Raw genomic sequence first — 72,089 nt, 5'->3', positions numbered from 1 at the left:
TATGTATAGATAAACAAAAACAATGTTTATCGAGGCCAAGTCTTTATTTTTATTTAAATTTAATACTTATGTTTAAAAAAAATAAAGAGTACCAGTTTTCACTGTAACCTGTCTTGTCCAAACGCATCGCTGTTCTAGTTTTAGTTCTTTAGATTTTATAAGCACCAATTAATGTCACAAAAATATCATGCTATATAACAACCAGAATAATACCCTTAGGTTTTTTTTATAAAAATGGTCTTTTTTATATTTTTTATACAACAATATTTGCGCACGAAGTTTGTCCAGCGATATTTTCACTGTAACCTGTACATCCGTGGTTATGCATCTGACTTACACATAGAAAAACATATTAAGATCATAATCCCTGCAAAACATGCCGCCAGTATCGAACTACCCGTCGTAGTAAACTTTCGTGCCTGAGGTGTCGTAGTTTTGTGGATAAAACCAATTGAAGGAAGGAAGGAATCCGGAGTTTGTAACAGGTATGTTGACTTTAACTTACCTTAATTATTTTATCATTTTGGTATGGAGCCTTTTTTGCTTATACCATTTTAATGTTGTAATAAGTAATACTGATTGATACTAAAAATGAGCAATGCGTATGATTAACGGTTTTAGAGATAAAATAAATAAACAACACTTTTCACTCTAACCTGTGTAACTTTAACCTGTAATCAATGTACAAGTTAAAGTGATCATAGACAGGTTAAAGAGCCCCATGTACAATGGATGGATGTTAATGGGACGCTTGCCAGGGGAAAAATATTTTTTCACCTCACTCGCTCTGAAAACCTCAGTTTATAGCGCGAAATCTGCGTGCAAAAGTCTATTTTGTCCGCTAGCGTGCAAAAGTCATTTGAATTTCGAACACGATGAATATGAGTGCTTTTCTTTGTTTATTTTGTTTGGATTTGAGTGTGTTATGTCTTAAGTTTGATATGTTAAATAGAGGGCAAAATAAATAAAATATATATAACTTCAAAACTACGCCGGCTCCAACCCTACACCTCGGACCCGAGAAGATTTAATTCCCTTCTAAATTGTAGGAGGGTATCCCAATATGGGACCGGCAACAAACTCGGCGGGACACATCTTTTCAAAACATATTATATTCATATTGGGATACCCTCCTACAATTTAGGAGGGAATTAAATATTCTCGGGTTCGAGGTGTAGGGTTGGAGCCGGCGTAGTTTTCCTAGACTTATATTGACCGGGATATAGACCGGGATCAATATAAGTCTAGTGAAACTAACCGTGAATCATTCAAAACTCGGCGTAGTTTGTATCGCGTATACCTATATATCTTTACTTGATAATAGCCTTATGAACCGATTTTGCATGTACAACTAGCCTTAAAGTTTATAGTCTATGATGGTTCATTGTTTTTAGTATGTGGGTATAGTTTTAGAGTTGATAATAAGTACTTTGCTATTAAGTTTTAAGCGAGTTTTGAACTTATTAATTAAACTTTTTATCATACCTCCCAAACCAATCAACTTAATATTACTTATTAAGTAAGGAAACTAATGTATGGAGTGAGGACTCTAAGCTTACTTATTTTTCTATGTCCATGGTGATTGTGAATGATTATACTGAGGTTGTGAAATATATAGTTAGTGCCATTTAGTTATGGTTCTTAGAAATAAGCATAATAAAAATTAACAAATTTCTTAAACATAATTGGTATTGTTACCATAACTCGACCGCACATATTTTTGGTATAAACTAATAAAAATCAGAGCACTTTCAGATTCGGCTTAGCTACGATCATAACGTTGGTTGTAAAAATATTTCAAAAATATATTGATTAATTGATAACACTTTTATTTTATTTTCCATACAACTCTCTTTAACCTGTCTAATGTCACTCTCACCTGTACCTTCAAATCTTTAACAGGCTATAACTTTTACATTTGTATGATTTTTTCGTGGCCTTTAGTAAAAATGCTAAAAGTGATACTTTAATAATATTTTTCCATCCTTAAAATGTGAAAAAAGTAAAAATAAAAAAAAAGGTTTCACTTTAACCTGTCGATGCCACAATTTTGAGAATCACTCATATATATAAACGTAAAAGTCCTGACTAACTGACTGACTGACTGACTGACTCCCAGCCCAAGCCGTTGGATCTAGAGAGCTGAATTTTTCACAGGTTGAAAGTTTGTATGGAGATCATAAATTTTTTTGAGTGCGGTACTTGAAACTTTGTATAAAGGCATATTATTAAAATACTAGAAAAGTAATTTCAGCGTTTTTGAAAATTCATCCCTTAAGGTGGTGAAAAAGGGGTAGAAAGTTTGTATGGAGGTCAAACATTTTTTTAAGTGCGTGACTTGAATCTTTGCATAAAGGCATGTTATTAGAATACAAGAAAAGTTATTTCACCGTGTTTAAAAATTCATCCCCTAAAGTGGTTAAAAAGGGGTTGAAATTTTGTCGTGGTCCTAATTTTATTTAAAGCTATGTAATTGAAACTTCATAGAAATATATAATATAATTAAAAGAGAAAAAAACTTATTTCAGCATTATTGAAAATTCATCCCACAAGGTGGTAAAAATGGGGTTGAAAGTTTGTATATGGAGATCAAATATTTTTTTGAGTGCGGGAATTGAATCTTTGTATAAAGGCATATATTATTAGAATGGGAGATGATGACAAGAAAAGTAATATTCATCCCCTAAAAGGGTTAAAAACGGTTTCAAAGTGAATGTATTACAAATGCTTTGAAACTTCTTAGAAAGGCATTGTATAAGATTCCAAAAAAGTTATTTCAACGTTCTTAAAAATTCAACCCCTAAAGGGGTTAAACAGGGGATGTCAGTTTATATGTGGTAAAATTTTTCTTTCAAGCTAGGAACTTCATTATTATTCAACAACGACGGGACTTTGAGTGTTGTGTGTCGACCCGGTGACATCCCTAGTGCGCAAAACGTTCAAGTTATATAAACAAGACCAAGTGCGGATAGTTCGAAAAACTCGCGCCTAGAAGATGTTGATGTCAACTTTAGCCAGTCTTCTCCGAGACCACGGGGACAACGCCGTCCTCGAAACGTCGGAGGTAAATTTAAAACTTATTTTACGCGATTAAGTCCCGTCGTTGTTGAATAATAATGAGTAAAAAGTTGTGAAAGACAAATTTCATGCGTTGTATAATTATTATTAACAAATGATTAACCGTCCCTACTGATATCTTTTGCTGCATAATGTTCTATATTATGCTCATGTAGAATATATAACCACCAACATACAAATCCACGCGTACGAAGTCGCGGGCAACAGCTAGTTGCCTATTGTATATGCAAATTGTATAATGATATACCGTATGATATAAGGGAATGTAAGTCATTTAGGATGTTTAAGCGTAAAATAAAAATGTTTCTGTTAGACAAAGTTAAATTGAAGTTACCGTAAACACTAAGATGTACCTAAGTAGGCTATGTTTAACTTAGTATGTAATTAGATAAGACTACCCACCTGTTTTAAGGGAGTCCCCTCTGCCAACAAACTGTCATGCAGTTTGGCAGAAGAAATTAATGTAAGATAGGGTTTATTTCGTCTGAATAAATGTTTTTTTTTTTTTTTTATAAGTATTAATTATTATTGTTTATTAAAGTACTTGTAATTCGTCGCTTGTTACGTCTGTAATATGTTGCTAGTTTGTTTTAGTTCCAAAAATGTGTATGTTTTATTCACACTATGTGACCATATTGTGTTGATTAAAACTCAATTTTGAACCTGAATTAAAATATAAAATTTCAGATAACCTTGAAAGATTGGCTTGCAATGACTCGTCATGTGACTACTTGTACCGAAGAAAGGGCGAACTCTATGGCGTTTGTGTAAACGACAAGTGCGAATGCAGTAAGTTCTCAAAAAAATCGATGATAAACGATAAAACAGAAATCGGCAATGGTGAAAATGAGAATCTTGTAGACTATCAAGTTATATGATTTTTCAAACAAAATTATTGTAAAATGCCTTTTCGCTACATGATGAATTACCTATTTGTGGATTGCATTGTTTTTCGCTTATCTATCTACATTATGCCCTTGATGTTTTTGTACAAATAAAATAATACTGGGTAACCTTATTGTGAAAGTCTTAAAATAGCTACAGTAATATACGCAATAAATATGGGATGTGAAATTAAGCCCAGTGAACAAAGTAATGTAAGCATCGTGTATCAGTAAAAGGAATACAAAAATACTTCTTAGATACTATTTCATAAAAAAAAAAATACTACTTATTATCTACTATATTATCTAAGAAACATGGTAAACTTAACTAATTCACAAACAATTAGACGCTTTTACTATGTTTTTTTATTCATAAACAATATTATATTCCTTATTTAATCCCCTCCAATCTGGATTTCACCCTGGATAGCACAGTTACCGCTTTGGTTAAAGTCACCGACGAGGACGACATTCGGTTTAATATAGAATCCAAGAAGCTTACTGTTCTTTTCCTCCTTGATTTCAGCAATACCTTCAACACGGTAGACTTTGAGATCTTTTTAGGCACACTCAACACACTGAACATTTCCCAAACTTCACTATCTTGATTCCGTAGTTACCTTTTTGGTAGACGCCAGCGTGTTAGAGTAGATGACAAACTGTCCGACTGGTGTGAGCTTACCGCTGGTGTCCCACAGGGAGGGGTGCTCTCTCCACTCCTGTTCTCTATTTTTATTAATGGTATCACCACATCCCTTACGACATCATACCATCTATACGCAGATGACCTGCGGATTTATGCAGCGGCTGGTATAGACAATCTTCCCCCATTAATTGCTCAGATTAATTATGATTTAGAGTCCATATGGGACAGGGCGTGCAAATTTGGTCTAAAAATTAATGCTCAGTAGTCACAGGCCATAGTCATTGGCAGTCCTTACTACGTAGACAGGCTCTCAGACATAGTGGTACCTGACATTTTGTTCGATAGGACTAATATCCCTTTCTCCTCTACTGTCCGAAATTTGGGTATCACCATGAATCAGACGCTTTCTTGGGCTCCCCATATTGCTGAGGTGAGTAAAATCGTTTTTAGATCCCTTCACTCTCCGCCGTCGAGGCTGCAGAATTTTCTTCCTTTTCATACTAAACTGACTCTCGCCTGTTCTCTCTTGATGCTCCCTCTTCTAAACTATGGTGACATTGCGTTTATGGATTGTAATGAGGAATTGCTAAATAAACTTGAACGTTTACAAAATGTTTGTATTAAGTATATTATTATATTTAGCCTCCGGAAATATGATCACGTCTCCAACTTCCGCTCCCAACTCGGGTGGTTACCGATCCGCCAACGCAGAGACGTGCATGTCGTGCCGTTGATGTTCAATATACTCTTCAACCCCCGTTCCCCATCCGACCTAACGGAAAGATTTAACTATCTGGCTGTAGGCAGTGATCACCGCTTACGATCTAGTTCTAATCTCATGCTTGCTATTCCCAGTTCGCGCTGTGAAGTTGTGGAACGAGTTGCCCCTGTCGCTCAAACAGTCCCAGTCTGTAGCGTCACTAAAGGCTAATCTGAAGAAGCTTTGGCTTTCCAATCAACGTGATCTGGTTAAGTACTAACCTTTATTTTTATTTTCTTACACTTGTAATATTTATATATATTATAATATATATTTAGTATTGTATGTATGTATGCTAGTATGTATTTGATGTATTTTAATCTATAATGTTAAATCATCCTGTAAGTTTGTCTATCTGACCTGGCTATAGTTTTCCACTCATATACTCGAAGGTTAGCTGGAAGAGATCCCTTATATATTATAAGTTGGCCTTTGTACTTCCATTACTGTAATTTATTTTTGTAAACCTGCGTTTTGTACAATAAAGTGATTACTACTACTACTACTACAATAATACAATAAAAAGTTACAATAAAAGGCCTTAAAATAAAAATTACAAACTAAACTTATATTGACCGGGATATAGACCGTGAATCATTCAAAACTCTAATTACAAACTAAATTAAAAACCGGCCAAGTTCGAGTCGGACTCGCCCACCGAGGGTTCCGTACTTTTTAGTATTTGTTGTTTGTTATAGCGGCAACAGAAATACACCATCTGTGAAAATTTCAACTGTCTAGCTATCACGATTCGTGAGATACAGCCTGGTAACAGACAGACAGACGGACAGACGGACAGACGGACAGACGGACAGACGGACAGACGGACAGAAGGACAGACGGACAGATGGACAGACGGACAGACGGACAGACGGACAGACGGACAGACGGACAGACGGACAGACGGACAGACGGACAGACGGACAGACGGACAGACGGACAGACGGACAGACGGACAGACGTACAGACGGACAGCGGAGTCTTAGTAATGAGGTCCCGTTTTTACCCTTTGGGTACGGAACCCTAAAAACTAAACTTTATATAAACTATAAGTAGAAAATTTGCCCCAAATCGCCGTCTACCGTCTATGTCTACGGAATGGACGGAATGTCATTTTCGGTTTTTATACACGGTAGAGTTAAGGTAAACAGAGTGCAGGTAATATCGATATCAAAACCGAAAGAAAATTCTGCGCTTGAATACCACGAATGGACTCGTTCAAAATAAGGCAATGCGTCACAATGACAACAAAGATAACTGTCAATATAGTAACGTGTCGAATGTAGTTGCGTTGCGTAGATGTATTTGTAGAATGTCATCGCTTAATTCACCGGTAACATTCGGATGTCAACTGAAGTTGCGACGTTAATGCTGCCGCTGTATCTGTCAATTTCCTTGATAAAATGAGCGAGAGCTTGAACGTTTAAATAGCGGCAGTGATGCGGCTACGATTGTCTTCTGTCCGCTGTCAAGGAAATTGACAGTGAGAGCGCCGCGTCAATGCCGCAGCAGAAATGTCGCCACAGTAATGCAGATCAGCCGCCATCCAAATTTCACCTAAAGTTACAGCAGCAGTAAAAAAACCCTTTCACCCCTTTAAGGGATGATTTCCTGGATAAAAACTATCCTACGTAGAGACATATTAGGATAGTTTTTATGGAGAGTGCTCCAAGACTCAAATCACCTTCATCCCAAATTATATAACTACCGGGTGGGGCATGTAACACGAGCAAATAATTAAAACATAAATTGTACTCCTCAAACTATGACACTTTTGATCAATAACTTGTAAAAATTATGATATCTTGTCAGTCTGGTCACGCTTTAAACATGACAACATTCACAATATATTGAGTCTTAAAATAAACTTTAGTGTACGTAAAATCAAAACACAAATTATTTTTAAAAGTCGGTGAACAGATGTTGGTCAGTTTGAGATGTACTGCTTACAGTTTAATTTTTTGCTTAGTTATGTTATAGGCCCCAACAGTATATGTATACATATATCGGTTCAGTGGTTAACACGTTCACTGCGAAGCAGGTCATTTTGACCCTGTACTGGAGAGGTAACAGGCAGACATTACTTTCGCATTTATATGGATTTATCTCTGAAGATTTCTAATAGGCACTTGACAAATATTATAATTTATCTTCATCTTTATTTAATTTTGAAAACTATAAATGAAAGACAACATTGGGCACTTAACATTTATTATCACAATTTGGGACAATGTTAGTAAATCTCGAAACTTTACAGGAGTTTTACGGGTACGTTCTGCCCGTATTGACCCGGTAAATTCTAATTCTGAGAAAGAAAGACAATAAATTGTAATTTAAAGGGATCCTACAACTGCGTTCTGTTACCACAATGGGTGATGTGAATAAAACCGTAAGTTTAAAATAATACCTACCTAATTTGTACCTGGATGTATCTGAACATCATTTGAGCTCTATTTGATATAATTTTGCTATACTCGCAGCACATCTCGCTCTTTTAACTTGATCATATTTTATTTGATTATCAGGACCAAGTTATACCCTCTTCAATGGCAAGTTAAGTCACGGCATTAAAGGTATATTTAGGTTTTAAAATATGTTATAGTTTTGATATTGATATGATTCCATTGCTCGTGGTGCGCTTAGTGGTGCGCGCGAAACGGTTCCCTCCCTTGCGTTATCTCGTTATCTTGGTTATCTCGGTTCATGAGATACAGCCTTGTGACAGACAGACGGACAGACGTACAGACCTGACGGACAGGCGGGTAGACGAACAGACATACGGAGAGTGTGTCTTAGTAATAGGTTCCTGTTTTTACCCGTTGGGTACGGAACTCTAAAAAGATAATCTATGACAATCCATTAATCGGCTGTTTGTTCACTGATAAAATTTGATTATACCAAACAAATTAATGGAAAGCGGTCAACATTAATCGGACTCATAATGATGATGACTGATTTGACATGAATCTTATGATCATAACATGCTTTATATAAGTACTAATATTTGTCCTTTTATTTGATTTTTGATTATGTGTTATGACATAGATTAATTTATCTTTATAAAATCGTAATATATCAAATTTAAAAGGTGGAATGATTTCATATGAATAGTAGGTACCTACGTACCTACATACATACCAATACGAGTACTATACACAATTTTATATCGATTGATAATTAATATTGTAGAAAAATAAGGGTTGGTATTTATCTGTCGATATGGTAGAATTTAATAGTAACGATTAATTGAGTAATAATCAATGTATAATGTACCAGTAACACGCTTAGACATTAAGTAGGTAGCTAAAAATTACGAAGGTAAACGTCCTGGTGCTTGGCACGCTAATGCCCTATGTTAAAAACTTCTTTGTTGGGTTAATTTATTTATTAACTTACATTCAGGAATATTTATAGTGTTAAATTACAGTTTTTAAGCACTGAAAGGGTAAGTGTTGCCAGTGTTGACTCGATATAGGCCACTCCTGAAAAAGAAAACAAATGTTGCATGATCAGTTTAAAATTTTTTTGCTGTCGTCTTTATTGGTAATATTGGTATGTACCGACTGGCATAATAAAATAGCATGTGAAAAATAAGTTTTATAGAAAAGAAAAATATTATTTTCATACAAATTGTATGGGAAAAGTTTTCCTCGATTTGTCGCTTTTCTAGCCGTTTATTTGTTTTTGGTCCCATACAAGCTTTTGATCCTGGGTAGGAATAGGATCGATTGGCACCAAAAAAAGTTGGCCAAAAATGGCTTTTTTCTCGCACTACTGTATTATTTCCAAAATCTGTAAACGCCAATCTTCATTAATTTGAAATTGAGGCTCTTCTAAGACCATTTTCGCATAGCAGCACTGGATCTGGTAGCTGCCTACACTGACCCACTAAGAAAATCCAGCCTGTATATACATATACTATTACTTATTCTGTGACTTAAGTATAAAATAAACAAGATCCTATTTTTAGTGATCTTATGATATGAACTTATAACGCATTTTTATGTTATTATCGTACATGTAACTGTTCAACTGGTTAACTTTACTATTACTTTAAAACGTCCGTAAAGACCAAAGTTCAACTTACTGCAATTTAACAAGCGTCAATGTTCCCATTAGCACAGGTGGTGTCCCCGTGCAGCGATTGTTGCTAACTTGGGTCATCGTGTCACATCGCAGAGCCATCAGGTGTCCACCAGTGTCCACAGTCGCCGCGAACAACTCCCAGGCCCTGTTGTGGTGGCACGCGTTGTCGCGGTTCGCACAACCAGGCTGTCTGGTCCCTCCGTTCGGGTAGATGTCCAAGGTACCGAGGGCATCAGCGGTACCAAATGCGCTAGTTCCGCTTATGTCTGTGTGAATTACTTCGACGTAGTCTGCATCACTCGCCCTGAGGCGCAGGGAAGAAGCACCCCAAAGGACACCAGCGGGGTCCAATGCTGCAACAAGAGTTAGAACCTTTGTAACTAGTGTTGTGGATTTAAGCTTTGAGGTGTAAACTACAAGACTTGAGTCGCGACTGCTGAGCCTTGAAGCCTCGAACCTTAAAGCCTCGGAACCTTAACGACTCGAACTAAGAGTTCGTGTTGCTGCTTACGAGCAAAGAAACCTCGAGTCTTTTGGCCTTAAGCTTTAAAGCCTTCTAAGCTTTGAAGGTTTAAGTCTGTAAGGTTTTTAGCAGTAAAGGTTTGGAGCAAAAAGAAAAAAACTTTTAACAAATAAGTGTGGTGGTATTTTTGATTATAAATGTATGCCGCGGCATTTTTGCAGTTCTGCAGAAACCGTTTTGTTTTTTGTCTCTTAGTTGTTTAGTTTGCGTTCATGAATTAGTCAATAGCGGAGGCGGTTAAAAGTTAAAACGTTCAAGCGGTTCAAGTAATCAATTCAATTCAATTATTTAATTCGAATCATTTATTTGATCCATCTAATCACCCAGTCTTAATTAAGTATTAAATATTTTTTTAAATACTTTTATTTTTATTTCTTATGACTTACACATATAGGACGGAACGGAACGGATTTTTTTAAAAATATAGTTTCATAGAAAATGTATCTGGATGTACATATGCAACGGAATCACGGTTCTAAATGGTCCACCCTGTATACGTTGCAGGCAGTAAATGCGTTTACTGATGTTAAGTTACTCTTCCGATATAGATAGGTATATTATAATATTCGTAAATTCTCTACACAAAAATAATTTCTGCAAAGAGAGCTCAACGTATGAGCTCTAAGCTTGACACAAGCTTTTAAGGTTCGGGGGCTTGAGCTTAAGTTAAAAAGCTAGAGTTCCCTATGAGGCCCGAGTCTTAAAGACTTCATTTTGACAAGTCATAAAAAGTTTAAGTCGTTAAGGTTCTAAACCGCTTTGTGAGCAAACATTTAACGCTCTAGCTTTCAAAGCTTGAGCCTTAAAGGTTCGCGAGTCGTTAAGGTTTAAAAGTGTTAAAGACTAGTCTTTTAACAACACTATTTGTAACAAAGTTTTCGAAAGAAAAATCAAATATTTAAATAAGTGAATGTAGAAACAGATATTCGTTTGATATTGAGCAAATATTTTTTTGTTAAAATGAAGATACATTTTCTAAAGGCCAAAGGGTGATTTAAACCAAAAATCGTTACAAATATTTGTCTGGCATCGCTCAACCGTCGATAGAAAATAACTCGTTCAGCTTTTGCAGATTTCAAACTATGAGTTTCAATCATCATTATTATTAAATATTAACAGTTTCTTACTTGTAAGTTTACATTTGTTGATAATAAAAAAAATCGATTCCTGAATTTGTTAAAATCACTTAGCATGGCGTTAAATTGGTATTGTTTTTATTATTTTTTATTTTATTTTTTTAGATGGAGAACCAACAGCTATAACTGCTAATAATGACATAAATAGTAATACAGAGCCAATTATAGGATCTCACATATAGCAACATGTCAATATTTAACATTAACTTAAATAACGCACAATTTTACATCGGCACATGCAATAATATCTATTATCTATGATATAATATAGTGAATCACTTATAATAAAACACTATCAATACGTACCTATGATGTTGTCCCTGTCACATGACGTTATTAAAATTTTATAACAGCAAGTGTGGAACCACCATAAAGTAGTTAGTATCTATTTAGTAGGTACTGGAATTATGTCACCTTCTATCACCTTTCACTAAAAATAGGGGATCACTATCCCCTGTAACGCACCTGTGATTTTAATGGCACGAGCAACAGCATTTCTACTCGTAATGCCCACAATGTGAGCTCCCAGATCAAAGCCGATAAGATGAAGCTGGTTCAGGTTCAAGTTAGCGTCGGTCAGTAACACTATGAAGTCTCTAAGATCCGCAGCGATGAAGGGCGCGACCGCCGCAGCCTGCGCGTACGACGAAAAGGAGAGATAGGACCAATCTACCATGATGATAACCAAGTCTTCGTCCGCACTGGCGAGTGCTGAAATAATGGCATTCGTATAGTTTTGGGTACCTATTTACCTATGAAATAAAATATTGAAACGGATTATATCGCGTATATTGAATTTATAATACATCCCGACGTTTCGAACCTTTTACAGCGTTCGTGGTCAACGGGTGACTGAGAAAAACTGTTGACCACGAACGCTGTATAGGGTTCGAAACGTCGGGATGTATTATAAATTCAATATACGCGATATAATCCGTTTTAATAGTTTTATTTTATGAGTAACTATCGCGGTAACCGAAAACAGTATTAGCTATTTACTTATTTTGAGATACGTGTATAATATGAATATTTATTAAATATTCATTTGATGCAAAGAAAAACCATAAAATATACAAAAAAATAAACATAAAATATTACAGAACTTATAGCTTGATTTATCAGCGAGGAAATATGAAAGACCATTTATTCCGGAAAAGTATTAACGTTGTTTGTTTTTCGGCTCATAATTTAATGCAATATTGCGACCTTGATTTGAGATTATGTAATTCTTGCCCGTGACCAATGTTATGATTCTAATGTTAGTTATTTATTATAACTTATAATAGCTACAAGCACTAGATAAGAGTAAGTAGTGATCTTTAATGCTAATTGTAAATCGCGTAGAACGTCCGTCATAAGTATTTAGGTACAGGTGGTTCTTTATGAGTGCATGGGTAGGTATATTTCGAACTTACAAAATCGGAGTGTGTTTCCGAAATCACTGTAGACGCTGCTTTCTCGCCCGTGCACTACAATGGCGACGTTTTCAGTGCCATCTAGGGCGAGGCTGGTCGCTCCTTCAGCAGAGTTTTCTACTTCTACCATGTCTACGCCACTCACCATGTTTTCCCTGTAATTATAAATATGTATAGATATCCTTCTAATATGTACTATTTAAGGTTATTTTAATTTACCTACCGATTAATAATATATAGGTACTTTTCATATTTTGAGTAACTAGCGAGGATATATTTTTACAAGCTTTTATTTAACTTGCCCGTTAGTATGTTATTTGTTAGTGAGGGTTATTGGAAGCTAAATTTTACCTACTTCCCGTTTTCTGATTGAGCTAAATTTTTGCATAGATACATACATATAATTACGCCTATTTCCCGAAGGGGTAGTCAGAAACCATGGATTTCCACTTGCTACGATCATGACATACCTCTTTCGCTTCCTTAACTTTCATAACATTCCTCATACACGCTCCCCCGGTTTAGGGTGCTCTTGAGCTGGCCTTTCTTCGGGATTTCCCCGATCTGATCATACATAAAATATGTAAATCGGATAATAATGATCGGAAGACGACCGGTCTAGCCTAGTGGGTAGTAAACCTGCCTACGAAGCCGATGGTCCCGGGTTCGAATCCCGGTAAGGGCATTTATTTGTGTGATGAACACAGATATTTGTTCCTGAGTCATGGGCGTTTTTCATAGAAATATCATAGATATATATACATAAGTATGTATTTATTATCTACATACGTACGCCTAGTACCCATAGTACATGCTTTGCTTAGTTTGGGCACAGAATAAGTAATAGTATTATCATTGTTTGGGGCTAGGTCGATCTGTGTAAGATTGACCCCAAATATATTTAAAAAATGCAATATTATGATGACATGAGGTAGCCATGGGAACTGTGATAAAACAGTGCAAACTAACTGTGTTTGGGGATGTTATTATGTTATTGTAAAAACTCTTTATTTACATACAAGATATATACAGTAATACTACGTAAACGAAATTAATAACTAGCTTAAATCTAAAATAGGCCCTTGAGGCATTGTACCAAGGATGCTGGCGGCATTTCCTCGCTGTATCGCAATGCTGATACGTTGTGCGAGGAAGCCGCCAGCTCTTCGGTCACCAGTTACGTCAACCAGACGCTTCGCGATTTCTGCAAACAACTTGTGCGCGTTGGGACCCCATGGACCTAGAGTGTTATTAGTGTTATGTTATTAGTTGCCTGTTGAAAGAAAAATACAGTCAGCGATAAAAGCTTGTATCAAAATTTATTTTTATGCCAAAAACTTATTAAATTTCATTAATTAATTGTTTTGCGACTCTATTTAAACAGAACAGTTACCTTTAGCTCTTTTATAAACGAAAACAGGTCACACTGTTTTTACAAAAATAGTTTTACATTCGTTCATTTTATTTTACTGTAGGTATAATATGATTGGGGCGCAGCGCAGGGGCTTGGACTGACATGGAAATGATCTTGCATCTCTATCGATTTTACTCACCACGAAGTCTGAAAGTATCTGACATTGGTTATGCGCGGGGTTCTGGAACCCACTGCTGTTTGTGCCACTGACGCGCATTCGCATGCTGAAACTGAAATAACTCTCATAGGAGTCTATACTTGTTCAGAGGGAACGAGAACTGTTAGAAGGTATAACTTTGTAATAGGCGATTATATTCGATTTAGGTACCATTCATGCTAACTAGCCATTACGCTAGTTAGCATGAATTATCGCTTATGTATTAATTTCTAAGCGATGATTCACAAATTAATACTGGCCATATTTTAAGGTTCTGAAGTTTATAATTGTTACGGGAGTGCCTACAAAATTATATACTACATAATAAAATTAAAATTATTAGCATAGGGTATGCTGGTCTAAGAGCGCGCATCCGATAAGAGTACGCTTCACTAAAATCCATGGAGCTGTTTAGGATTCGCGCTAATGTCTGTCGTGGAAAGATCTCACGAAGTACAGTTTTCACAATCGGCTGACAACTTACAGTACAGTAATTGGTACAAAATATCAACGGTGAAAACGACGCACTGTGGCAATACTTCGCAGGCCTTATGTTTAATATCTGATCAGTTGCTGGTTTCGACAGCCAGAGCTCGTACATAACCTGCTTGTTTCCAAATTTCAAACCTTGTAGAATTACCTTCTGTTCCGCTCGGAGATATTGTACCTCTAACATGCGCTGGATTTATTTCTACGCACTAGAGAGCAAAGTTAGATATTTTGTCGTTTGTTGACATGCTGTCGAGGGAGCTTTTACCTAAAATAAAGAAAGTGCCAAAAGTAGTATCTAAAGCACTTCTTCAAAGGATCTAAGGTTTGTAAAAGCTGTGAGGATCAAAGAAAATTATGTTGTGACCTCTGCAAGTAAAATAATGTAGTTTTTGACCCGCGTACTCTTATCGGCGTTAACGCGTATTCTGGTCCAATAGGGGTTGTAAGAGTACGCAATTCCCATTTTTGTTAATTTTTATTATTATTAGAATGTTAGAAGTGTTTTGCTACTTTTTATATCACTTTATGGAAGATGATTAAATTATACATGGAATAATATTACATTTGATTTGATTAGGTACCTATTTATCATATTTTTATAATTTTTAGAACTTTAAGTGCGTCCTAGGCCAGCTTATCCTAGTCTTTAGCACAGTACCTACATAGTAAGTAGTCTATAATTATACATAAAAGATAATCAAAGCTCAGACAATAGAATAAACCGATATCACTGAGTAACTAAGGACGCCGGATGAGATATGCATGCATTTAATGTACAAAACTAGGTACCTACTCATTAGTAATAGAACGAAATATTATTCTTCCTTTTTTTAAGTTGAGATAGATTATTTCAGGTGATTTACAGACAGGTAAAAGATTTAAAGCATACTTACAAATGCACGCAGCAGCCACAAACACCAAATTTATTCGCCACATATTTTTAAACTTCAGCTAAACAAAAGCCATCAACTAACACAAGACGCCTCAACAAATCTATATTTATGCAAATGATAAACGGATAATATAAACTTATCTGTATTCAATCTAATAATTGTTTTGATCTTTCATAATGATTACCTACTTTAATCATTAAGAGATAAGTGGAGTCACCTGCAATTATTTACATTTCTTTACGAGTGTATCGATAAGAGTAATACAATTAGATAGGTATATTAGTTTAAACGAACGACCTTGTAAGTGCATTTATTGAGCTTCCGCTTAATATGATATTATATTTTGTAAAGCAACGTTTTCGACCCATAATGACCCCACGTGAAAGGCTAGACTTCTGAATATAATATAGGTAGTCACCGAATCGACGGAATTCAAGCATAATTATTTCATTTCATTTCATTTCATTTATTTGCACACATGGACAACATATTAAGTTTTTACACCAATTTTTGTGAACATGTACCCTGGAAGGGTGTAGCAACATAAGTACTTAATACTAAAAACTTAAAACTAAAATAATTAACTTACAATAAAATTAATTGTTTTAACATTAGTATTTATATGTATATTATATGCTTTGTATTACTAGGGCCAATTATCATTCAAGAACTCTGTTATATCGTAATACACTTTGTTCACTAGCATGTTTTTTAATTTATTTACAAACGAAACGTATTTCTCTTCTGATTTTATATCATTTGGTAAGTGGTTATAAATTTGGATGGATGTATAGTGCGGGCCTTTTTTGAACATTTCCATTTTTGGTTCGGGTAGGACTAAGTTTTGGTTACGACGAGTATATGATATATAATTGAAATGAGTGCAATTATCGATATAAACTCACTGTTTAAACACGGCAACCACATAATAGTGACCGGAAAAAGATAGGCAACCTAATTGATTCATGTTGTAGGTACAAGTAATATACTTTTCATTGGAAGTTATTTCGTTCGTCAGACAAGACGGTGAAATTTGAAGAATACTTATGTTTTTTTACAAAAATCATTAAAAATAGCCTAGACCATTTTTATTTAGGCAACCATATTTATTTGTGTTCAGGAACATATTTTCTTTCATAAAATACAAGTTTCATCCGTCAGACGTATCGGTGAAGGTCTACTATATAATATAACAATCTTCTACTATAAGGACATAAATACTCTCAATATATAAATTTAAAAAAAATAGACAAAGTAACGTGTCCCATCGGCTTTGCCCGGAGCGGAGCGAAATCGAAAAGGAACAGATACATTCGCGAAGAGATTGCTATTTGCCTTTGAGAATAGAAACAACGATAGCGCAAAAGTGGACGGGCTATGCTATGACAACCCAATGATACCTATTCTATTTACATTACAATAAAAATATTACTACAAGAACGATTCATAATTGCTTCTTTGAAACGTTCATAGTAAAGCATAACATTATTAATTTATCATTCTCAGTAGGGTTTTTATATTGTAATTTAATATTATGAAATAACTAAATCTAAATCTAAATCTATATAAAAATTAAAGAAATTGGAAATATATTGTAATTCTAATAAAAAACAAATTGTGTGGTTTAGGAATCCACGATGCAAATCACTTTTTTTCGGATTGTAGCCATTTAACTGAAATTTAAAGGTTTTAGAGAGTGGAATGAAAATAACAAAAACATAATAGTACAGTAAGTATTTTCATTGCTTTCAATTTGGTATACAAAGATAGTAACTAAATAAGAGCAGGTGTAAGTACCAAGGAGGTTGAATCCACCGCTTGCAACTTCTGACTCTACCTATATATCCATTTTCTTTGCAATTAATAATTAGGTATCACCTTAGGAGAATTTCGGGTATTATCGCCACGCCAGGCTCTAGCTGTAACTCCGTACACAGTTTGCTCCAGAAATTCTTTAAAATTAACACACGAGTCATTAATGATGTCATGATTCGGGTCCATCTTGTAGCTGAAGAATTTCAGGCATAGCTCTTAGCTCTTGTATAAGCTGGTACCTCCATTCCTCCATAGATGCGCGTTAGTTCCTCCCACGTGCCTTTAGCGGAATCAAATCGCACTATTTTTTGCAGAATGTCATCGGATATGGTTGTCGTGAACAAAATTAAAATTGCCTTAAGCACTACTAAAATTTTAAGTCTCCAGGTGTTTTAATATTGGCAGGCTAATTACCCTATTTGAATCATTCTCGTGCTTAATGCTTGCTTCATTTTTATTCGGTTACACTTTAAAATTCATAGAGAAAAAAAAGCTTATATTGTATTATAATATATTTGTTTACGACATTTACTTTTGTCTGACAGTAAACAACAGTTGCAAAATTACAAATGCCAGGGTGACTATTTGCCATTCACAGTACAATAGAATCTAAGTAGCGAATGTTCTTTCACATTTAGAATATCGAATATTCTAGATAAAAATAAAGAATAATGACAAAAGACTATGAACTCTAAGTACTAGGAATAAAGTAGAATTTTACTAATACTGTAATGCATCACGCAACATGATAAATACTCGTACAGCCCAAAAAATGTGGGGCGATAGAATCAAAGTTTCACTTTAATAAGTGGTTTAGGTTATTAGGTAGCCTAATAGGTATGTCAATACTATCTATAGGTACTATTTAAGAAAATACAGCTTCCTCTCGTATATAATATTATAACTAAATCTACAACTACGGAAAAAATCAAATTGTTTATTTTTTATTTTTATTAAATATATGATTTGTTTTTAATAACAGTCATGATACTAACAGTCATAGGAAATCAAAAATCATATACGAAAGAAAGAGTGACCGAGGTCCCCAGTGCCCAGGCCTGGGAACAAGTGTTTTCTGTATTTGCGACCGACGCCATACAAGGCCACCGAATCACAAGATAGAACGAATGTAGGGAGAAATTTTAATCCTAAAATCTCAAGAAAAAACTAATTTTGTAATAACTACAGTTGCACAAAACAGTTACTTGACGTAGCTGTTTAGCGTTCGCAAAGTTTTTTTTTTTTGCGAACTAGTGCTTTTTACTTTTCATAATAAAAACGTTAATATAATACGATATTTCACTAAAGTTTTTTTTTATTTGGCTGAATGGAACTATCATTGCCACGTTGGGTGTCGTTAACATAAAAAATGAAAAATTAAAACCGGCGCCTGCTATTTAATTGTTACTTCTAAAATTTCCATTAAAACATTGTCCGTTAGAGAAGCCCAGAAAATAGTATCAGCCTGGCTCAGCTCCCTTACGTATGAGGATATAGAGGATCTCATGAAAGTAGTCAAGTAATTATATTCACTCTCAACAACACACACACACACACACACACACACACACACACACACACACACACACACACACACACACACACACACACACACACACACACACACACACACAAAATTGCACATTGCATCACCTGTAAACCTAAGTTTAGCTATGTATGTAGTTTTAGTTTCACCCTGTCTTAATTTAGCTTTGTAACTAGTATAATTTTGTTTCTGCCTAAATCTTTGTGTACAATAAATGATTTTTACTTTTTACTTTACTTTACTTTTACTTAAAATTTAGTGGTATCGAAATAACGAATTAACGTAATAAATTGCAACTGTAAGAATGTTTTTGTATGAAATGAGTTAATGTGATTAATTTTTGCAATGTAAATCAACGCTGAACGTAATTAGTTTATAGTGCTGAATAATATATAATATACAAATTACATAGTAAAAATAGGTACCTAATAAATACTTAATTTACATTTTATTTCACAGTGTTTATATTCACCCAGTCACCTTTGCTAAGCATATTTATGAAACTTGCAGACCTATTATATAGATAAGTTTTTAGTTCATATTTAGAAAATAAAATGGTAAATTCCATCCTAAATTGTTATATAGGATTTTGTTTTTCAGGTACAGAAGTATCACGGCAATATTTATGGTAAATTTGATATTTGTCCGTTTCATATTTTGTGACAAAAAAAAGTTTTAGGGATGCCGTGAGATTCCAGGAGGCAGTAGATGGTTGAAAATTGTATAAAAGTATTTTCTTCATCATCTGGTAATAGTTTTGAACTCAAAGCTTTGGGGGCAATTTTTTAAAGGCTATCGTGCTAAAGCCTTTAGGTAAACATGTATAAAGAGAATTAGAAAATTTCGTGGAAAACGTATTAAATACTAGCTTTTGCCCGCGACTTCGTCTGCGTGGAATAAGTTCCAGAATTTAGAATAAGTATATCGCCTGGATACAATCTAATAGCAATAATTTTGAGCATAATATGCTTAATTGCTTACACCAATTAACAGGCAATTCATAAATTTTACCCTCTTTAGGGATGACTTCCGACGTCAAACAATGTTTATGCCAAATTTAAACTAAATCCGTTCAGCGATTTAAGCGTGAAGAGGTAACACACAGACAAACAGACAGACAGACACACTTTCGCATTTAAATTATTACTAGCTTTTGTCCGCGACTTCGTCTGCGTGGAGTTAGTAATTTGTGTAGCTTATTTTTTTATCCAATCTGCTTTTTAAACTTCCACCCCCCCCTTTTCACCCCCTTAAAGGATGATTTCTGGGATTTCCCCGGGACGCAAACTATCTCTTTACCAAATTTCAACTAAATCGGTTCAGCGGTTTAAGCGTGAAGAGGTAACAGCCAGACAGACAGACAGACACGCTTTCGCATTTATAATATTAGTATGGATATAGTATATAAAGTATGAATTGCACATTGCGATCATGTCTATAATTTTTAGATAACAACGAAATTATCATACAAAACCATAAGTTTGTTTTTCACCGTTCTCCCAAGAATTACTCAAGATTTTCCATTACCAGTACTGAAGTACGCGAAGCGAATTATTCGAGTCAATGGGTAAGAAAACGTTAAGCGCATATGAATCTTGTTCAGGCATGCATTTGTATTACTCGTATGTTCTGTGTGAGCTGGTTTGAATTATGTTATCTTGTTAGGGGAATAGACAATGTAAAGTGGGTTCAAAATGTGGAGTAATTTGTAGTCTTACAATCATTTATTTTATAATTATTATTGCTCGAATGGTGTATTCTTGCGACTCGTTAATTAGGAAGCTGTTACTGATTTCTATTTATTATAATCTGAAGACGCCCGACAATATTATTTATAACTAGGTATTTGCTTCTGGAACTTTCGTAGTTTCAACGATAAATATCCAAACTATGCAAGAGACCGATCGTCTTACGCGTCCCAAGTTTGAACTTATGAAATTAGTAGCTTTTGCCCGCGACTTCGTCTGCGTGGAATTAGTAATTTGGGTACCTTAATTTTTAAACAAATCTGCTTTTAAATCCATCCTTTTTCACCCCCCCAAATTGGTCCACTCTATAAATTTCCATCCTATTTTTACACTCTTAAGGGATGATTTCGGGGATAAAAAATATTATATATCCTTCCCCACACCGCAAACTATCCTCATACCAAGTTTCATCTAAATCGGTTTAGTGGTTATTGATTCCCCATACAAATTTCCACCCCCCTTTTCACCCCGTTGAGGGTTGAGTTCTGGGATAAAAAGTATCTTATGTCCTTCTCCGGGACTCAAACTATCTGTGTACTAAATTTCAACTAAATCGGTTCAGCGGTTTAAGCGTGAAGAGGTAACAGACAGATAGACAGATACACTTTTGCATTTATAATATTAGTATGGATTTTAAAATATCAGCGCTTGCTGATTGCATTTCAGCGGAGATGACGCGTGTAATTGGTCTGAGCGGAGGTGAAACACATCTCCTTAATAACTGCGACGCTCTTATAGTGAGGGACCGTAATATCTTCTTATTGTACGGCGTTCCTGATTGTAGGAAAACGGCGTTCATTTAACTACTTAAACCGAGGTTCTCAGAGAATAAATGATAATTACTCGTATTTATCGACTGAGCAGTCTAAAAATAATTTTCAGTACATATAATTATATATATTTTAGGTCGTGCCTAAAAACTGGTAAAGCTTTTTCTCTTTTTAAATGTGCTCCCCGCATTTCTCGCACAACCAATAAAACCGTTACCATATTTTAAGCGTGAAGAGGAGGAGGAAGCGTTTTAGTTACTATATTTTTCTAAAATAAGTACTTTATTTTTTTTCCATTCCCATAATATGTATTTTTTTATTATTATTCATTTACATCTTTAGATAGATAGATAATTAGTTTAATTTAATCATATATTATTATGTAATTTGTTTTAAATGTTTTAACCTCATATGGAAATATTTTCTGGATTAAATAATTTCATTCATTTCATTCATTCATTCATAGATAGATAGATAGATAATAGTTTATTCATGAACACATGGTAATAGATACATTTAAAATATACACCATGTACACAATATCTGTACTACTAACAAGTGCGACTAGTCAGGAAATTATTGAACTAAGGATTATTATAGGAGGTCTATACTTACTATCGGAAGTACGAGTATTATCAATGATCTACAGAGTAATGCTCCTGAATTCTTTCGGGAACGGGAACATTCCTATGGCGCATCGCTACGCTCGTTTCGTCATATGTTTGATACGTTAATGGAAATGGTATTTAATATTCATGAGATAGGATGAAAATTCGGAGCGTCACTTTAGCATATGGCTCGACAGACATGAGGGCAATTAACAGATGTAACAGTCACTTGTCATTAATGTTGTTTGTGTGCTGTGAATTTCACGGACAGCTTTATGGGTTCATTCACTTCTGTTTCTGCAGAATGTAATGGAAGCAATCAATTAAATTGTAGGTACATTATGGCATGGTAATACCTAGTACCTAGAAATTACGCTATTTCTTGAGATTAGACGATAGTCTAGCGAATGTGAAGTTAATATGTGCGCTATGACATGCATAAACTAATAATGACCGAAGAGCTGGCGGCTTCCTCGCACAGCGTATCAGCATTGCGATACAGCGAGGAAATATTTTAGATTTAAGCTAGTTATTAATTTCGTTTAATACTACCACTTTTGTATGTAAATAAATAAAAATAATAAATTTACTTGAAAATAGTTGTATTGTATAACTAGCCTTATGAACCGATTTTGAATGTACAACCAGCCTTAAAGTTTATAGTTTATTATGGTTCATTATTTTTAATGTATGTGGGTATTTTTGCACATTGTAGTTTTTCTTTTGTCACCCGTTGACCACGAACGCTGTAAAGGGTTCGAAACGTCGGGATGTAGTATAAATTCAATATACGCGATATAATCCGTTTTCATAGTTTTATTTCAAAAAATAATTGGATCTCCATAATATTCTGCCATGCGCTATGTAATCTATACTAGGGAAAAAACACTTTAAAAAAAAACGTCATAAGCCTATTTCAATTTGCCAAGGCAAATATTGTTTTTCCATATCGTAATGACATGACTAATTAATATCTTATGTCCATATTTGTACTAAAATCTAATTTCGACAACGTACTAAAAGATGTAATATCTGGACCAAGTCAACGACATTTATTCCAAAAAGATGCGTTTGATACGACAGTACTGCCTTACATCCCTGGTCTACATGTAAACATTTATGACTGCATCACTGTGTCTAACGGCCACCGTAGTGACGACAGTTCCGGAAATTACATTTTTAATCTCCTCTGTCTGCCACATATTACCTACAACACGTCCTGCGGCAGCCATTTTATAAAAGAGTGTTCAAGTTGCATTGGCTTATTAAATTCTGCAGCATACAGCACTTTATTGGGCTGCGCTTCTTATACTTGAATTATACTTTTGACATAATTATGTTTCAAAGCAATATTTGTTCGGAGTTATTATTTGTAAACAAGGAAAAGTTGAATGTTGCTAATAGCAAGAGGATTGATTTAATTATCTCCTTAAGGAGAACGCCTTGTGATAGTGAAGGTGCAATACAAAAAAAGTATATTTAGTCATCTAGGAAACTGCGCAGGGGTACGTGGGGGAATTGGGAACAGAGAGGCATAAATATAGTTGGTCAAGCAAATCTTGTCAGTAGAAAAAGTTAAAGTTATCGTCCCATAGAAAATTAGAATTTCGCTCCTTTTTCTACTGACAAGATTTGCTTGACCCACTTATTAGTACTTGTAATTGCGCTGCACAATTATCAGTATGTTTTACGCAAGCTTCAGGGCCTTCAAGTGCTTGTCGTGTAATGTTAATGACACGAACGTGCTAGCTAGAAATAGTATATTATTATTTTTGCGCGTTTTCAGTACCCCTTTACCTGCCTCTACCAGGAAAAACGGTTTTGACAAATATTTTTAAAATGTTGAATATTAATAATCTGACAATGAGTATGAGCCTCGCTGTGTGAGTATGAAGCTAGTATGAGCATGAATTTCTGCGGTCGTGAAATGTCGCCAGTCCCTAAGAGAGTAAGTAGGTTTTATGATTAAACTTGTTTATAGGGTGCTAATCTCACTAAGGTTTGGTGAATAATGTCGGCTCGTATGAAATAACTATTGTTATTATCGAAGCCCTTCGACATTCATCACATACCTATATATAAATCTCCAATACGAATTTATTGCACTGAGGTTGAAAGCTTATGTTTGTGTATTAGGTAACACTTTAGATATCAGTATTAATAAATAAATACATAAATAAATAAATCACATAAATCTTTCTTAAAATACATTTAAAAATCGTTCTTAAAATACCATCTCCTGACTTTCAATATACTTTTTAAAAACTTATTTATAAATATCTAAAAAATATTTCTATAGTTTTATATCATAATTTGACATATCAAGAACATTTCATGAAAAAATGTTTATAAATCTGGCTAAGGTTTATAAATATCTTTTCAACTTGTTAGAAAGTTAAAACAATGTTATTCTCTATGGGTTTCCCAGAAGGAGAACCTGTGTTATAGGTTATAGGTATATGTCAAAGCAAAACTAGTCTCTTGAGAAATGTGTGTATTTGTAGTTCCGTGTTGTGCGGCCAACCTGGGGAACCGTGAAAGGAGAGTGCGAAATCAAACAATGGCGGTTTTATGCTCGTAAACAACAGTAGAACACAGTAGTACTTTAGTTTTTATCTAGGGTCGAAAAGCAAGAAATTTTCTGATGAGGTCGAGATCTTGAGGTTTATTCTGATTGTAATAACTAGTTATTTATGAATTTTATATAGATTATATCTGTCAGCAGAGCTATCAACAGTTATATTTCTTCAACCAGAAATGTCATTGTCACTGAATATGACTTACAAGGGTCCGTTTTTCAAAAGCTTGTAACTTGTAATACAAGCGGATGTCACTTTTTGTCAGCTTTTGTTAGAAAGGGACTTCCACTTGTATTACAAGCTACAAACTTTTGAGAAACGGGCCACAGATGTATTGAAAAATCCTTTGCCATCGTTCTTCAACACATTCGTTCGTGCGTTTCCGTGAAAACACGATGGCGGATGACCCTACGAAGCATGGGGTCCCGAATTCGAATCCCGGTAAGGACATTTATTTGTATATTTATTACAAATATTTGTTTCTGAGTTATGGAAGTAACACAAGCCTTATTGAGCATACTGTGGGATTAGGTCGATCTGTGTGTCTGATTAGTGGGATCAGAAGAAAACTAATCACAGAATTGCTTTTCCTGTCGAGACATAAATTATGCTTTTCTCCATACATGCGAGGAAATAAGCATCATACAAATCGAAACTTCACATCAAAAATCATAACAATTGCATGTCGCAAACAGCATCATGGCATTCAGCCATAAAAAAAAAACTGTAAGCAATATTACTTTTTTGGTTCGATATGACATTCTGCCACTACGCCTATAAAAAAAAACAATAAACGGTGTTTGCTATATTTTGCAGTTTTTCTTTTTAAAAAATTTACATAAACATAATAAATAACATACTTAATATTTACAAATTCCAATAAATGTGAAATGCACATTAAACTACACAAAAATTTAAAATATTTCATTTTAATATTAGCGCTAAAAATGTCTAACCAAACACGCGTAGATATTTTTTTAAATCGTTTTGAAGGCAAAGTTGAACATTTTTCATTGTGTAATTCTATTTCATTGGATTTATTGTGCGTTGTTGATTGTGTTATTTAATATGAGTTCCGACAAAAATATGAAATGAATAGTAATTGTACTCCTACGAAATTGAGAGCAGAATTGACAAAATAACTTGCTGCCGCCAAAATCAAAGGCGAAGTATATGGAAAATAGAAATAAAACATTGATTTCGTGGAGATTTATTTATTTATTTTATTGCATGTTTGAGAAAAGCACTATACACACATCGGCGTGAAAAGGGGTTGTCGGCCTCATAACTATGCGTCCTCACTACGTTCGGTCATCTATATGCATTCGGCCGGCAACCCCTTCCTTCCCAGCCTCTGTAGTAATGTACTATTACCACGCATTTGTATTTTTGTGAAGGTATCAAAATTGTAGGTAGGTATGTGTTTTCTTTGAGAGATAAGTACAGTCCGTTAACTCTCAGAATGACATTCGTTTTTCGGGTAAAATCGGACGTAATCGCGTAATAGAAAATGACAGTCTCTTACTATTTAGTTGCAATCCAACACCCAAAGAGTGCAGTCGTCTTTTCAGCCCTAAACTATGTAGGAGTAGTTAATATCATCATAACAATAATATCACAATTTTCCAATTGTATAATTTTACCATATGAGTTGAAATTAGTGTTGTGAATTTAAGCTTTGAGGCGTAAACTACAAGACTTGAGTCGCGACTGCTGAGCCTTGAAGCCTCGAACCTTAAAGCCTCGGAACCTTAATGCCTCGAACTAAGAGTTCGTGTTGCTGCTTACGAGCAAAGAAACCTCGAGTCTTTTGGCCTCAAGCTTTAAAGCCTCCTAAGCTTTGAAGGTTTAAGTCTGTAAGGTTTTTAGCAGTAAAGGCTTGGAGCAAAAAGTAAAAGCTTTTAACAAATAAGTTCAACCTATGCTATAGGGTAGGGTGAAATTTAATACGTTTTTGTGAAATAGGGAAAAACAGAAAAAGATAATTATGACTTATTGCGTTTTTAGAGTTCCGTATAGTCAACTAGGAACCCTTATAGTTTCGCCATGTCTGTCCGTTCGTCTGTCTGTCAGTCCGCGGTTTGGCTCAGTGACTAGTACTAGAAAGTTGAAACTTGGTATGAATAGGTAATAGGTATGTGTTGTGAAATGTGAACACGCTGACAAAGAGTGCTCGAGCAAAAACAAAAAAAAACTTTTTTTAAATACTTTTATTTTTATTTCTTATGACTCACTCATATAGGACGGAACGGAACGGGAAAATTTTAAAATATAGTTTCATAGAAAATGTATCTGGATGTACATACGCAACGGAATCACGGTTCTAAATGGTCCAAATGCGTTAACTGTTGTTAAGTTACTCTTCCGATATAGATAGGTATATTATAATATTCGTAAATTCTCTACACAAAAATAATTTCTGCAAAGAGAGCTCAACGTATGAGCTCTAAGCTTGACACAAGCTTTTAAGGTTCGGGGGCTTGAGCTTAAGTTAAAAAGTTAGAGTTCCCTATGAGGCCAGAGTCTTAAAGACTTCATTTTGACAAGTCATAAAAAGTTTGAGTCGTTAAGGTTCTAAACTGCTTTGTGAGCAAACCTTTAACGCTTTAGCTTTCAAAGCTTGAGCCTTAAAGGTTCGCGAGTCGTTAAGGTTCAAAAGTCTTAAAGACTAGTCTTTTAACAACACTAGTTGAAATATGTGACTGGTATTATCAACTCTGTATAATTTTAAATTTGTTTTCGAATTTCAAATTCTGATTCTATTTTATTTAGATTATGACAAAAAATCAAATCGCAATATAGTCATCAACCGAATATTCATTAAATTAGGGCTTATTTTACATTGAGACAATAGGTATCCTTAACTTTTTGCGGTAAGTTTAAAACTTTTTGTGAGTTAATAAGAAAGCAGCACAGCAGTATCACCTTCGCGTGTTATCGCCGATATCCGATGTATCTTTCCAAAATCCGAAGGTCATTCTGAGAGTTAACGGACTGTATATGTTCGTAAGAACCAAAGATAGATATAACTCTGTAATAGATGGATACAGTCTAAGGAAAAAACGTGCCTCGAAAAATCAAGAAAATTTGATTCTCGATCAGATGGTGCCACTACCTTTGGCCTACTCTCGTATAGATGGCGTTGACAGTTTTGTTTGTTATTTAACAATTTTAACGCACATCAGTGAAAGAACATGGGTCAAAATAATTAATGCAAAAAAAAAATTATCCATATATAATACATTTTATGGTATTTTTATACATCTTCATTTTTTTTTAATCGTGTGTCGATAGATGGCAGTGAATTTACTGTGGTTACAAAATTTACTATGACAGTACCGCTCTGTTATATTATTCTCTTTGGTAAGAACTATTATATAATCTGTGCCATAATGAAAAACTTTCCATGCCTGTAGTGTTTTTGCTATGACAAGGTGAATTTCCGAATATTTTGGAGAAAAAAACTTAAACTTCAAATTACTTTAAACTTCTGTTCCTTGCCAGCAGTGTGGTGCCCGCTATTGCCGCGCCCCGGACGCCCGCGGCGGCCGTTGGAACTAATGGCTCATTCATACATAAATAAGGGATGCGAATCGAACAAAAGCTCTGGACTTTTTTACGTGCCCCGTTCAAACGATTTACAAAAAAAAAGAAATGAGAATAGCTCCATATATTCTAGCTTGCTGTAAAGATTTCTCAGTCTATTTATAAGCTGATTTGTGATAGTTGGTTAAATGCAAGTTGTTTTTATGTCGCTATTGCGAATAATACACAATATACCGACTGTGGAAATATGAAATGCGTTTTAAACTCGCGAAAACAATCGTAGTTATTATACAGTGTGTAAATTACGGGCGAATATTTAAACGGTGGTTAGCATAGGCCCTAAGAAGTATATAAGTAACTATCAAAGGTTGTTGGCAGTTACTATAAAAAGCTAGTATCTCGTCATGTCATGTATCATGTTTCGTAATGTTTCAGTTCATTGCTGTTCGGTAAATTTTCAAAAAATAATCACGGTATCATAATTATCACTTAAAAAAAACTTCTTAATTAATGATTACACGGATAAATTATATACCTGGTTTAATTTATTGCTCGTATTGGATTTACACACTGTTTTTTTTATACTGGAGGATTGCAATGACGTGATGATGAGAGACGGGTGTCGGACTAACCCTACAGACAAGGTAAATATTAATGGATCGTAAGGACTTTCAATCAAAGATACGTCTATCTTTGATAATATGTGCAGTCAGCGTCAAAAGTAACGGATCAGACTACGCGTCAAAAGTATGCCATTCTAGCTTAACAATAAGATATATATCCCTGTATGTAGAACAATTCGGTAGACTGTGAAAGCCCTATAGAACGCGAACTGTAGAGATATATCTCTGTTTGGAAAATAATTCCAGGGTGGCAGATAATTTTGGAGCACCTTACTATACACAAAAACTAAATCGGCAAATTGCTTCGTCAAAATGAATCCACCGGACGTATCGATCTGTTATATTGTTATAGTAAGTAATACTTACTAAGTTAGTATACTCGTAAGGGAAGAGTGGTAAACGATAGTGTGGCGAAACCCTATGTTTTGCGATTCGCTACGAGGCCGCACTTGCCGTGAACAACGAACATAACGAAGCAAGTAATAAGTAGTTACGGCTAGCTGGGACCCAGGCTAGTCCGGAGCGTTATCAGATGAAACTTTGAGAAATAGTGTAAGACCAAAATAAAAATGGATTAATACGAACACTTTTTACATAATATTGATGAATACTTGCCTTTAAAAAGATATCCAAAATTATCAATTAAATGTAGTTCAAACATTTTTCTCTATGAAAAAAGCTACATAAAAGGTCCCACACCCCACATACAATACCGCTCATAACTATTTTTAGGCACTCGTAATTTTTTCCATACAATTGTATACAAAATCGACTTTCAGAATTAGGTATACCGCTAAGTCGCAGTCGGGTAACAGTTTTTTGTGCAGTTTACTTTTTTAACACACATCGAGCTTCAAAAAGGTGTGCAGAATATTCGTGTACATTACCTATTTACCAAATTTAATAGCAAGCGTAAGAAAATCCATAAATCGTTTTCCAGTACAAAATCGTTTTATTTTGTATGAACTAGTACATAAGGGTTTTTTTTAAAGTAAACTCGAAATTTTAAATGCAAATGACATTGCCTGCGATCGAACAGTATGATTTTGAGAAAAAAAAATTGTATGATGAAAATTGCGGGTGCCTAAATACTTTTGGGCGGTAGTGTACATACATGAATTCCTGTGATGTTTTTTTATGCCAACATTGGATTACTCTACCCATCGGTACCAGCCAAGATCCATTCTATTTTGGTCAAATTTGAAATATATGTTATTGGATGTATTAAAGAGATAATTTTCAAAAATTTTGGTCGATTTAAGTACAAATATCTAGTTTTTTGCTGCCTACCCTTTGGCAGCCCTAAATCTGACAATACATTGTAATAGGCCGAACCAAGTAGATCAAAAACAGCATTTTAAGGAATTAATTCCCAGCAAACTTGAAATCGTTTTAGTGCCTTCATTTGGTTTAACTCCTAAATAATGTAATCCGAGTTTGCTCAATCGCAGGAGGTGTGCATAAATTTTGGGAGCCTTAGGAGATAGATTTTTCCTTGGATTACCAAAGCACTCGATGTAGAAGGAACCCACCATCAATTCCGAAATGAGTCAAGGTGGATGGTGGGTGCAGCAAAAATATATACATATTTAAATTATGATCGAAATATAATTAATTCATAAAATATTACTACATGAAACCTTATCACTATGACAATAATGAAATATATAATACGAATATCAGGGTTAAATGGTGACTATTATCAGATATATGTAACTCCGTATAAGTAAAGTCTAAGAAAAAACCGTGCGTCGAAAAAAAAAATGGCTCGCATAGATGGCGCAGTAAATTTACTGTGACTACAAAATTCACTATGGCAATAACCATACACTCTATTCGCTTTACTATTATAAACATTCTCATTCAGAGGGTAAGAATATATCAAACTCGAGCAATGAAAGCCGTACGCTTTGCGCCGGGCTTCTAATTCTTTACTCTCACGTCTAGCTAGACTCTAGTCTACACCCACACTGCACCTACTAAGTACGTAGGGTATAAGTAGGAACCTTCCTTCCTACGTCCTTTTTACTTTTACGGCGCTGATCCCTCCACTGTCCGTCTGTTTAATCAGGTTTTTAAATAAGAGGCTTTATCTGGGCTCTGAATTACAAAGTGGGGTTTACTGACAGAGGGGTTTCATTTTAACACACAAGTGTGTTACATATTTAAATTTAAAAAAAAACTCAGTACGAGTATCTAATAAACTCATATTAGTAAAATGTAGCTCGACTATAATGTAATTCATTATTGATTGATTGATTTGTAACTTGTAAGTACATAGGTGATTAAAATCTATCTATCTACTTGTTATGTATATAAATGCGTGTGTCCTGACTGACTGACTGACTGACATCAACGCAGAGACGAAACTACAAATAATAGAAAGTTAAAATTTGTACACCAGGTTATATTTAAAACATGTACAAGAAAAAAGAAGCTATTTTGAGAAATTCAACCACTAAGAATGCATCGGGAAAGATTTTTTTTGTAAATAGCGTGTTTGAAATGTCGTCAAAGGACACAATACAATAGAAAAGAAGAAAAGTGATTTAAGCGTTTTTAGAAATTTATTCCCTAACGGAGTTAAAATACTTAAAATGGGTTGAAAGTTTGTATTAATCCCCTAAGTTGGTGAAAAAAGGGTTGAAAGTTTGCATCGGGAGCGAGCATTTTTTTTTATAGTGGACTTCAATATCTTCTAAGGGGGTTGAGAGGGATTATATCGTGGATTTTTTTTTTCAGTTAGGAGTTTGAAACTTCGCAGGTTGTGGGGCGCATTAATAATTGTTAACAAATGATTAACCGTCCCTACACTATCTTTTGCTGCATAATGTTCTATGCTCATGTAGAATACATTATATAACCTCCAACATACAAATCCACGCGTACGAAGTCGCGGGAAACAGCTTGTATGAATATAAATGAGTAGGTCGTCATTATCGTTGAAAATAGAGTGGTTTTGACGAGCGTCGACAAAAATAAACGTTACGATAAAAAAGTTCATCTTAAGCCTTTAACTTAAGATTTCTCGTTCTACTTATACCTACTCGAAACGTCCATTTATTATATAGCCCTTCAGTAAATGAACGTAACATAAGAATCCTCAAAGGCCCAGTTTATTTCCAGGAATAAAAGAAGATATTCATGTTATTTCCAGATTCAACCTATCTCTGCGGGTGGCATTACGGTCGAAATTAAGGGCTACTTAAGACCCGCATTTGTGCTTAATCGAAAGGGACATTTGTAGCTCTAATCTACATCTATTCTGAAGCGGCGGGTCTGTTTAAATGGTTACACACACAAACTATAAAATTTCATCATTTAAAGTTCATTTTTAGGGTTCCGTACCCAAAGGGTAAAAACGAGATCCTATTACTAAGTCTCCACTGTCCGTCTGTCTGTCTGTTCGTCTGTCCGTCTGTCTGTCACCAGGCTGTATCTCATGAACCGTGATAGCTACACAGTTTAAATTTCCACAGATGATGTATTTCTGTTGCCGCTATAAGAACAAATACTAAAAACAGAATTAAAAATATTTAAGTGGGGCTTTACAACAAACGTGATTTTTTTGGCGTTTTTTGCGTAATAATACGAGTCCGACTCGCACTTGGCCGTTTTTTTTATTCCGAAAACCATATGACAAACACAAATATCAAAAGTAAAAAAGTAGTGCTGGGGTCCGTTTATCAAAAGCCTGTAGCTTGTAATACAAGTGGAAGTCCCTTTCTAACAAAAGCTATCAAAAAGGGACTTCCACTTGTATTACAAGTACACCTAGATATTTTTCTAGCACAAACAAAATTTGCTTAGTGCTTGCCACAATAAAAATATCGACAATCCTGTTATCGATAAATACATACTACTTCAACGACAAGACGTACATACAACCACAGACTTATATCGGCTACCTACCTAGACGCCGCGTGCCACCGATCTTGTACAAATTGAACGTAATCCGTACACTTTTGATCCAATTTATTTTTATAATTTGCAATAAACAGTTCTTTATAATAAAGCAGCCTACATGAAACTTTCAGGGTGTATTGTCTTTTTTGTTTTAGTAAAAATAGATTTTATAAAAAAGTGTTAGAGTTAAACCAAGACAACTCTGCAACGATTTTGACAGCAAACGCAGTGCAGGTGTTATTTTAAACGTCAAACTTCTATGAAATGATGACGTATAAATAACACTGGCACTGCGTACGCTATCATAATCGTTGCAGACTTTTCTTGGTCTAACTACAAAAATATTTAAGGCAGGGGAAGTTTATCAAGTCAATGTTCTGTGTCTACTACAAAAACATTCTACTTACTGAAGTCACGTTTTATTTGTTCATAGTTGGGCATGTTCGCTGACGTAGGTACAAATCACTGTACTTGCGGCATGCACTTCATTATAAGTCTGTGAGGAAAACATGCAGTATATCTATTTAAAAATATTCACATGTCATCTAATTCATCGAAGTTATCTACATCTAAAATCGTAAAACATATTTCATTTAATTCCTACTTATTTATTACCAACATAAAACGTTCATCAAACTTTTTATATTCATAGACGTTATTCATTAAAAAAGTAAATAATTATTGACATTCAGTGTGACGTTTATTGACATTGCAAGGCAAATATATTGTTAACACAAGACTGAATAGGAAAAAATGCCACCCAGAAAAACGTCCCGAGAAGAGAGAATATATAGGTATATAAACTCGAAAGACACTTTCAGTGTGTGTATTATAGAGTGACTTATGGGAGAATTAATTCAGTGACACGAAGAAAGAAAGTTACGAAACTATTTCTAAATTGTTTTCTGAAGTATGTAAAGTATAATTAAATTGATAGTTTTGTTATTATTATCTATTTTTTAACGCACCCTATTACCCAATATTTGTCTTTGTATTACCTCTATGACGTTGAAGTGGTACTTATCGATAACAGGACTGTCGATGTTTTTATTTTATCAATCACTTACAAGAAATCGTTCGTGCTAGAAAAATATCTAGGTGTAATTACAAGCTATGATATTGATAAACGGGCCCCTGGTCTTTGATTCCGGTTTGTAGTGTTATTGTAAATAACCTACGAAAATAAAATCACATTGTTCTAAATTTATTTTTTAAGAACGTGTTACGAAAATAAGTAACGAATAAAACCTTCATTGTATTTTTCATTAAAAAAATATATATTAATATTGCATTGCTGAGCACTTATAAAAAATAATGCTAACCATTTTTTTTTCGAAAGAATTATTTGCGTGTAATCCGTGTTTGGTCAATCCCAGGAGGTAAAATCTCTCCCCCCCCCTGCATATAAGTTTGTTTGCAGGCGGGGTCAACTATCTCTGCAGCTGACTATAACTGTATATTACCTGCTTTTGCGGAACGTTTTAGCATTCTTGCGCTCTTTACTTTACATACTTAGTCATTCAACAATTTGTAAATTCTCGCAACCTTACACATAGATTTCCTTAACTTCTGCCCTTGAGAAGACATCCAAACAACTTCGCTATATCAAAAACGCACGGTTATAACATACCGTACAACCAACAAGTAATAAGAACGCATACACTCTCCTACAGCCAAACGTTTTCACCTCGGGAGGTATATGCGAGCTCAGGTGGCGTTATTTACCGCGCCCACTTTCCTTTCCTAAGGACCTCGTTAAAACGTGGACCGACTAACTAATGACTTATGAGTACGAGCCTCCAGCTATCTAGGTAGATACTCGTACGTAAGCATGAGCATCGCTTGTGTGTGATTATGCTGTAGTGTGCATGCTTTAAGCGGAACTTAAGTCATGTACATAATTTAGAAAGTAGAACTGGTTACAATTTTGATTGTAATGTGACCGTAAAAACCCTTTAGTGAAAACGCGTTTTCCCTAGTTAAAGGTACTTTTTCGTATCGCCTTTACTTCACTAGTAAAAACTAATTTTCCTTGAGGCTTCGGTGAAAACTAGTTTTAACTGAGATTTTTCAGTCAAGTAAAAACTCGTTTTCGCAGTTCCTTGGTGAAAACTTCTAGTTTTCACTAATTATTCAAAATTAATTTTAGTTAAAACTAGTTTCCAAATTATGTAACGATGTAAAACATGATTAGTTCTAACTTGTTTCGATGGTAAAAAAAAATGTTCGTGTTTTAAATATAAGTACATACATAGTGTAAATGACCACAGTATTTTTATGCCATTTACAATTACTCTATTTATGTATAGGTAACTGAACATTAGTGGAGGATCTAGGAAGTTAGTTTTGAACGAAAAGTAAAAATCACGTTAATCGACATTTACTCATTAAGGATTCATTCGGATGTCGACTGCAACAGCATTACTGCTGCAATAGGGTATTTGACTGTATTTAAAATAAATTATTTTACACCATGCATGAAATAAAGCACCAGAAAATTAATAGAAAAACGTAGACAGCAGTTATTTTTAGACACCATTTCTATTTTAAAACCCGTATAAAAGTATAAAGAGTAGGTAATTTGTTTGTGACGTCACATGCTAGTGTTTCATATAAAATCCATAGTAGCAAAATCGTTTTGACAGTTCGAAAAAAGATACTGATTTGACTAGTAGTCAAATACCCTATGTTAAGGCTGCAGTTCCTACCTTAATTTGTGTATCAATAGAGTTGACAGAGTATCAAAGCTACAAAGAGCGAAAGTGTTGTCCTTTGTGCACAGTTTCTCTTGTGATGCAACTTGCCATTATTACGTCCAATCCAATGCATTCCTCACAACCTCATAGTATTAATGAGACAGCTTGATCATCAAACTGGGGTTTCATTCAGCTTACTAAAGTGACATAGACCGGCCCGCTATCCCTTGTAAAGGGTTTTGTATGGATTTTGCATAAGGCTTAACTAACCAAACCCTTTACCCGACAAATGCCTTTCATTTTGCTCCCAATACCAAAACCCTTATTATCTGCTCACCAATATTGCATATTGTTTGTAAAATGTTTGTTAGCTTTATAAAATGTTACCCTTATAGCATATAAGCGTGCTAATTTAAATCGTCCACCCTGCCGTAAACTCACTGGGTTAGCCGTCTAAAAGAGGCGCCCATTGAAAGGCTTTAATCGAGGAAACGGTTGTCTGGTCCCTTTTAACCGCTAACAGACGAACGGACAGATGAACAACGGTGGCTTAGGCAAAGATTTAAATACGACTAAGTAGCATATAAACTACATGAATAGGCTAAAGGCTTTCTGTGAACCAAAGCAGAAATAATCTTTGTGTTTCTAAGATGTGTTTAAGAAGTGGAGCCACCTAGATTTTTGATGCAGGTAAGGGGAGAGGGGTTTCAGCGTCGGCAACGTCTGAGGTTAATATCTCTTTAGGTACTCCTTAGGTTTAAGTTCTACGGGATGATTTTTGGGATAAAATCTATTTTATCATCTTCCCCGGGATGCAAACTATCTCAGTATAAAATTTTAACTAAATTGGTTCAGCAGTTTAAGCGTGAAAAAGAATTTAAATAAAGGAATTTAAAATATGGTACCATTAATAGATTCGGCATCCCTGATTTATACGAAAACGATATCAAACTTGGCATAGTAGCTTAAATAATATAGATATCAAGATAAAGTTGAGCGCCCTAAAAATTTACATCAAACATTTTGGTGGCTCCACTTCTTAAATCCATCCTTGGGTCCTAAGGAGCAATCCTGCCAAAGGAAATATTTGGTTCGCGAAACACCGTGTTTCATGAGCTACAGCGACGACTAGGCACTAAAATAGGTAAAAATAGTACATTGTATATGAATTCGTGACATAACTAAAAAAAAGTATAACTCCCCAGGGCTAGGGAGTTATAGCTTTTTTTTCACTATCCATAACTCCCGCGGGAACAATATAGGCGTTTGTCATTCATTACACCTGCATGAAAGATCTGCTTTTACAAGCAATTTATTGTGATGAAAAATAATTAACGTAAGGTTGAAATTACCTATTTACATGATCAATCTTAATTTAGTTTATATATTTTGGCGCTTATTTTACTGCTGATGGTTGCAAGTCGCAACTAATTTTTAACCGAATCGGCTAGGCAACCTTCTTCCGATTATCCAAAATAATTTATCAGAAAATATTAAAATATAAATATGTACAACAATTTTACCACGCGTGTCAGTTTTATTTCAATACTCAACAGTTAAAAATTATAGTATTTTAAAATCCAAGGGCTAATCAGCAGTCCAATGATACGGATGCGGAGTAATTGAATTACAACATAATTTTCACGAGCACAGCTATAATGAAGGCCGACTACAACTCAAGCTTTCATTAGTCTAATTAACTTTACTGGCGCAGTCGCCTCAGGTGACAACGCCAGACCTAGAGTAGATAAAGCATTTCATTATCCTATAATATTATAAATATTTTATAAATTGACAATGTTTTTATAATGTTTAGGTAAATTGTATATGTATGTATATAAGGCCCCGTGGGTTCAGGTTCTTCTCTTACTCTCACTGAGCGTAAGCGTGAGCGAGATGGCTGTGCTTGCCCACGATCGCGGATATAATGTTTTTAATTTTAACTTTTTGTGCTTTTTAACAAAAAAAACGTGTAATCTTTAACAAGGCCACCTATTACAGTTAGGTTATATATAAAATAAGCTTTCATGTGATATAATATAACATAATATACGATTAAATAACAAAAAAAAGTAAAAAAAAAAAACTTTTTCTGTCCATACGTTATTTTACTAGGCAACCTACTTGCAATCACAAATTAATAAATTAATAACAGATGAAGGTAGATATTCCTTATAATGTATCTTAGACCATTAGCAAATGAGTTCAAATTTGGCATATAGATATCTATTTCATTATACAATATGGAGCCTTGTGGAGATAAAATTTAATAAATTTATTCTCCTTTTTTTCTCCATACAAAGTTGGACTACCCTTACCTAGCGTTTAGGTCACATACGTATATGAAAATACCTACCTATAGGACAATCTTTTGACCTAAAACATTAAATTTGGCCAGAAGCAATGTCTTAGGTACAGCACAATTCTAGAACCATGGGTATATACTAATCTATGTATTTATACCTATTTATTTACCTATAAACAAGAAACGTAAGAAGTAGTCTTATAGCAGAAATAAAAGTATAAGACCAAAAACTGTACATTAACAACAACAATAATTACTGTAAGTACCACCTAAATAATAAAAAACCGGCCAAGTACGAGTCGGACTCGCGTTCCAAGGGTTCCGTACATTACAAAATTTAAACAATGTATTTTTCGAATTTAAACTGTTGTGAGACATACTAACATTAAATCATTTTACGGTTTAGACTCACTTGTTTTAGTCACTCGCGCGACATGTTTCGGAGAGCCTAGGTCTCCTTTCTCAAGCACTAATAGTGCGAGCAGCGTTCACGACGACCGTGTATTGTGTAGTAACATGTCGCGCGAGTGACTAAAACAAGTGAGTCTAAACCGTAAAATGATTTAATGTATTTTTTTATGTGAAACGTGAGTGAAATGTCTTTAAAAAACCCGTAGGGGTCGGATCAAAAACTAAGTAATTAAGTCCGACTCACGCTTGACTGCAATTTCTAATAGGTTTTCCTGTAATCTATAGGTAAAGATCTATTTCGTTTATTTTTTCAAAATCTTAGACCCAGTAGTTTCGGAGATAAAGGGGGGGGGGGGGGGGAATGGTCATTTTTTGCCTATTTTCTTGAATGACTTCTAAATTGTTTATCCTAAAATTAAAAAAATTATATATTTGAGGTTCTCACAATGAGCTTATTCATTTGATATATAACACGATATAGTTTGAAAAACTTTATTTTTTAATTTTCTCATTTACCCCCCAAAAGTAGCCCCCATGTTTAAAATTCATATGTTTGCGTTACATGTCCGTCTTTAGGTCACAAACTTACATATGTGTACCATATTTCAACTTAATTGGTCCAGTAGTTTCAGAGAATAGGCTGTGACAGACGGACAGACAGACAGACAGACGCACGAGTGATCCTATAAGGGTTCCGTTTTTTCCTTTTGAGGTACGGAACCCTAAAAATCGTAATTTTTATCTTAAAACCTGTTTTTCGTAATAATTAGTTGACGCTTTTAAGCTCGCTTCTCCATATAAACGTATAGTAGTTCTGATCTCATTTTAAAACGACTACCTATATATAGATTGCTCTGAAACTTTGTACTTACAATAGGATAAGGTATATCTATGTCTGTAATTAGTTTATGTAGCTTCAGATACCATAGTTAACAAAATACAGCGAATTTAAGTTTTTCATACAAAAACAGTTTTGAATGATTCAAGGTTATTCAGATATAGCAGTTTACCCGTGAACAAGATGCATGTAACTACGAAATATCGGAAGCTCAAAAACAATACAAAAGGTAATCACGGTCTATATCCCGGTCAATATAAAAGTCTAGTTTTTCATACAAAACTTATTGTTGCTCTATTTTGTTTGTTTTATAAACTGGGAGCTATATAAACTAATTACATACCTAGATATCATGTCATTGTATGTGCAAAGTTTCATTATAATTCAACATGTAGTTTTAAAATGAGAGCGGAACTACGTTTCTATAGAAGGTGCAATTCGGCCGAGCTTGCCGGGGACTCTTAATCTTCTCGAGGCAGAGGTGTAGGGTTAGAACCGGCGTAGCTTTATTTAACGTTCATAAGCGCATTGTTAAGGGGCCCACTGACTATCAGTCCGCCGGACGATATCAACCTGTCAGTTGTTCGGAACTGTCAAATTTTTGTTCTAACTGACAGGCCGATATCGTCCGGCGGACTGATAGTCAGTGGGCCCCTTAATATGCCTACTTGAATAATAAACTATCTTTATCTGTAGGATCCCTTAATTGTTGGAACCCACTCGTACTTAGCCGGTGTTTCTTTTTCATTTAGACCATTCCAGTTTAATCAAGTGGGTGCTAAAGAATAGACACACTTAAGTAACGTTTACTCGAGTTAAACTAAGTTGTAACCAGTACTTCAGATTTAATTTAAAATCAAGTGGATCTCCCCACGTTAGTGTTGCTTAGGATGGCGATGTGATTTCAAAATAAATTAATGCTAAAACGATATGTTTACAGAGCACAAGCTAAATTTTAATTACAACCTAAGTCAAAGAACAATTAGCACCAGATTGAACATTGGCATTTTATAATCTATAAATATGTATTTATTTAATATTTATTGCACATAGGAAAACACAGCACAAAAGGCGATCTTAATGCCATAATGCATTCTCTACCAGTCAACCTTTCAGCAGAGCAAATATGTTATAGGCGGTGCAAGAACATGTGGTACCTATAGATGATACAATTTGGTACTTGTACGAACACAAAACAATCATAAAAAATACACAAACATAATACAAATGTAAATAATATTAATGCAAATACATATAATTACATATAGGTACATACATATTATAAACTGAGATGAACTTACAAAGCAGAAAAACTAAGATTTTTCAGTACTGCCAGCAAAATGCTCAATTAAGGATTTTTTAAAAGCAAACCTGAGAGCCTACCGCGAACACCGAAGTTAGCAAACTGGGGGCATCTTTCTCTGTCACTCTAATTACGCCTTAATTGGAGTAAAAGAGAAAGATGCCCGCAATTTACGAACTTCGGTGTTCACGGTAGGCCCTCTGTTCGGACACTGTCTAATTTTAATAGGAATACTCAAAGGCCTGACACTCTTTGATAGAGAAAGATAGTCGTATTGCGATTCCTATAAGAGGAAAAAGAAAATAGTGCCATGCTTTGTCTTTATCACCGACAGGGCATTTTTATGGTCGGGTTATGGTATCATGTGGGCATCATAGCAAGGAGGCTATGGCAAAATACCGAAATTTATAAGAGTGAAAGAGAAAAGACATTGGACATGCAAACCGGATAAATTGCGTAGTATACATTTTATATGAATATTCTTTCTCTTACCTCCGGTCGCTCGGTGGCGCGTCTATTACTACTTGTATATACTATGTGTATGGGAATATTATTCCAAAGGCGAGCTGCCAGAATAGAAAAAGAATTTGACATGTAACCTGTTTGGTGGGATGGTATAGACAGAGAAAGATTGCCAGAAGAGCGAAGCTGACGTGACGGACACGAGAGACACCAAAGTAGTAGAAAAAAGATTTTAGATATTCGGGAGACTGAGAATCGTTATTAACAGAAAAGATCAGGGTGTAGAGCATACGAATGTTGCGAAGAATACCTACGTATAGAAAACCAGCCAAGTTTAGAGCGGAATGAGGAGACATGGTCGTATTTACGGAGACAGAAAACAAAACGAATGCAATTATTCATTTAACGATCTAATTTTTCCAAGATTGTTCCAAGGTTGTAATTAAATCTTACAACCACGTCTCTTACAACTCGTCCACACTTATGAATAAACGAATAAGGCAGTTTAGTTTATTTATTGCTCCGACGGATGACCAACGCTGGCCAGGTTAAGTCATGCTAGCATCATGCTGAGCTGGGACGATTTCGTGGCAAGCAATGTATTTTGGAAACATGTATTTGTTGTGTGTTACTAGCTTTTGTATAACTTAGTTTTCCTTGCGATCTTCTGTTATAGTTTTTTACTATTATTTAACGTTTCTTAGATTGGGTAACCCGTACCCCTGTGCACAATTACGAGTTTCTGGGATAGAAATGATACAATAGATAGTAGAGAGCCGGTTTATTTGAAAAATCTAAATTTCACGAGAAAGTAGAATCGACTGACATTTAAAAAAAATACAAGAATATATAGCTAAATAGTCATTCCATCCTTAACTGTTTAAACTCACTTTGTATGGAGTATGGATATTTGTAATGGAGTTATTTTTGTCCCTGTTGGACAAATTTTCCTACTGAGATACCAATAGGAAATAGGTATGAAATAGCGTAATTAATAATATTTACTTAATTCCAATTATTAGGTTAGTTTTGATTTATATAAATTTGAGGGTGTTTGAATTAGGTATTGAAATGTATGGCCTGACATTTTAGACCATACATTTCAATAACCTACCTAAATAACGAAGAAGTAGTACATTACCGTCTAGGATAATACTTAATAATTGTTTTGACATTTTTGCGTAAAATCTATTCTTTGGTCATTTCTAGGTAGCCAGGCTTCCAATGGTAGGCAAAGTTATTAATTACATCCCTAAAACGGCACAAATATCGGGTGTCTACTCCGCACCCCGCAGTTATTTGTTCTCCATTACATTAATTACTGTACCCTTATAACGATTGATGAACTTCTGGAATTCATTCCAAGTATTTGATTTGGGTGGCGTAAATAAATACGCTTTGAACAAGATAAATACAATCCAACCAGTGTTGGCTTAGCTGGCTTGAAGGGCGCAAATAAAAATATTTGTATTTGTTATATTCAATAAAATATATAATAAAAATATTTTTATTTGTTCTCTAGTTGTATAGATGGCAGCACCAACTCTCTCGCTCTACCTACCGTAATCGCGTAAGGGATTCGTATTGGAGCTGCAAGCACCAACTGCTCGCCCTTTATACCTAGTTGTTCAAAGGCGCCTAGCCTTTCAAAGGTTGCATATACTCGAGCGTACGTGGGGGGGGGGGGGGGTAACGCCGTGGCCGGGTGGCCTACTGGTCAGGGTATCTCTCATAGGTATATGCCAGCTCTTTCAGTTTGTCTTAGCACACTTTGGATACTTAAAATTACATAACAGCATAATCCCAGCGTTAAGGGAGATCCCAGGGATTCCGCCAAAGTTTGGTGCAGCACATTTGTTTATGAACATTTTGTGCACGCACTTAGTTGCGCATCCGTCTCCACCGACGAAGCTATATGTAGCTTTTGTAAACGATCAGTGGAGCACATTTGTATACGAACATGTTCACCTAGAAATATAATCTGAAATCCCAAATCCCGAAGAATTTGAATCAGCTATCTTCTGAGATGCATCATGCTTTTTTATTCCTGTTTATTACCATCTTTTTATAGGTTATCTTTCCATTATCCTATTCTATTGTATTATCTTTTTATAATCAGAATGATTCGTATCCCACAGTACCGGATGAGTTTCTATAGCTTGTATAAATTCTATGATTTTATAATTCGTCCAATTCATAATGCAATAGTATTTTATACAATCGTGATATAATAAGAGATATTTCAGTCGAGTAAGTAAGGTACGAGATTGAAAAGCCTATTGTATACAATACTTTTTCTACGAGACAAAAAAAAATACTTTCAACCAGTAGAATCGTATAGGTAAACAAACCAAAAGTAGGTAATGGATATTAAGACGAAAGTGGAGGACCCACGCTAAATCGCCTTTTCATACAAAGGTAGTCCTCATTGTCCTCTCTGGATATTACCTAACATAATTGAAAATATTTCGACGCAATTTGTTGTGTATCAACCACAGTTATGCCCCTACGTTTGCTTTTATTCGAATTATTAATTATTATAAGAGTTAGACGCATCTAAAAATTTGTATTAAATCTGTTTTATGCTCCTAATTGTTACCATAATGAAAAAAATCGAAAAAAGTCAAACGGGGTTAGGGGCATATCTATGGTTTATATACATTCAATTATTTTCCATAATGTCAATATCTAGAGAGGAAAATGGGGACTACGTTTGTATGGAGAAACGGCCGTCCCCTTTCCTCTTAATATTAATGAGTAATTTGCAACTGTTTTTGACCTCGTGAAGCAGCCGGGACTTCCCTGTATCGGCACTCCCTAGTCTGTCGAGTTTATTATAATTTAAACAGAACAAATAAATCCGCTGGCGGAAGTGTTTTGGTTTGATTATAATAATATGATAAACAAACCGCCACACTTCCGCCTTATGAAGCTGTTGTGGATGTAATTTTTGATTTTGTAATATTTCATAGAATGATGCTTGTAGTTGATTTAAACATGGGTAGTCAAACCATATTCGTCTGTTGTGTCAGGATGCCTTAAACTCGTCAAAAAGTTGATAGAAAACTAAGCACTACTGATAATGACGTTACAGCTATTCAGGGTATTCCGGGTGCCATAATCGACAGTCGACAGCGCAATATCGGCATACCGCGCGCTCTATAGTCTGTATTAATATCGCCTTAATTACTGGGAGTGTGATTCACGAGTCTCACGTAGATAGGTAGCCCAAACAATACCTGGCGTGACGAGAGTTGGAAAAAATGTAGATGACTGTCCATGACCTAACATAAGCATCTTCGATGAGTATATGTTAATACTGTAACTGATAAGTTCTCTTGGTGATTTCACGTTCACGTCACTACTGACGCTGCCCCTTTCGGACATGCTCTCAACCAAAACCAACAGTACGAGTATAAACGTCAACTGGGGGTTGTGTGGTACCTATTACTAAATTATTGAGTTGTATTGTATTGTATCATTTATTTCAGACAAGTAGTCCATATTATATACACAACTTAATTACAAACATCCTTAAAAAATAGATAAATTAATCACAAATTCATTCGAACAACACACACTAAGACAAATAAGTTAAATTAACACAGATCATAAAAACAAAATTAAATTATTCTAAAATTGCAATTATAAAATAAAAAATCTACCCTAATTTCAAATACTATTTGTTAAAAATTAATTCTTTTTTTTTTTCAAAATTTAATTGTCGGTCGTGCGCTGCCCTCACCGAACTTTACTGTCTGCGGTTTTAATCGATCGGCATTTTGGGGTTCATCCCGGGTTATGGGAAATACAATTTTGCAAGACGTGATTGCCTGCAAAATTTTGGCATATGACAGTTTTATCTTAAGGTTGATGATAAATTGATAATGATTAAGTATATTGAAAATAAATACATGAAACATAATCTATTAGACATAACATAACATTATGTCCAAGCCGTTATTGATTTAACGAGCAATGTCTTCAGATTTTTCCACTAAGTTCAAATAGGACCCCTAATTAATAATTATTGATTTTGTGCCAATTGCGGCCCCTTGGGTAATACGATTCTGCGGCAAACTTTTAGAAATACCTACAATCATTAATTATAATTCAGTGGAAATATTCTGGACCACTAGAGTAATTATTCATCTTTTTCTAATTAATTCCCGGTATAAGTTAGAAATTCGCGAACGCGCTACGAATCGCTAATTGAGTGGCTGTAATGAATATTAAATATTAACATTTTGCCTTGCAGGTGTACTCGCACTCGCAAAGTAAGCTCATAAATAGCCTTATTTAATTAAAGTTTTGTTTGTTTTGGACATGTGCACAAAAACACAAAAACGTTGTGTGGACTTAATTGACAATGACAACATAACAGTTTTATCGATCAGTCAAGTATAGAGCAAAACAGAAAACGCGTAACTATTTACATAATAGCTAAACGGTGCAAAAGGAAATTTTTTAGATTTAATATTTACATAGGTATTATATACCTTAAAGAAAGATGACGCTCACCGAGAGTCAGAAGTCCAAATTGAAGGTTTGCCAGCGAGCAATGGAGCGCAGCATTCTAGGTGTCACAAGGATGGATCGCATCCGAAACACTGCACTGCGCTCCAGAACAAGCATAGCTGACGTAGGGGAGAAGACCGCTAGGCTGAAGTGGGACTGGGCAGGTCACGTCTGCCGCATGCATCCGGATAGGTGGGCTAGTATAGCCACCAAGTGGATGCCGCAAAAGAAGCGCGGACGTGGCAGGCCCAGGCGAAGATGGCGGGACGACCTTCACTAATAACTGGCCAGAAACAGCTCAACAACGGGTCATGGAAATCAAAGAAAGAGGCCTTTGCCCAGCAGTGGGACACTACAGGCTATAAAAAAAAAGATGGTACTAATTAGGTACCTAATACTGTTATTTATGTTTATATTTTTATAACTACTTTTATTGTGACGAACTTTAAATAAGTAATATTGCTGTTGTTCATGTAGATTAGATTGTATGTCCCTGTTAGCGATTATACCAGGCGTTCCGCGATTGGCGCGTACAAGTACATGCGGCTCACACCAATTTAGTAAATAACTATCAGTCCTTTCCCACTCGCTAGAAAACCACCTCTTTTAGACAAGACTCCTTTTATCTCACTAATGCCTAAATAACTTGATGAGTAGGTAATATTTAAAATATTATGAATTTATTAATGTTCCATCATGCATGTGCAAAAAACCTTATTATATATCAGTTAGAACTTGGCATTTATCGAGCAACTGAATGAGTTGTTGGCGGAATTGAATACTCGTCGGATCTAAAATCGGTCGGGCGTAATTTGCTTTCCTTGTTCTATCAAATTCCCTTCTTTCTCCCTGTAACTGGGACATGGCCATTGACAGGGAAGTAATCGCGATATATTTCATATGTTTGCACCGTGCACGTATTGTCCCCGGCGTGTCTATAGGAGATATTTTTTTTCATATCATGAGAATGTATGTTCGCGGTTTTTGCGTTGTGGTCTCCTCAGAAGGTTCATTGTTTGTGGTTATTTATCTAGATTCTTTCGATAGACATAGCTGCCTTTATTGCTGGAAAATAAGATATCTAGTTATTGTATCTATGTCCAAGCCACATTTAAGGATGACTCACGCTGTCACGCTAGAACGGCCCTGGTCTGGGCCGAGGCAACCGACACTTAATTTTCTATGACAGGTGACCGCGCGGTGATCACGTGATGCTTTCTATAGAAAACTTTCTTAAATTTTAATATTTTTTGAGATATTGTCGAAAAAAGATCTTCTTTTTTCCGCCTTTTTGTCTATAGCTTTTCAATTATTTTGTGTGCTAATAAAAGCTTCGAATACAATTTTCTATACATCATTCCAAATCCAATGAGATATCACGTATTTTTAGTAGTAGTAGTATCTCAATTTTTCACCATTTCGAACTTGTCGACTTGACTTACATCAAGAACTGTTAGGAATCATTAGGTACTCATTATTAGGTACTCTGTGTAGGTACCTACGCTAAACGGTAAAAAAAAACGGTCAAGTGCGAGTCGGACTCGCGCACAAAGAGTTCCGTACCATTACGCAATAAACGGCAAAAAAAAATACGTTTGTTGTATGGGAGCCCCACTTAAATATTTATTTTATTCTGTTTTTCCTATTTGTTGTTATAGCGGCAACAGAAACACAACATCTGTAAAAATTTCAACTGTCTAGCTATCACGGTTCATAAGATACAGCCTGGTGACAGACAGACGGACAGACAGACAGACAGAGGGACAGTGGAGTCTTAGTAATAGGGTCCCGTTTTTACCCTTTGGGTACGGAACCCTAAAAAGGAACCAGGCTTAATTTTGAAGGTTAAAACATTGTTCCCGTATTGGGCTAGGTGACATTTTGAAGGTTGCAACATTTGCATTGTTCCCGTATTGGGCTAGGAAACATTTTGAAGGTTAAACCATTGTTTGCATATTGGGCTAGGACACATTTTGAAGGTGACAACATTGTCCCCGTATTGGGCTAGGTAGGTGACATTTTGTAGGTTAAAACATTGTTCCCGTATTCGACTAGGTGACATTTTGAAGGTTAAAACATTGTTCCCGTATTGGGCTATGTGACATTTTGAAGGTTAAAACATTGTTCCCGTATTGGGCTAGGTGACATTTTGAAGGTGACAACATTGTTCCCGTATTCGGCTAGGTGATATTTTGAAGGTTAAAATATTGTTCCCATATTGGGCTAGGTGACATTCGGATTGCAACTGCAGCTGCGTTACTGAACGTTGAATCCGTCACTAATTTTATCAAGGAAATTAATAATGGCAGCGCCCGCGTCAAGGCCGCAGCCGTGATGCAGCTGCAGTCATCATCCGCGATGCCTAAGGCGAGCCTTAAGGAAGAACAGAATAAAATCAAAAATCACTTTTCTGTGTGAAAAATACATTCAGTACAATAAGTATTATTGTTGATATCTAAGTTTCGGCATGCATTTACTTTATCCTTACATGCAGAAGCATTCTGGCTACTTCTATGCATAATAAATCTCACATTTTACGTAAGACTAACTTTATATTATAACCAAATCCCCGCACATCTTGAACGCTTAAGCTTCCAAGAACTATTTAACATTTTGAGTGCATCTATCAAAACAGTATGTTACCCTGGTTTTCCCGACATTATTACCCTTTTGCTTATATTTTAGCGTTATTGAATCTTTATAGCATATAAGAATACTAAAACGTTCAAAAAGCAGACTACATAAATTCCAAATTACTTAGAAAGTTCCAAATTCAAAAGCGCAAAAATTGCCATGGGTCTTACGAGGTTAAAATAACATTTGCATTTTCACTGCACGGATTCTGACTGCAGCAATTGTCAATGTTTTTGTCATTTGCTGCAATAGTGTAGCAGTAATATAGCGCTGCATAGCCTGCATATTGCACTAGTAACGATGTACGCTTAGGACTATTCTAGGACTAGTGCACCGCGTACTGACGAGGGCTACGAGTATCTCGCACGCGAGATAGACTTCCCGTTCTTTTCTAACTGAATTAAACAATCCCCGTTATCAATGTTGGTAACCGTTATCCATGGACATGCTTCCCTGCCAATCCGTCATGGCGGCCTGGGCATACGCTAATTTGTCAGTGTGGCCCTCCCTGCGTTTTTGGCCTCACTCTACAGTACACAGAACTTTGCGGTTAAGTTTTTTTTTCCAGCTGCTGGAAACAGTGCATCACCACTTTGAATGAGGACAAGGACGTCTGGTTGCAGTCTTGCCCAGGCAGCCCGCTTCCAGTTTCCCTTAAATCGCAAAAACAGTGGGACGAGCCTCACCAACCTTAAAAGAACTCACTGACTCTGCTCAGAGTTTAGCAGAACGCGCTCGTCTGCTAGCAGTGGCGGAGCCGGAAGCGGGTTACTGGCTTCACACATTACCATCAACCAATATTGGCACCCTGCTTGACAAAACGACCCTCACTCTTGCCACCTGCTTGCGACTGGGTACCCAAATTAACCATGGTAGACGAGCTGGGTCACCACGGCTTGTCTTGCTAGAGGAGCGCGGGCCGTATCTCCCGCCACACATCCTTTAATGATGTCATCCGTAGGGCGCTTGCTTCCGGCAGCGTGCCGTTCATCCTTGAGCCGAACGGGATGACACTCATTCCGTGGAAGCTGGGGAGGACGCTTGTGTGGGACGCCACCTGCGTTGACACGCTCGCGCCGTCCCACCTACAGGCGACCTCCGTCAAGGCAAGGGCTGCGGCCACAACAACGGCGGAACTAAACAAGCGGCGCAAATATGCTGTCCTTGGCGAGGGCTACATATTTGCTCCGTTCGGAGTCGTAACTCTGGGACCGTGGGGGCCCAGTGCGATATATCTATTCAAAGATATTTCCAAGCGCCTTGTACATGCATCTGGTGACCAGAGGGCTGGCAGCTACTTAATTCGGCCAGAGCCTAAGTCTGACCATCCAACGAGGTAACGCCGCCAGTCTTCTGGGCACCATAATACATGATAGCGACCTGGGGAGCATTTTTTATTTATAAGTTTATTTTATGTTTTATAATACATACAGATTAGTTTTATTGTTTAGTTTATTTAATTTTACCACAGATAGATATAACTCCGTAATAGATGGATACAGTCTAAGGAAAAAACGTGCCTCGAAAATCACGAAAATTTGACTCTCGATCAGATGGCGCCACTAGTTTTGGCCTACTCTCGTATAGAGGGCGTTGATGGTTTCCTGTGTTATTTATAATTTTAACGCATATCCGTCAAATAACATGGGTCAAAATCATATAAAAATAATTAATGCAAATAAAAAAATCATTTATCCATGTTTAAATACATTTTAACGTATTTTTATAAATCTTCATTTTTAGTTTTAAAGTATGTCGATAGATGGCAGTGAATTTACAGTGGTTACAAAATTTACTATGACAGTACCGCTCTATCTTATTTTATCCTCTTTGATTTTACTGTACTTATATCACTGTCATTTTATGTCCCAATGTCACTACTTTTGTATTTGTATTTTGTATTTTAAATCTTGAATTATTAAACGCCCATGACACAATTTATAATAGAATTATAATTTAATGCCAGTTACGGACGGCGAAGCTATGTACTAAAGGCGAATTTAGTGTACGTAGTTTCACCAACCCTAATTTTTAATGAACTGTAACAATGATGACGGGGTTTGATATGGGATAGGTAGTCTAGGTATCCTCTGTCACGGTGCACTCATGCTAATCCTGCTAGTGCATTCTGAATCCAAATAACATCACCTTATGTTTGTGAAAAACATTTTGATTGTGAAAGCTACAGTTGCTCCTGAACTTCCATAAATACGTTCCAAATTAATATCTTCTCATCAAACACTACATTATCACTATTCATGTCGCGTATATGGCGACCCTTATTGTGATTGCCCTCTTCATCCAAGAATGAACGGAGTAGACGAACGAGGCGCATTTATTGATGATCTTTTGTGACTTTGTCGTACAGTCGCCACCAGATAGGTATATAGGAGCGCTAAGGTTCGCAAAAAGATCTGTAGAAGTAAGTACTTGAACGTCTTGAGACTAAAAGTTCTGTTTAGATATTATTCCGATTCTACCAAGCTGGCACTGGGCACTGGTTTTACTATCACATTAGTTTCACTGATACCTACAAGAACTGTATAAGTTCGAATTTTAAGATTTTCTATGTTTTTTGCGAGACATTTATATTAGGTATAAAGCAATTTAACATGAGTTGTTCATAGTTGCATAATTATGTGTCCCAATTTAGAGAAAAGTGGACGACCGCGCTCGACCTCATTCATAAAAACGTAGTTCCCCTTTTTTTAGCTGGATTTTAATTAATATTAGTTGTAGTAAATAAATATACAAATAACATAAATATAGTTAACATCCAGAGAGGAAAATGGGGACTACGTTTGTATGGAAAGGCGGACGGTTTCGGGGCGGCAGTCCACTTTCGTCTTAACCTATCTATTTTACAGCGTTTTATCGTAAAGAAAATAAAAGTGCAATAAAATTGTACGCTTACTACAATTTTATTAGGGATCCACTAAAAGGGATACCTACCAACCAATTTTATTATGTTTCGACTATGGGGCTATAAAAATAAATATGTAAATTATATATTTATTCCAAATCTGAAATGATTCCGTTAATAACAAAGAAATTACGAAAAATCTAAGTTTTAAGGCTGTTACTAAGTTACTACGTTTCTAGTTTCTACTATGATCGTCCTTTGGCTACCTATTTGAAAAGAAATCCAATTTGAAATCCCCGTTCCCGTGAAGTAAAAGTAAATACATGGAAATGAGTCAATGTAAATATCGCTTACATAATTGAGCCGACAATTTGTTTTAACCGCATTGCGGGAACGTACGTACTGAGCGTTATTCTAGTCGAATGAATAGTTGTATACCTATAGAATCTGACATATTAAATGACTTTAGCTTTTATGGTCTTATACCCACGAAATGTCAAAGGCAATGTGAGGTAAGGAAGAAAAACCCATATAGATTAATAGTAGATTGTGTCACAAGGGAGCAAAATGACATATTTACGGCGAGAGTACATTGAATCCTAAACGAAGCGAAGGATTCTATAATAGTATACTGAGCGTAGTGAGAGATTCCAGTGTGCTACGCCCAAGATTTTTGCTACCATGTGACACATACTGCTTTTCACATCACCTGAGGTAATTATGATGTTTAAAAATATTATTATAGCCAAAAAAAATGTGCATAAAATTTTAAAATAGTGTCCTAGGATGGGACATGTTCATTACAGGCAGTGGTACGTACCCGTTGTACCGTAATTTATTGTGGTAAAATTGTTATCAATAAAGTCTACAGAAACAATACTTAATAATATTAAAACAACAACTTTTTAGGGTTCCGTACCCAAAGGGTAAAAACGGGACCCTATTACTAAGACTTCGCTGTCCGTCTGTCTGTCACCAGGCTGTATCTCATGAACCGTGATAGCTAGACAGTTGAAATTTTCACAGATGATGTATTTCTGTTGCCGCTATAACAACAAATACTAAAAAGTACGGAACCCTCGGTGCGCGAGACCGACTCGCACTTGGCCGGTTTTTTAGTATTTGTTGATTTTGTTGTTATAGCGACAACAGAAATACATCATCTGTGAACATTTCAACTTGGTCTATAGGGGGTGGTCTGTGCCTAGAACAGAAAAGTGTTACTTGGAAACACTCAGGGAAGAAAGTGCCACTTTGATCCCTCCTAGCAGGGAAGAAAAAGCCCTTTTTCGAATTGGTGATGTGAAAAAGCTGTTTTTCGATTATAGAGAATATTAATTGTGAGGATATTAATTTGTTCATTGATAAAATATTTAGGTACTTATTGTACCAACACAAAAATAGTTTAACTCTGGCAGCTGCTTATCACCAAGGATCAACCGGAATCCGATATTGGCTCGGACAATGTGAAAACGCTACACACTGCATGCTGGTAGAATACAGCGTTTAAGTTTGTTTTTTTTAGCTGAGGCATTAGGCTAACCAGTCTAATAGCAGTTTTCAGTTTTTGGGATAGTTGCTATCATATGCATTCGGGTCACAAAATAAACTTAAATTACCAAGTTTTTTTAAATATTTAAATGAATTCTTCGGCACTTATAAAAGGTTGTTCCTCACAACATTCCAAAATTTCTAGTCGAATAGTCGATACGAATAATGACAAATTTTAAATTTTCTTTCATGTTCTATGATATCTTTAAAACAATAATTATCAGAGGTACATTATATGGTAAACCTAAAAGTCTTAAAACCTTAAGTTGGCAATTGATAGACATTCATTTATCAACTAATCCATTTCTCGAACGGTATTAATGGTAATATTATTAGTCTACGAACCGTCAAATCGTATGGAATACCATGGTAATACATTAATAACATAAGTCTTATATCATTCGAGAAATGGATCCCTGGACTCCCTGGTTTACTTTAGGCAAACATTCGCTAAGCAGAGGGAAACGAACCCAGGTGCATACAATATGCCATGGTATATAAGTTTTGCGAATAACTTTGGAACACTGTAGCCATTAACAACCTGATCTAGGTAATTTGTTCCGCGAAATTGGTTTACTTAGCTACGTATATTATGTATCCGCTCGTCTGGAATGTTGGATGCAAGATAACATCATTGTTTGTTGCTATTATTACATGATAATTATAAATTAAAAACTGGATAACTCCTAATAAATATAAACAAATAAACAGATATTCTTATATCTTATATTAGCTATATGACATAGAAGCACACTCGATCAAGCACATCCGCTTGGATGTTTCGATGTCATAGACAAACTTATATACAAAAAAGTACAACTTAAATGCCTTCATTATCATCATTAGGCCAGGAAATGAATGCTCTAAAAAAGGCATAGAGGGAAATACTTGAAACAATTTTTGACTTCGTAGCTTTGTTTGGACTAGTTAGGAGGTAAACATATTAAAATTCCCCGCCCGTAACCCCAGTGCCGGAGGGGAAGGGGGGTTTGAAGAACTATGCGTCTGAGCGACATGGCCGCTCATACAAAATGAAGTGATTTAATTTTTATTCAGTCAAGTTTTTCGATATCTTGTATAGTTTTTGAGATATCCGCTCTTGAAGGTTTATTTAGGAATCTCATTTTTATTTTTATTATCTACATCAGTGAAGGTGCTAGGCCGGGTATGTATTCAGCACACCCGATTTATACGAAAACGATACCAAACATGGCCTAGTAGCTTCATTGATGTAGATATCAAGATACAATTTAGAGCCCCAAATAAACTTTCAATAGAGAATATCTCGAAAACTATTCAAGATATCGAAAAATTTTACTGATTTAAACTTGTAGCAAATTTAATCAGCTGTCGTTTGTTTAAGTAGTCATGTCGCTAAGACGCAAAGTGAAAAACCGAAAAATTTAACCTTCAAACCCCCCTCACCCCTCCGACACCAGGGTTACGGCCGGGGACTTTTGATATGTTTATCTCCTAACAAGTCCAAACAAAGTTACATAGTCAAAAATTGTGTCCTAACATTTCCCTCTATACCTTCTTATTGCTTGGCCTACATTGGCATCATATATTATATGATGATGCTCATAGAATTGTTAGGTTATAACGTAACGAAGGTTTTTCCAATTAGATATATTTTTTATTATATTTTGTGAGGCGCAACTTGTATTCCTTTAATTTGCATTGCATAGGCATGCATTAATGTAGTTTTCTTAAACTTCTCGGTAATACAACGGTAAAGTGTACTTTTACCCCGATTTATTAATAATATATTCTTTTATTTAAGTTGTAAAGCCACCTAACTGTATTTCAAAAGCACCCAAATATGGTCCAAAATTAACTCGAATATCTTCGTTCAGAACCCCTAGTGTAAATTTCATTCGACAGCGTGACCGTTTGCGTTAAGTGTCATTTTGTATGGGATTTTGACAAGCGCCAAGCGGGACGTTTTGGAAACTCAAAATCCCATACAAAATGACACTTAACGCAAACGCGTACCTACGTCACGTCACGCTATCGAATGAAATTTAAACTAGGGGAGAGATACAGATGCGACTTTAATTCGAATATCGTATTTTTATGGCAAGATAAATAATCTTATAAATATAAAAATGGGAGAAAATTCTAGGACAAATCCTAAAATTACACTGGTATGTATACTTTATTAGGTATTGAAATTCACCATAGTTGTAGTACTATAGTTAGTGGTTTTACAGTACATTAGGTACTAAGAAAGTACATTAGGTACTAAGTAATAAGAAAATGCCAAACTATTTTCGTTAACGTATAATCTTGTATTAATACCTCACTCCACTGAATTAAAGTACCTATCAGTTTTGATTGGTGTAATCTGTTTATGACGCCTCGAGTTTCATAAAGTCGGGTGTGAAAAAAAGAGATTTTGAGAGCCAAAACGGAATGTATACAGTTGTTTGCCAATATATCATGAATCGATTTTTCTTAAGGCACATACATAAGTTTGCTTCAATGACTAATTATTATTTTTACTAGCCTAATTTAGTGTCCCACTGCTGGGCAAAGGCCTCCCCTCGCTTCCGCCACTCGACCCTATCGTTTGTAGTTTCCCGCTAATCCGGATAAAATGCGTCCAAGTCGTCCCGCCATCTCCTTTTCGGCCTACCTGTACCCCGGCCAGCACCAGCTATGGTGTTCCATGGGTCCCACTCGGTAACCATTTTGGCCCACCTTTCAGGGTGCATGCGGCAGACATGCCCAGCCCAGTCCCACTTAAGCTTAGCGGTCTGGACACCTACATCTACAACTCGAGTTCTGGAGCGCAGTTCCGTGTTTCTGATTCTATCAGTTCTGCGAACACCTAGTATACTGCGCTTCATCGCTCGCTGGCAAACCTTGAGTTTGGACTTCAACGCATCAGTTAATGACCATGTTTGAGCACCATAGGTTAGGATAGGCAGTAATATTTATACAAATTTATCCTTAATCATATTCTGCCAGTTTCGTAATTTTTATACTTTAAACAAAAACCCTCATTTAAATACAAAGCGCTGCTTTCACCATTTTTTACATCTTAGCAAAACTTTCGTTAATTACCTTAAAATAACTCATGTTTCACTAAAAGAGCACCGGGTGCGGCGCCCACTAGGAAAGTGAAACGTCCTATCATACTACAAAATTCCTACTAGTGCAGGTCTTTTAGGTTAAACTGTAGTTAAGTAGGTATTAATACCGAGGAAATGTTATTCCGGGGGAACGTCAGTTCCATGGAGTTCAACTTAGGAACGGGCAAGTTTCATACATCGTCGGAGGAAGTTGAGCGAGCATATGGACTAAGCACGACTTTGTTGGCACAATTACAGTAGACTGTTTGTGCAATATTCTGTTTAAATTAACTCACTAATTATTGTTTAAGTTAGAATAGTTTTGGATTCATACCTATAAGTAAGTACATCGTTTTATCTCCGTGTAGTCGTGGCAGAGGCAGACCGAGAAAGAGATGGCGGGACGATTTGGATGCGTTCCAGCGGGATTGGCGGGATCTTGCTCAGCACAGGGAGGATTGGAAAGGGAGAGGGGAGGCCTTTGCCCAGCAGTGGGATACACTCATAGGCTATTTAAAAAAAATGTTGAAATGACGTCGGAATTGTATTTATTTATTTGCAGTCGATAAGTATCTAAATAATTATTTTGAACATTTATTTCGGTATACCTACTACTCTAGCTATGTTGTGAAGAAAATATATGTCATATGTTATATGCATTATGTTAAAATTTAACATAATGCATAACATATATGCATATATGAATATAGTACTCAGCTCGGGAGCAAACAACTATGAAACATTTATCCAATTGGGAAATATTATAGATCAAAAACTAAAGTTATATGTTTCGTAGGTGGTACTGTAATCTGTATCCTTGCTGTTGTGTGTCCAGTGTATTGCTAGACTCAGTTCGAGTTGCCCAACACTGACGACGTTGTTAGCAAATTTAAGTTGAAGGTTGCTCGTTTTGCTTAACTGGAGTTGAAAAGGGAATCGTTCGGCATATACTAAATAGTAATAAAACCTACTGCTCTTTCAAATAAAAATTCTCGTTTGTTAGGGCATTCACTAAAAAGTTAACTTTTGTCGGCGCATGACGGCTACAAAATAAAGTACGAGTACTTGTAACTACATAAAACTGAAGAATATACCTATACCGTAGAATTCAAAGCAAGCGCAAACTTTTATGCCAAATATCGGCGTTTCAGCTTTAACAAAAGCATTACAAAAAATAGAGTCACGTACGTGACACTTTTATGATGTGGCACACGTTTTTTCTGCAGGCACCTTCAGAAAATATAAACATGGTATTTTATATTCGTAAATCAGGTCTTACGACCGACTGAAGACGAGACGAGACGAGGAGACTGACAGAACCGGTTTCGCAGCAGTCAGCTCTCACTGCTTATCACGCTTACGTATCCTCCAATCTCAGATACGGAATTATACACTGGGGCAATGCTGCTGATTGTGATATAATGCCTTTATTTAAAGCCCAAAAGAAAATTGTGCGAGTTATGTTTAAAGTTAACCAAACGACAAGCTGTAGACCCTTGTTTAAGAAATTAGGGCAGTTACCACTCCATTATATGTATATTTACGAAGCGTGTGTATTTGTAAAGCAATATATGGACCGATTCACTGTGCATGTAAATACTCATCCTCGCCCAGCTACACATACGCTAAAAATTCTGCCCCCAGGAAGTTGTATTTCAAAAACAAGCTTTTATACAAACAGCAGCATCTACACAATGGCCCCTAAATTGTTTAACAAATTACCGGATCTGCTCAGAAATGAACACCTGTAGACGTTTAAGATTAGGTTAAAAAAAATATTAAAAGAAATGTTATTACAATATAGATGAATATATGATGGACACTTTGACAAATTAATGATTGACTTATATAATTACCCGTTATTCATAATTTATTACAACTTATTGATTATTATAAATATAGTGACATTTCTAATAATATTGCATGCGCTAGGTAACCAAAATCATTGTACGTCGCAAGACATATTACAGAGAACAAATTGTTTATAACACCTGTATTCATTACCTGTTATGCACAATTGATATATAAATGATTCTAAATGATTCATAGTAATGCTGAAATTTCACAGGCTTACTAAATAAAGTGTAAAATTGTCATAATGGCATTGTATACATTTAACGCAACGTATTAATTGTAATTGTTTGCTGATCGATTTTGCACAACATATTTACTTAAGTATGCTCAAACATAAGAGAAACAAGTATAAGTAGATTTCCGAATGTTCTATCCACTGACCTCTAGACGTCGCTTTGAAGGCGTCCAGCCATTTCAAAATTCCATAATATTTTAATATGCATTATGCATTCTCATTAAGCTCTGGACGAGTTTAAATCCTGTTAGCGTGATATGTGGCGTTTCCTCCCCTTTCGCTTTTGTGACAATTGGAAAAGGAATTATGGCATAAAACTATTATTTTGTTAATAGTTTAATGCAATAATCTCGTGAGGCTCAGGCAAAATATATTTATTTAAACTGGTCCTTTCTTAATCCTTTTTTTGTCGAAAACTTTTCAACATGTTTCGCTACATACAAAAGAGCTTTTATCTGGAACAATTTTGTATCTTGGAACTATTTTTTACTTAGAAAATGTGAATGACCCGTTTTAGTAATGTTAATACTAAATGGCATATTGTGGCACGCGTTTGAAGGATATTGGATAGTATAAAGTTGGATAGTATAGTAAGTCAGTACGTATGTACTTTGTCCAGAAGTCTTCTAGAAATTGATTTTCGTTCATGTTATCTCGGATATGGGTAAAGTAAAAATTTATTGGTCTTATATATAAATAATAAATAGAGCCCTGTGTTTTGCCTATTGGCGTACAAATATTAAAAACTTAATAATAATGGTGATGGTGACTATGTTAGCAATAAATTATTTCAGTTAAACATACATTAACCATTAATAATAAGATAAGATAAGATAATATTTATTTCATTTAAAAATATCCAAAATTACAACAATCATAATACACTTAAATAGTACGTAAATACTGTAAATAGACTAATATGGTTTTAAAAAGTAAACAAAGTTTACTTAACATTGAATATAAAATCTTGTCAGCAATAATTGCAACGCTCTAACATAATAATAATATTACGGCAATAAACATTTCGAGTAGAATAATATATTGTTTAACATCGAAATAAAAATAATACATTTCACAATACACATAATTACAATCAATGTTAAACTATAATATAAAATGGACAAGTTATAATTATAAATGTTTCAGGTGTCTGCAAGAAAATCACTGGTGTTGTTTATTATCCAAAATAACATCTTTCAGGGCGCCCTAAAAAAAATTGTAGGAATATTTTTTCCTACTTTTCGCACTTATACCGTAATGTGCTAAAGGTACCTAATTTCAGTTATTTGTTCTAATTTAAATACAAAATCGGCACATTTTTATAACTCCTGAATGTATTATTATGTAAACTGAAAAATACCATCTTATTGCACCGGTGAACTGAATGAAAAGGCAATCATATTTAGCCAAAAATACGGTAATAATTAAGAAAAGGAACCCTTCATTTTTACTTTAATCACTTTGAGATGGATAATTAGATACTGCAAAAAATACCTCGGTTTTAACTTATACCTATACCAAGCCGTGACTTGCAATTTGCAAACACGATTGAAACTAGCAACAATAAGGATATTTTTGTTCAAAATTGACCTTTATTGTCGCAGTATAGTAATTTGACTGGCCCGTCAGTTCTGTATGACTCAATCGGCTGATAACGGTTACGGTGGAATATAAATAAATAAAGATGATGAACTCACCGTCTAGACGACCTTCAAAAAAGTCCGGACTTGTTAGACGGAGAGCTGGTAAACATTTTGGAGTAGGTCCTTGAGTCAAGCTGAAAATTTGCCTGATACTTTGCCTATCATACCCTAGCACCTCTGGCTGCAGGGTAGCGGGTCTAAATCAAATCAACCCTTTTGATAAAGATTTTTTTGGGGCCCAAAAAATGTTATTGAGGCAATCTGTAATTTCTACAAGTGAAAATTGAATATCTAAATGGTCAATAAAAAATATGCCAGACGATTTGGTCGGGTCTTTAACCATGCCAGACGCGTGCAAAATAATTTTTCAAACAATTCAAAACAGGTTCTTGAGGCAATCTGTAATTTTTACAAGTAAAAATTAAAAATCATGCATTAAGCTAAGTGGCATAGAGGTGACTTAGGTGCCAGTGAAGTTATTATAGTGCATATGTACTTAAGACCATTGTGACTTCACTGTGATAATGATACAAAATAAGTATTTTATATTTTTAAAATTTTTAAGCTTATTGCGACTATTACGAGGTCTACAGCTCACAGCGTCACTAATTTATCATAAATAAAAAACATGTAAAATTTTATATGTAATATTGCCACATCCTTAACTTTTCAATTAAATTAAATCATTTATTAATAAAATAACAATTTTACACGATATAATAATTACAACACATTACTATTCTATATTTAAATTACATTATTTTACATATACATTTATTTGTTAAAATTCAACCTACATTAACCTACAACCTACATTACAAACTATATCCCTACTAATACTCATACTATACATAATTATCATAAATAATTAATACACATCTTCATACTCACAGTTACATCGTACATCCTTTTTACCTTGTACCTTTGTACCTTTAATTTAATGCACTACAAAAATAACTTTGTAACGCATACATTTATACAGGATAAAATAGCTTAATTTTGCGTACGATTAAGTGCCATACGTAACTTTCTAGATCGTCTGGCAGGTAGAAAGTCCCGACCAAATCATCTGGCTTATTTTTTATATGACTATTTAGTTTACAGAAATTACATTTACCTGTAAAATTACCTGTAAAAATTACTGATTGCGACAAGAACCTTTTTTTGGACCCAAGAAAAAATCTTAAAATATAATAAGGGTTGAATTAGACCCCCGCACCCCCGGACCCTGAAGGTAGGGTATGATAGGAGAAGTATCAGGCAAACTTTCAGCTTACCTCAAGGACCTACTCCAAAAAATCTACCAGCTCACGGAACATGTAGTGTGGCATGGCGTGGCTAACGTAAATAATATGATAGAGGCCCGGGGAATTACATGGCTGCACACACAAGGTTTCGTAGGCAACAAGAAACACGGCCGCCGTTCGTCTGTAATGTAAGACAGTCTGTTGTCTTTGCTCAGTTCAGTAGAAAAATGAATTTTGTTATGAATATTAATGTTAATTTTAATTACGTGCGTTTTTAGTTTTTTTCTATCAACACGCGCTTGAAAGTTTTTATTACTTGTTGTTATATTGATTATACTTATGACGAGTATCACAAATAGACAAAAATAAAATGATGTTTTAATCGATTCTCCATCTCGTAGTCTCTGTCAATAAGTACGTACCTAGGTGTACGTTAATTATTATCTTATTATAGTTATTTAAATTAAAACAATACTTAAAGCAATAGCAGGCTTGAACAGGCTGTTAGTAGTTATAATCAACTACTCCTTAGATAAGAGATTTAACTTTATCTGATACTTTATCATACTGGCCGTTTACACATCGTCAGGTGACAACCAAAACTCACTAATTACCATCACAAGTTCATAGCCATAGTGGACCGTATTTATACCAAAATAAGGTTGATTTTTGTTTAATATTCATTAGTAATTAGTGAGTTTTGGTTGTCACCTGATGATATACAAATTTACTCACTTGCGACTTGTTACTACCCTTTAATGACTATTGTAAAACTTGTTTTGATTTCCATGGAATTTTCAAATCTTTAAATGGTGAAAATGGGTTCTATTTTGTTTTGTTGCTGTCGTTTTATTATATTAAAAATGTGAATGTTTGTATATTTGGATATTTTATTACAGGGACCTATCGCACAAAACCGGCTAAACAGATTTCGAGATCACACAGTTTGTTTATAATCTGCTGCTTTAAGTCAAAGCCAGACTCAAATAATGAAATAAACCTAGTTAGACATATGATACATACCTTTAACTGATGCTAGCTCTTCAGCGTATTTAGCAACTAATGTGATAGCAACTAATACTGCTTAATATACACCTCAGTAATGTCTGTACACAAAGAAAATAATAGTATCTGATAAGCAGAAGAATTAGTTGCTGATTAAGTTTTCTCACGTCAGGGTTTGTAGCAAAATGAGGCTTTTTATTATATATCTTATTGTGTTCGTTTTCTTAACTTCAGTGCTTGGTACCCCGCAATCCAAGGGTACGTGGAAGTAATTATGTGAATAAATAAGTAGATAATTATTTTTAGGGAAGATACGTTTATAGGTATGGTCCCAGATTTTACTTAAACTTGGATATTTTGTTAATGAATATGTTTACATATGTTTGATTGTACTGTAAATTTCAGTATATTGGCAATATTAAATATGAAGATGAACATTCTGGAATGAAATTAACATACCTGTCAAAATTAATTTTTTGTCGCGAAATAATTTGTTTGAACCATAGACTGGTTAACTGTTTACATCCACCTAGTGTTCTCTAGTAAGGAACAAAGAGAATTAAGAAGTCATAGAGTACTCACTCCATACATCGGTTTTGTTACCAAAAAGATTCTTATTTCCATAGTCTACATCTAGCGTTAAGTAGCGGAACTATCAGAACTGCTACTCGACATTAGATGTCACATGTGTCACGACTGACGAAAAGTGTATTGCTCAACAATTCATAACTAATATTATGAGCAGAAAGATTATTTGACTTATTTTATTTAAACCCGATGTATGGAGTGAATGAACTTAAACTAAAATACAACCTACTATACATATAAATATGTATCAAAAACTTCGTTTCGTCAAAATTGCTGCACCTAATAAAATTATCAATATGTGTGAAACCGATTTTTTCTCTAATTTTCTGTCTCTGATCTATGATGTTGTCAATCATAGGTAAATGAAACAAAAACTGTTGTTCAATTTTAAATATAAAATACGTATGTTGATTATTAATTTAGAAACACGGAAAGTTGCGTTGACTTTATTGCATACGTACCTATTAATAATCATTATCGTCAATTTATGTTTTATTTCTGTATTCCAGCTACCAGGGCCCTATGCACCCCCAGGAGTTGTCAAGGCTTCTGTGGCGCTGTAGGCTATACGGGATTCTGCATAAATCCTAACCAGTGCGTGTGCGCAGGGCGACCTTATTTCTTCTAGCTGCTAAGATCTGAAAATGTTTTCCTACCTTTTTTTATCACTGGAAACATCTGCAAAATATATCCAGTAGTAACTACCGACATATTTTTACGTAAGAATGTTAGTGTCTATTACTATACAAAACCACGTTCCTTGAGTTCCTTCAATATTCATCGCCATCTCATCATTCGCTTACCCTTATCCTATTCATTTAGGGTCGGCATATTCATCGCCATCTATTGAATGAAAAATGAATTATTTTGACCAGAGCCCTGCTTCAAAATAACTCACCTTCCGTTCAATATGTGGCGCTGCTAGCTGCTAAACCCGTACCCGATACCAGAGGTTTAAGCGCCGAACAAAATAAATGGAACCGAGACCTACTGCGTTTAGTGATGCCATGAGGACAATTCGAACGTACATTTGACATTAAAATAATATCTAAATGATATCATTTAGTTATCATTTGCGCGAGCATTTCGTTCGTAAAATTGTCCGTAGGTATCTACGAGTAGGCATTTATTTTGCATGAGCGAAACGCACGGGCGAATAATAACAAAATGACATCATCAATTTAAATTGGCCTGAAATTGTGTTACTCCAATAGACCATTGGAGTAACGCGATTTTGTATAGATAGTCAGTCTTGTTTTGTTCGCCCATGACCAATTATGGGTCTTGGTTCAGTAGAAGAATAAAATTAAAATAAAACTGAATACCTACAGTTTTATTCTTACGTTTAATTATTTCATGTATTTTATTTGTCGTTTTAGACACAATATGCCTACCAATAAATATTTAGATACATTTTCTGCGGATGAAATAGGTAAAGTAGGTAATAACACTAGACCCTCCTCATAGTGTTGTGCCTACGCGTGAGTAAGGTTGCCAGAGCTTAACGAGGAAGCGGAGTGTTAGGGTCGGCAACGTGCATGTAACACCTCTGGAGTAGCAGGCGTCCATAGGCGACGGATACTGCTTACCATCAGGCGGGCCGTATGCTTGTTTGTCACCGACGTAGTACAAAAAAAGGTAGCTAGGTAACCGAATACCTATATAAATATTTGACGAGCATTATGAAAACGCTCCCAATTTTTTTTTAATAGGGCATATTATTTTCCATATATTCTACATAACTTCTAGTTTTTTTTTAAAGGTTCCTTAGTGTCGGTACCTACGTAGGTACTCTGGATATTTTATCGGGGACCTTGGGTAACCTTGTTTTGCTTGTGAACATTGACAGATAGGTATAGGCATTTCGGATTGCTGACTAACTTCCTCTTGTTGTAACAAACAACGAGAGGAAGTCAGTCGGCAATCCGACATAGTCATTAGCAATCCGTCATAATCATAACAGTTATGACTGATAGTAAATTATATTATTATTTTTAGGTAGTATTGAGCCAAATATTCACACCTACCTATACCGCGCTAGTACATGTACATACATGTATTAGGTAAATTATAGAATTGTAATGTTAATATCGAACCGAGACCTAAACTAGGAACTGAAAAGTTTTGGGGTTTATTTATGGTCGAAACTAGATGGACTTTAAATTTTGAAAAGTCTACAGTGTGTAAATGCAATAACTACGGGCAATAAATTAAACCGGATAAAGAATTTATCCGTGTAAACAATAATAAAGAAGATTTTTTAAGTTACAATTAATTATGACCCCGTAATTAATTTTTAAAAATTAACCCAGCAGCAATGTACTCCAAACATTACGAAACAAAACATGACATGCTGATGACATATCATTACGAAATACGTGCTTTTTATAGTGACTGCCAACAAACGTTGACAGTTACTTTAAAAAGCTCGTATCTCGTAACTTGTGTTGCTTTACATTGCTTGCTGAATTATTTTGTATGGCAAATATTTTCATTGTATTTCTTACGCTGCGTCTTACGTAAGCGAACCACTCGCGAACGCGAAGCGAAGCGGCGCGGCGCGGCGCAGCGGGCCCACGGCGTTCGCATTCGCAACGAGATCGCCCATGTAGGCCACTTCTATAGGTATCAAAGGATTGATTCATCCCGCGCCGCATCGCTTCGCTTCGCGTTCGCGTGTTGTTCGCCTACGTAGTACGCTGCGTAAACCATCTTAATATACTTCTTAGGTCCTATGCTAACCATCGTTTAAATATTCGCCCGTATTGAATTTACACACTGTATAGAATAGAATAGAATATATTTTATTTGTAGTAATTGTACATCGTCATATTCAAAAATTATTTACAATTAGAAGAACAATACAATTATTATTACAATTATAAAACCAATAATACATTTAAAAGGCATATGCAAGTCAATACGTTTCTATTAAGTGAACATTTTAAGCATGTTTTCATTGAATTGAATTATAAATATATAAAAAAAATTGAAATGTCATGAAACGATTACATTAAATAAATTATAAGAATTCGACATATTTAGTCATTCGTCTAGGAATTCTTTTACCGAGTAGTATGCTTTTTTTGTGCAAAACGTTTTGAGTTCGCGTGTGAAACGTCTTTCAGTACTAAAGTTTTTTATTACTTCAGGTAATTTATTATAAATTTTTGCACCTATTACCCTTAAGGACTTCCCTGACTTCTGAAGCCTATGCGTGGGTATCGACAGCGCCGGTTTTCTTCTCGCTGAGTAGGGCTTGCTTAGAGGAAACTCATCAGGATTCTTCCTTACATGCGAGTGCCGAGTGCGAAGGTACAGTCATCACCTACAAACCCGCATGACCCGAGTGCTTCATCAGTGTTGGAAGTTATTCTTTTTGCAATTTGAGGCATGTTTTTATTTAATGGCGCCATCAAGTGCGCTCTCTAAGAAGGTTAAAAAAAAAGTTAAATTTAAGTCAAAGTAATAGTCTCACTCAGTTCTTGACCGTAAGTAGAGCAAACTATCAAAGGAGTTGTATTTTGGCGTACGGTACTATTTAATGTCCTATCACTAAGTGAACCTTGGAAGGCGAGGCCTAGGAAGCGGTCGCGGGTTCAATCCCTGGCTCGTACCAATGAGTTTTTCGGAACTTATAATGTACCTACGAAATATCAGTCGATATTTGCCAGTCGCTTTTCGGTGAAGGAAAACATCGTGAGGAAACTGGTCTTATCCCGATAAGGGCCTAGTTTACCCTCTGGGTTGGAAGGTCAGATGACAGTCGCTTTCGTAAAAACTAGTGCCTACGGTAATTCTTAGGATTAGTTGCCAAGCGGACCCCACGCTCCCATGAGCCGTGGCAAAAAGCCGGGATAACGCAAGGAATTGTTGATGATCACTAAGCGAACCTTGACAAAGCGTGCATGGGAATCGCTATAAAACAACATATAGAATCGAAGACACTTCTTGAATTCCAGTTTCCTCCAGTAGGTCACTGTTCTAAATATGAAAAGTAATAAACAGGAAAACATTTTACGGACTCTTAGTAGACCTTACCCATATAACCATTCCGGTCGCAGAATCATCAAAGTAGTAACTAAATGTCAGATGTGTCGAAACGGTGTCGTAACAGTTACTATACTTTGCGACTGTGTTCAGTTTTGGTTGTATCAGTAACTAAGTGTGGTCGCCGTGTCTACACTTACACACAAGGTCGGTAACAAGGTGTCGAAACATTGTGTGCACTTTGCGTTCAGTTTGTGACCAAATCTGTACACAATGTGTCGTAACGGTTACCGAACTGTTTCGAAACATTGTGACAGCAAATGACAATATAAAATACCTCTTGAAAACCAGTGTCTGTGTCGAGCCTTCCCCATTCTGGTAACGACGACGTAACGGCGACCACACTGCGACCGGTTTTGTGACCGGAAAAGATGGTGTCGACGCAAGATGTGTCTACGCCGTGTCGTAACGGCGACCGAAAATGGTTGTATGGGTATTCCATTGCAATAAGGTTTACAAATGATCATTTAAGTATACCACGCTTGTGTTGAAGTTGAAGTTGACACAACGTTATAACATCAAATGTATAAGGAAAAAAATATATCAGAACGCCCTGTCTAGAAATCCGAGAATTGATAAGAAGTTGCGTCTTTAGTCAAACTCGCAAGTACCTAAAAGGCGTGTTCACATTCTAAAAACATTACACTATCATGGGTAATACGTAATATTCACTCGACATGTGCCTTCTTCTCTAGTGATGCTCTGAAGTTGATATCATGTTGGTATCGTATTATTAAAATCTAAATACGCTTCCATGACCGTTGGTGACTAACCTTCTAATTTATAAAGCTGCGAACACATTAACCTGCCTTACGCCTTCCCTACGATGAAAAGGTGACAAGTAGGTAACAATTTTTTCAAACACAAAACATCCATAATTCATGAGTGTAAAATATACGTGTAACAATAAAATTTAAAATCTTTGTTTAAATATTATTTCATCATCACTATGATGAAGATTTGGTATTTTTAATCGTTTCTACATACATGATACAACATGTCGTTATTGAGCAATTTAGAGCAATTTTCTATTTTAAAACACGAGCGAACCGTTTTTAGGGTTCCGTACCCAAAGGGTAAAAATGGGACCCTATTACTAAAATAAATAAAATAAAATAACAGCAAATACTAAAAACAGAATAAAAATAATATTTAAGTTACAAGAAACGTTATTTTTTTGCCGTTTTTTGCTTAATGGTACGGAACCCTTCGTGCGCGAGTCCGACTCGCACTTGGTTTTTTATATTTTACATAACTTTTTTGTTTTTAATATGTCCTTAGCGACGTACGTCGCGAAAAAAGGGTCGAATAGCGTAGGAGCAAAAAATTTGTTACAAGTTAGTACTTGGTATTTTTATAAATACTTAATTTTATTAACTTCTCCAAATTCAGTAGGAATTAGGATGGCTTCTATACTTTGGCATCTTAATGTTTTTTTGTCATCTATCACGAGAAGGTATCATAAATTCAAATATCAAAACCCATTACGTACACTCCGGTAGGTACGTACGTTTTTCTCATGCATGTTTTCAAAAAGGTATCAGGGTGCGTAGCCAACATGTCAATCGCTTACGATCCGTAGCGATCGAAACGCAACTGTCACTGTCGCACTAATTTGGAAGAGCGATAGAGATACACAAAGCGTTTCGTTGTCAAAGCGATAGCGATTGTCACCTTGGCTAGGCCGGCAAGATAGCTAACTAGTAGGACAGTATGAAACCACCTTACTTATACATTTATAAATGCGCACATGCATTGCGTCATTCGCGCCCAACATCAGTCCCCGTGTCGTTTCTGAACCAATCGGTCCCGTAACAAGTTCCTATTATTTTTTATTGAAATGAAATATTTAATTTTTATGATTTTGGCAGTGGCAGCAACCCAGGCGAAGTTCTTCATGCCACTCAACAGCCTTTCTGATGCATTGGAGAGAAATGAAGTTGACGGTAAGTTTAAGTATTCTTATTGTAAAACCGGAACAACCCAAATCTATAAGCAACGAAAAAACGGAGGAAGTTCTCAAGTCGCCGCGTGTAGATATATATATATGTGTGTGTGTGTATATATGTATGACCAATCATATTTACAGAGTAGTCCGATTTCGATAATTCTTTTTTTATTGGACTCATATAAATTTGGAAATAAAAATTCCTACCCTAATGGTGGGAAAATAGGGGTGAGTAGATTATAGTCACAAAAAATATATAAAAAAACTTTTTAACAAAAAAAAATAAACGCCGAAAAAACTGAAAAGCAAAAAAAAAAACTGTTTAACCTTAATAACCAAGTTCTTAAACTAATATAAGTATACCTAAGTAATTTTGAATCGGCACAAACCAAGAAAATTAATTAATTATGTCAAAGACCTATGTAATGTAACCGTATAAGATGAATACAGTCTAAGGAAAAAACGTGCCTCGGAAATCAAGAAAAATTGATTCTCGCGTAAATGGCGCTTACACCTTTAACCTATTCTCGCCTAGATGGCGTTGACGGTTTCGTTAGTTATTTAATAATTTTAACACATATCAGTGAAAGAACATGGGTCAAAATCATATAAAGATAATAAATACAAATAAAAAAATCAATTATCCATAATTATATACAGGTTGGAAAACCATAATGGGCCCTGGAGGAAAAGTGCCTTCAAACCTTAAGTTAGCTCATTTTACTTAAAGGAAACATTCTTTTATTTTCAAAAAGAAACATAACTGCATTTAAAAAAAAACTCGCTTAGTCTCTCCCGGGAATCGAACCGACAAAAAAAAACTCGCTTTTTTATTCTACCAGTCGATGCAGTTCATGTTAATGTTTAAATTTCTCCAAGAAACATTAGGTCTTACACTCGCCTATTGTACAAAATATCCATAAAATCGAGTATTTAGTATTTTTATTTTAAGTCGGTTCGATTCCTGGGCGAGACAAGCGAATTTAAAAAATCTTTGAATGCAGTAATGCAGTTGTGTTTCTTTGAAAAAAATAAAGGAATGTTTCCTTTAAGTAAAATTAGCTAATTTAAGGTTTTGACATTTAAGGCACTTTCCCTCCAGGGCCCATTAATTATTTTCACACTGTATATAATTTTTTTGGTATTTTTATACATTTTAATTTTAAGTTTTAATCGTGTGTTGATAGAAATGGCAGTAAATTTACTGTGATTATAAAATTTACTATGACAGTAACCCTCTATCTTATATATTCTCTTTGATTATGTAAAGCGTGATGCGCGGCAGCGGCGGCGGCGGCGGGCGGCACGACACGCCCCTATGCTGGAAAATGAAGAACTTGATTGATTAGCGCCGACTCAAACTTAGGTATACTTACATTAGTTTAAGAAGTTAGTTATTAGGATTAAAAAAAGGTTTATTATTTTTTGCTTTTTAGTTTTATTTTTTTGTTAAAGTTGTTAAAAAGTGTTTATGATAACACGATATCGTCATTAGTTTCGAATATGTTTAAAATAAAATGTGTAAAAATAAATAACTTTTATTATATTCATTTTAATTATTTTGTTGATACAGTCCTAATTTATTATTATAATATTTTTATTTAACTTCGATAATAATTTAGCGTTCTACTTATTTATAATAGTCCAAGATCCCATTGCCGCTAGACGTTACTTATTTTCTCATTTATTAATAAAACATATCGGATAAAATAGTGTTAAATAGCATGTAAGTTTAATGTATGTATATTTGCTAGCTCGGCCCAGCGGTCATTTGGTCGGTACCAGGTGCTAAAGTTAGGTAAAAATAGTACCAACTTCTCTTAAATCCTCAGGGCTGATTTTTAGGGTTCCGTACCTAAAAAGGAAAAACGGAACCCTTATAGGATCACTCGTGCGTCTGTCTGTCTGTCCGTCTGTCACAGCCTATTTTCTCCGAAACTACTTGACCAATTAAGTTGAAATTTTGTACACATATCTAAGTTTGTGACCCAAAGATGGACATGTAACGTAAACAACTGAATTTTAAACATGAGGGCCACTTTTGGGGGGTAAATGAGAAAATTAAAAAAATAATTTTTTCCAACTTTATCGTGGTTAATGAAATGAAAGAGCTCATTGTGAGAAACTCAAATATATATTTTTTTATAATTTTAGGATAAACAGTTTAGAAGTTAATCAAAGAAAATCGGCAAAAAATGATCATTCCCCCCCTTTATCTCCGAAACTACTGGGTCGAAACTTTTGAAAAAGAATACACAAAATAGTTCATTACCTATAGATCACAGGGAAACCTATTAGAAATGTGCAGTCAAGCGTGTCAGACTTAATTACTTAGTTTTTGATCCGACCCCTACGGGTTTTTTAAAGACGTTTCACATAAAAAATACATTGTTTAAATTGTGTAATGTACGGAACCCTTGGAACGCGAGTCCGACTCGCACTTGGCCGGTTTTTATGTATGTTTTAGAAAATATTCTTAAAAATTAATATCAATATTGCCAGTCAATTTCCGCCGGCTTCGGTAACTTTTAAGCAGCATCTTAACGTAACTAAACGAAACACTCGCGAACGCGGCGCGGCGCGATGGGCCCACGGCGTTCGCGTTCGCAACGAGATCGCCCACGTAGGACACTTCTATAGGTATCAAAGGATTGATTCACCCCGCGCCGCATCGCTTCGCTTCGCGTTCGCGTGTTGTTCGCCTACGTAGTATTCTTCGTTACTAGACTGTTTAAAGCTGTTAAATAAACATTGTAACTTTCTTACATTCTCATTCATGATTTTTATATAGCTTTGATACTCAGGGAACTACAATTATTACAAAACTATTATTATTACAAAACATTACGTAAGCAGCCAGACCAATTAAACTTTCTATATTTTGTAGTTTCCGCTAACTATCTCATAGTCACGATTGTACTTCTTATACTCATAGCGACACTATGTGTTGTTAATTGGTCTGGCTGCTCAAAAATAGTAAAATGTTTTGTAATAAATAGTCCCCTAAGTATCAGAAATAAAAATCAAGAGTGAGAATATAAGTAAATTTCCAATTATTTTTTGACAGCTTTAAGGCGTCTGGTAGGCGCCGGCGGAAATTGTCTGGCAATATTGATTATAAATTTTTAACAATACTTGTTTTCTAAAACATGAAAATCACCCCTGAGAATTTAAGATAAGTATTATTTTTACCTAACTTTAGCACTTGGTACCGGTACCAGATAAATGGCCGCCGGGCCAAGCTAGCAAATATGCAGGGTGGATCGCTTTTGTATAAAACACATTTTTTTTCGATTTTCAAAATGGCGGGCTTCACAAATGGACTTTGTTATGAAAAGACTAGACATGCAGAATATAATGATAATTAAACAAGTGCAAGTACTGCCGCAACCAACATGATATTTTTGACATTGCCAGAATATTTTGATAGTTATGTTATCTGACGACGTGACGACCCACTCCGCGTAAGAGCATTGGCTTTAGTTTAAGACGAATTATTAATTCCGGGCGTTTTAATGCTAATCCCTATTATGTCATATCAAAATCATGATATTTTCTTAACAGATGCACCCTTGCCCCAGGCAGCCATGCTGTCAGAGAATCTATACATCCCAATGGCACGACTGGTGACATGCGACAACAACAGGTGCCAGGCCGCCTGCCGGATCCTCGGCTACAACCACGGTCATTGCGTCAGTGACACGACGTGTAGATGCTACAACTAGAACCACAACGTTGGCACCACTGGATTGATGCGGTGTAGGGCCAGTCCCGCATATAACTTTACTGCCCGAAGTATCTACTTATGTACTTAGTTATGACTTTTTTCCAATATAATGTAATTGTTCGTATAAAGACTATAAATGATAAAACTTTATGACTTATTATTTTTAATTTGGCGAACAAAATACCTTTTCATTTTCTTTTAAACAAGTTGGACATAAAAAGACTAAGAGCCGACTTTTCAGTTCCCAGTTAATACAGAATTACTAATAGTATTTTTTTTTGTTGGAAATCAAATTTATAATCATCGTTTTAGGAAAGGTTTTTAATAAAAATAACATACTGTACGAGGCACCACTACTTTTTAGGGTTCCGTACCCAAAGGGTAAAAACGGGACCCTATTACCATAGAGTAACTTATACTAGAGCGGTACTGTCATAGTAAATTTTGTAACCCCAGTAAATTCACTGCCATCTGTCGACAGTTTAAAACTAAAAATTAAGATTTATAAA

The 72,089-nt window shown here is 35.4% G+C and overlaps 2 protein-coding genes across 3 annotated transcripts; one reads left to right on the top strand and one right to left on the bottom strand.

Moving 5' to 3' along the window:
• Window positions 1-8,731: 8,731 nt before the first annotated feature.
• Window positions 8,732-15,565, bottom strand: LOC134741433 (lipase member H-like). Of its 2 annotated transcripts, none has more exons than XM_063674209.1 (6): window positions 15,485-15,565; window positions 14,082-14,166; window positions 12,529-12,683; window positions 11,579-11,824; window positions 9,456-9,807; window positions 8,732-8,850 (listed from the first exon to the last, which is right to left on the bottom strand). In XM_063674209.1, the coding sequence occupies exons 1-6, from the start codon at window positions 15,525-15,527 to the stop codon at window positions 8,799-8,801; spliced, it is 933 nt and encodes a 310-aa protein (XP_063530279.1). In that variant the 5' UTR covers window positions 15,528-15,565; the 3' UTR covers window positions 8,732-8,798. The 2 variants fall into 2 exon arrangements, with proteins under 2 accessions (XP_063530279.1, XP_063530278.1); XM_063674208.1 differs by having other exon boundaries at window positions 14,082-14,172; window positions 15,485-15,542.
• A 52,117-nt stretch (window positions 15,566-67,682) lies between these two features.
• On the top strand, window positions 67,683-71,728 carry LOC134741855 (uncharacterized). Its single transcript, XM_063674749.1, has 2 exons — window positions 67,683-67,851; window positions 71,418-71,728. The coding sequence occupies exons 1-2, from the start codon at window positions 67,746-67,748 to the stop codon at window positions 71,576-71,578; spliced, it is 267 nt and encodes an 88-aa protein (XP_063530819.1). The 5' UTR covers window positions 67,683-67,745; the 3' UTR covers window positions 71,579-71,728.
• The last annotated feature ends 361 nt before the right edge of the window (window positions 71,729-72,089 follow it).

The sequence above is a fragment of the Cydia strobilella genome, chromosome 5 (genome assembly GCF_947568885.1).
Source record: "Cydia strobilella chromosome 5, ilCydStro3.1, whole genome shotgun sequence".
NCBI lineage: Eukaryota > Metazoa > Arthropoda > Insecta > Lepidoptera > Tortricidae > Cydia > Cydia strobilella.
Note: the sequence above shows the minus strand (reverse complement) of the source record. Positions and strands in the feature narration are given on the sequence as shown.

What these genes read in the sequence shown, in the direction of transcription:
- LOC134741433 (XM_063674208.1), bottom strand. Translation starts at nt 15,527, where the DNA reads ATGTGGCGAATAAATTTGGTGTTTGTGGCTGCTGCGTGCATTT. An exon ending in AGATACTTTCAGACTTCGTG is followed by an intron (nt 12,684 to 14,081) that starts GTGAGTAAAATC and finishes TTATAATTACAG; the next exon opens with GGAAAACATGGTGAGTGGCG. An exon ending in TCGTGCCATTAAAATCACAG is followed by an intron (nt 9,808 to 11,578) that starts GTGCGTTACAGG and finishes CTCTTGTTGCAG; the next exon opens with CATTGGACCCCGCTGGTGTC.
- LOC134741855 (XM_063674749.1), top strand. Translation starts at nt 67,746, where the DNA reads ATGAAATATTTAATTTTTATGATTTTGGCAGTGGCAGCAACCCAGGCG. An exon ending in GGAGAGAAATGAAGTTGACG is followed by an intron (nt 67,852 to 71,417) that starts GTAAGTTTAAGT and finishes TTTTCTTAACAG; the next exon opens with ATGCACCCTTGCCCCAGGCA.